Genomic DNA, 72,089 nt, shown 5'->3' with positions numbered 1-72,089 from the left:
GAATGTTCCTGAAACCAGCACTACAATCCTGCAGAGGAGAGAAAACAAGTCCCTCTTCAGTGGCCATCATTCATTCTGTTACACACATTTTAGGCTGGAATAGAGTGTGTCTCTTTTGTTCCAGAATTATAAGAGCTCTGCTAATGAGAATGGAACATTCTAGAGTTATACAAAGAGGTGATGATCTTAGAGCAGGGATAATTAAAATACTAATGAAAAAAGCCAACGCAAAATGAAATAAAACCAACTTCTGGACTTTAAAAAAAATTAAGCCTCATCAACAAAAATAAACCTCAAAAATATGTTGAAGAAAAAACAAGTTACAGAGAAAACTACATACCATGTGATACAATTTATTTAATTTTAAAATATGTAGCTATGTTATTTATTAATACAGTGCACATGGAAATATACACACCAGCTTCAGTGTGATGGTTATCTCTGAAGGGGGAGAAGAGTGGTTCTGAGAAGCATTAAGATATGGCTTCAGTTGCATCTATAACATTTTATTTGGTGGATATAATCGATGCCTGCAATATTATTCCCTATATTTTTCTGTATCCTTTATATATTTTATAAGTTAAAAACTTTACAAAGATTCAGAGTGCTTTCCAAATAATATGCCAACCCTGAAATAAGCAGCTGGAAATGAATGCAGACTAGCATAACACCTAAAAGAAAAGTTCACAAAAAGTAACAAAGGAAGAATGGGGATAGGGGAAGGATAAGAATGAAGAACAAATAAAGTCCATTAGCCTGATCCTCTATAGGCTTTATCAATTTCTAAGAGTCCTTGCCTATGCTCAGTCAAAAATGGGAGCACAAGAATCTACGCATAATTATTTCATTTATTTCATTTGTCATTCTGGATTGCCTCACCCTTAATCAATACTTAAGTTGGTCCAATTTACTTGCCTGGCATGGTGACCCAGACCTTCCAAATATGAGGTGGGTCCTCAAGTGCTTTCCCCTTGTTGGGCTGTTGTTGCTACAATTTTCAAAATATAATTATCACTGAGTTTAAAGAAACCAAAAGATGACTTGATGAGTTCCCTGAATTTGAGATATACTCCTTTCTATCCTCATCTGTACAGCAATACCCCTAGATCTGCACTGGGATACAAGGATAAAGTTCATTGAACTTAAGATGAATTTCTTCAACCAGTATGGTAATTCTTTTCTTTGCTGGCTAAATAGCATGAGGAGCTCAAGAAGTCCAAGTGGAAGTGACAGCTTAAGGCTCACTGGATCTGTTACCAGATCCATTGGTAAAAGCATTACTTCACCAGTCCTGAGAATGAGGACTTTTAATCTAGCAGACCCAAAGACTGCATAGATGGGAAACACCATTTCACAAGTGGATCCCTGGAAGAGATAGTGAAAGGGCCAGTCCTACTTCCACATAGTCCCCCAAACCATTTAGTTTAGCTATTGAGTACATAGCATGAAATACTGGTCATTAGTTCAATGTGTAAACTGAAACCTTGTGAATAGATCCTGTACCTTGTGGAGAATGAAACTCTAGCTGGTACCTTAACTGAGCATTTAATAAGTCATTATACCATCCTATTAGGCAAGTTTTTCCACATGATGTGGTAAGGCAGTAGCAGTGTATCACATGGGTGGTCATGCACCCATCACCTTATTTTCTTTATGAGCGTCTCCTGTGGTATAGGCAATGGTACGCAGATATGATGTTGGTTAGTCAGGCATTCAAAGCCCTCAAAGAATAGTGTTGGCAGAGGCACTACAGGTTATGAAAGTGAATCTATATCTGAGTTATGGGATATGGGTTGGCAATTCCAGGGTCGAAATGGGTCTGATATAATCAACCTGCCCCTAAATGCCTACCTGGTCTCTCTGAGGAATAATCAAATCAAGGACGTGGTGTCAGTCCATCTGTGCTGGCAGGAGGGCAGCAGAAATCCTCAGCTTTAGTGACAGGCAGCCTCTACACCTGCCGAGACCACTACTCTGCTCACAGTCCCATTGTGTAAGTAGGGGGATAACCAAGGAGAAAGACTGGCTAACATCCACAAAATGAGTCATCCTACACAGCTGATATTTAGTGACTCCTCTGAAGTAGATGCTGGTGGGATGTGAGACACAAAAATTCTTAGTCTCTGTGCCCACTCTCTTAAGTCTATCCACCTATCTCTTTCCAAAACTTCTTCATTTCTAGTCTTCTAATCTTGATCTTTCAACATCCCTAAATAACCAAACCATGTATATCCATACATTAGATCAATTCTTCATTCTCACAGCATCAACACTGAAGTGTCTGCTTGTGGTTCTGCCCACTGGGGAAATATCCCTTCATAATTGCCTTCTGTGACCATGTCTGAGAAGGATGTAATGCAGTGGTGACTCACTCTTGCCTAGAAGTAACATACTGAGCTCTGTTGGTTGTTGAAAGAAACTCACAGAACCCATAATTTTTTTTGAGAGAGGTGACAGGAATTTGAACCACCTGTTCATGCAATTTACTGTGCCTCCTGAATCTGCTTGAACATTTCTATCATAAAAGGATTCCTGCTGCACCTGCCTGGCATTATGACCTTAGAAGATCTGTTAACACCTTAAACATGATGGGCACCTCTGGTGGCATATTCACATAAGTTTCCCTCATCATACTTTTACTCTCTCCTAGGGCACAGTAGCACACCACAAGCTGCTTTTCAAACAGTAAGTCATATTCTTCCCCAGAACATAGCACTCTTCCTGAATTTTAGAGGTCTGCACTGTGGCTCTCGTATGGGGGCTTTCCAGAGACTATGCACAGTATCTGTAGGCCCAAATGTTACCTGTAGCACCACTGAACCTGTTGGGCCACATAATTAATCCAAGAGACAGGTTCCTAGAAGAGACTGAACAGGGATTCTTTTTTGTGTGGTGTATTGAGGATGGCTGTCAGGAAAAGGGGAGTGATAGTACAAACTGTGTTTAAGTCTTAACTTTCCAGTGCCTCTGCAAATTTAGTCAAGATGAAACCATTAGGGGAGGCTCTAATCCAGTATTACCCATGTCCTTATCAAACAGGGAAAATAGGACCTAGCAACAGACAGACACAGAGGGAAAATGCCCCATGAAGAAGGCAGAGATTAGGTGACATATCCACAAGCCAAGGAACATCAATGATTGCTAGCAATCCAAAAGAAACTAGGAGAGGGACATGAATCAGATTCCTCCTGAGAGCCTGAGAAGGAACCAACTCTTCCAACACCTTATCTTAGACTTCTAGCCTCCAAAAATGTGAGACAACAAATTTCTGTTATTTAAGCCACCCAGTTTGAAGTGCTTTTTACCACAGCCCTGGAAAACTAATACAGAGCATGAGGGAAATTTGGGGTGCGGTAAAAATGCTCTTTTGATTAGTATGGTGATCCAATGAGTTCAAGACTCATAGAGTGTGGGGAATAAGCTCAGGAGGATTCCATGAGCTTGCACCCGTGGTTTAAGAAGGCATAAAGAATTAGAAAGCCACAGGATGAACACACCCAAGATTGGGTAAACAAGATTAGGTAAACAAGATTAGGTAAACAGTGCAAAGACCCCCAGTATGGGACAAAGGTATAGGGCTAGGAAATCTTAGAATGGAAGCATCCAAAATGAGATAAACAAGATTAGGTATTCAAGGTGGAGATGCCCCCCAACCTAGTACAATAGGAGAAAGCTGCTTTCACAGTAAAGAAGGACAAAAACAGGAAAACAGGACATTAGATCCCAGCAGGGCTAAGTTGCCCAGAGCAGAGCTAATTAGCATAAGAAAGGTGCCTTGTTGACCCTAAGGTAGCATGCACTGTCTGGTCCCTTAGGCCAGTTTAGGTAAACAGAGGTGATGCCTCATGTTTGCTGTAAACAACCTTCCACCCACCAGGACTTTGTTTTGTATTGACCCAAACCCCTAACACCACTTATCTTCAAAACCCCCTGTCCCTCATGCCCATGAGTTAATGTTCACAGTTTCATTGACTCTTTGTGCACGTCCATCACACTTGTAAGCCTTCTGATCCTAATAAAAATGGATCAAGGACCTGTACTCAGGGCTCCTGTCTCCTTTCGGACATTAGCCTCTCTCGCATTTCAATCCTGTGTCCACTCTCTTGCTGGACAAGAGAGAACTCTAGACCTAGAGTCTATGACAATAGAACTCTATACTTAAAGTGGCTCATTTTGTTGGATATAAATTATTCTTCAATAAAGTTGATTTTAACAAGTAAAATTAATTAGTCATTATTTCAAAGCTACGGCTGCTGTTAGTCATTTTTTGCTCTTCATGCTTATAGACTACTTCATGCCAATTACTAATTACTCTGATTACTAATTGAAAATCAATTATGGTTACCATAAGAATGTAGGAAAGTACTGCATAGTGGGTACAAGGAAGAGTTTGTCTGGAACTCAGTGATTCACTGGGTGCCTACTGGTGCTTCCATGTAAATTGGCAATTGCAGACAAAGAAGGTATAAGAATAACTCCCTATATACTCCCTTGCACTCCACATACTTCAAATACATAAAATTCTGGGTAACTATATTTTAATTAAAAAAAAAAAATCTCCAGGAACCAGAATTTTGTTCATGAAGTTTGAGTTAAGACTTGGGAAAGGAGACAAGAAAAGCCTAGGACAGAGAAGAGATTGGATAAGATATTCCTTAACTAAAGGCTGGGGTTTTATGGGGCACCTGGGTGGGTTAGTCAGTTAAGTGTCTGACTCTTGATTTCAGCTCAGGTCATGATCTCAGGGTTGTGAGATTGCACCCTGCATCAGGCTCTGCACTGGGCATAGAGTCTGCTAAAGATTTTCTTTTCTCTTTCAACTCTTGCTTCAGAGATCAAAGACCTACAAACTAGTCAGGATGAATTTAAAAATGCTATAAATGAGATGCAAAATAAACTGGATACAGTGACAACAAGTATGAAAGAAGCAGAGGAGAGAATAGGTGAGAAAGAAGATAAAATTATGAAAATAATGAAGCTGAAAAAAAGAGGGAAAGGAAATTACTAGATCACAAGAGGAGAATTAGAGAACTAAGTGATTCCATGAAACAAAACAATATCTGTATCATAGGAATCCCAGAAGAAGAAGAGCTAGAAAAGGAGGCAGAAGTATTATTTGAACAAATTATAGCTGAGAATTTCCCGAATCTGGGGAAGGAAACAGGCATCAACATCCAAGGTACAAAGAACTCTCTTCAAAATCAACAAACGCAGGTCAACACCATGACATATCATAGTGAAACTTACAAAATACAAAGATAAAGAGAGAATTCTGAAAGCAGCTGGAAAAGGTCCTTAACCTACAAGGGTAGACACATAAGGTTAGGAACAGACCTTTCCACTAAAACTTAGCAGGCCAGAAGGTAGCGGCAGGAAATATTCAATGTGCTGAATAGGAGAAATATGTATCCAAGAATGCTTTATTCTTCAAAGTTTTCATTCAAAATAGAAAAAGAGATAAAGACTTTCCCAGAAAAACAAAAACTAAAGGAGTTTGTGACCTTTAAACCAGCCCCACAAGAAATTTTAAGGGGGACTGACTGGAGAGAAAAAAAAAAAAAAAGAGGACCAAAACAGACTGTAAAGGACCAGAGAACATCACCAGAAACACCAACTCTACAGTTAACACAATGGCTCTAAATTCATATCCTTCCATAATCACTCAATGTAAATGGACTAAATATTCCAATCAAAAGACATAGGGTATCAGAATGGATAAAAAAAACAAGACTTATCTATATGCTGCCTACAAGAAACTCATTTTAGACCTAAAGACACCTGCAGATTGAAAGTGAGGGGATAGGGAACCATCTCTGATGCTAATGGAGGTCAAAAGAATGCCAGAGTAGCCATACTTGTATCAGACAAACTATATTTTAAAACAAAGACTGTTAACAAGAGATGATGAAGGGCATTATATCATAATTAAGAGATCTATCCATCAAGAAGATCTAACAATTATAAACATTTATGCCCCCAACTTGAAGGAACCCAAATATATAAAACAATCACAAACATAAGCAAACTCACTGATAATAATACTGTAATAGTAGGAGACTTTAATGCCCCTCTTACAACAATGGACAGATCACATAAGTGGAAAATCAATAAGGAAAAATGGCTTTGAATGACACACTGGACCAGATGGATTTAACAGATACATTCAGAACATTTCATCCTAAAGCAGCAGAATACACATTCTTCTCATGTGCACATGTTACATTCTCCAGAATAAATCACAGACTGGGTCACAAATCAGCCCTAATACGTACAAAAAGATCAAAATTATATCATGTATATTTTTAGATAAAAACTCTATGAAACCTGAAATCAACAAGAAGAAATTTGGGAAGCCTTCAAGACATGGAGGTTAAACAACATCCAACTAAAGAATGAATGGTTTAACCAGGAAATTAAGAAGCCAATGAAAATGAAACCATGATAGTCCAAACCCATTGGGATACAGCTAAGACAGTGCTAAGAGGAAAGTACATTGCAATTCAGGCCTATCTCAAGAAGCAAGGAAGATCCCAAATACATAACATAACTTTGTACCTAAAGGAGCTAGAAACAGAGCAACAAAGAAAGCCTGAAGCCACCAGAAGGAGGGAAATAATAAAGATTAGAGCAGAAATAATTGATATAGAAACAAATAAAAAAAAAACAGTAGAACAGATCAATGAAACTAACAGCTGGTTTGTGAAAGAATAAACAAAACTGATAAACCCCTGGTCAGAATTACCAAAGAAAGAGAAGACCCAAATAGATAAATCACAAATGAAAGACAAGAGATCACAACTGATACCAGATACAAACAATTACTGGAGAATAAATGAAAAATTATATGTCAACAAACTGGACAATATGGAAGAAATGGACAAATTCCTAGACAACCACAAACTATCAAAACTCAAACAAGAAGAAATAGAAACTTTGAACAGTCCCATAACCAGCAAAGAAATTGAGTTATCAAAAATCTCCCAACAAATAAGAGTCCTGGGCCAGATGGATTACCAGGGAAATTCAATGAGACATTTAAAGAAGAGTTAATGCCTATTTTCTTCAAACTGTTCCAAAAAACAGAAATGGAAGAAAAGCTTCCAAACTCATTTTATGAAGCCAGCATTACCTTGCTTCCCAAACCAGACAAAGACACCACTAAAAAGGAGAATTACAGGCCCATATCCCTGATGAAACTGGATGTAAAACTTCTCAAGAAGATACTAGCAAGTTGAATTCAAGAGTATATTAAAGAATTATTCACCATGATCAAGTGGGAGTCATTCCTGGGTTGCAGGGTTGGTTCAGTATTTGCAAATCAATCAATGTGATACACCACATTAATAAAAGAAAGGATAAGAACCATATGATCCTTTCAATAGATGCAGAAAAAAAGCATTTGACAAAACACAGCATACTTTCTTGGTAAAAACTATCAAGGAAGGAGGGATAGAAGGAACACAACTCAACATCATAAAACCCATATGATAAAGGCCCACAGTTAATATCATCCTCAATGGGGAAAACTGACAGCTTTCCCCCTAAGATCAGAAACACGACAGGGATGTCCATTCTTACCACTATTGTTCACCATAGAACTGGAAGCCCTAGCCTCAGCAGTCAGACAGCAAAAAGAAATAAAAGGCATATGAATTGGCAAAGAAGTCAAAATCACTCTTTGAGATGGCATGGTACTCTACATAGAAAACCTAAAAGACTCCACAAAAAATCTGCTAGAACTGATCCATGAATTCAGCAATGTCACAGGATATAAAATCAATACAGGAATGTGTGGCATTTCTATACACCAATAATGAAGCAGCAGAAAGATAAATCAAGGAATCAATCCCATTTACAACTGCACCCCAAACCATAAGATATCTAGGAATAAACCTAACCAAAGCGGTAAAAGAACTTTATGCTGAAAACTATAGAAAGCTTATTAAAGAAACTGAAGAAGACACAAAGAAATGGAAAAATATTCTATGCTCACGGATTAGAAGAACAAATATTGTTAAAATGTTGATACCATCCAGGGGCGCCTGGGTGGCGCAGTCAGTTAAGCGTCCGACTTCAGCCAGGTCACGATCTCGCGGTCCGTGAGTTCGAGCCCCGCGTCGGGCTCTGGGCTGATGGCTCAGAGCCTGGAGCCTGCTTCCGATTCTGTGTCTCCCTCTCTCTCCGCGCCTCCCCCGTTCATGCTCTGTCTCTCTCTGTCCCAAAAATTAATAAACGTTGAAAAAAAATTTAAAAAAAAAATTTGTTTAATAAAAAAAAAAATGTTGATACCATCCAAAGCAATCTACACATTCAATGCAATTCCTATCAAAATAACACCAGCATTCTTCACAAAGCTTGAACAAACAATCCTAAAATTTGTTTGGAACCTGAAAAGACCCCAAATAACCAAAGGAATGCTGAAAAAGAAAACCAAACTTTGAGGCAACACCATTCCAGACTTTAAGCTGTACGACAAAGCTGCAATCATCAAGACGGTATAGGAATGGCACAAAAAACAGGCACATAAATCAATGGAACAGAAGAGAGAACCCAGGAATGGACCCACAAATGTATGGCCAACTAAGCTTTGACGAAGGAGGAAAGAGTATCCGATGGAAAAAAGACAGCCTCTTCAGCAAATGGTGCTGGAAAAACTGGACAGCAACATGCCAAAGAATGGAATTGGACCACTTCCTTACCACATACACAAATATAAATTCAAAATGGATGAAAGACCTAAATGTTAAACAACAAATCATCAAAATCCTAAGGGAGAACACAGGCAGAAACCTCTTTGACCTCAGCCGCAGCAACTTTGTACTTGATATGTCTCCAGAGGCAAAGGAAATAAAAGCAAAATTGAACTATTGGGACTTCATCAAGATAAAAAGCTTCTGCACAGCAAAGTAAATAATCAAAAAACTAAAAGGCAACTGACAGAATGGGAGAAGATATTTCCAACTGACATACCAGATAAAGTGTTAGTATCCAAAATCTATAAAGAACCTATCAAACTCAAAACCCAAAAAACAATAATCCTGTGAAGAAATAGAAGACGTGAATAGACACTTTTCCAAAGAAGACATCCAGATGGCTAACAGACACATGAAAAGGTGCTCATCGTCAGGGAAATACAAATCAAAACCACAATGAGATACCACCTCACACCTGTCAGAATGACTAAAATGAACAACTCAGGGAACAACAGATACTGGTGAGGATGCAGAGAAAGAGGAACACTTTTGTACTGTTGGTAGGAATGCAAACTGATGCAGCCACTCTGGAAAACAGTATAGAGTTGCCTCAAAAAGTTAAAAAGAAAACTACCCTATTACCCAGCAATTGTACTACTAGGTATTTATCCAAAGGATATGACAATGCTGATTTAAAGGGGTACATACACCCTGATATTTACATATCAACAATAGAAAAATTATGGAAAGAGCTCAAATGTCCATCGACTGATGAGTGGATAAAGAAAATGTGGTATATATATACAATGGAATATTACTTGGTGATCAAAAAGAATGAAATACTGCCATTTGCAACAATGTGGATGGAACTAAAGTGTATTATGCTAAGCAAAGTAAGTCAAAGAAAGACAAATATATGATGTCACTCATATGTGGAATTAAAAAAAAACATAACAGATGAACATAGGGAAAGGGAAGCAAAAATAAGACAAAAACAGAAAGGGAGGCAAACCATAAGAGACTCTTAAATGCAGAGAAAAGGCTGGGGGTTGCTAAAGGGGAGGTAGGTGGGGGATGGGCCAAATGGGTGATGGGCATTAAGGAGGGCAGTTGTTGGGATGAGCACGGGGTGTTATATGTAAGTGATGAACCACTGGTTCTACTCCTGGAAACAATACTACACTGCATGTTAACTAACTGTAATTTAAATAAATTAATTTTTAAAAAATCAAGGGAAAAAAAGATTCTCTTTCTTTCTGTATCTTCTTCTGACCCCCTCCCCCCTTCCCTCTCCTTCTGCCTTCTCTCTCTCTCTCTCTCTCTCTCTCTCTCTCTCTCAGAGCAGTGTTGGGGGGGGGAATTGTAGGGTTTTAGTATCTATCCAGAGCCTAGGGTGTTAGTATCTACTATACCTACCTTGGTATAGTAGAAAACCAGATCTGGCCCTCTTACATAAAGCTGAAAGCAGAGTAACACTGTCCTGTCCCTGAACCAGGTCCCATACTGTATCTTTCTGTCACTCAGGTACAGTAGCAATTATGAAATTATTCTTTATAAATTTTGGTACTTTTGAATTTCTGAAAAAAATATTGGGGGGGGAGAGTGAGTCTAAATTTTAGTGGTGGGGGGAACTGATAAATTTAATTTGAAATGTAATGAGTTTGACGAGTGTTTGGAACATCTGAATGTCCCAAATGTCCAACAAGCTTACCTGGAGAAAACTGAAGAAAGACATAACCTCACATACAAACTAGAAGGCAATAAGGGAAGAGCTGGAGTTCAAGGGAACCACTAGAAGAGAGTATGTGAAAGAAAAAGGACAGTGGGCAAAATTCAGAACCTGGGGTTCACCAACACTTCAACAATGAGGAAGAGCATAAATGGTCACAGACAGGGAGGCCAACTGGGAGATGGTGTCACCAACACCAAGCACAGAGAAGCCAAGTATCCACAAGAGAAGCCTGCAAGCTGCAAATTGGAACATGTTCACCGCCACTGACAATTAGATAATAAAAGTCTCTAAGACCAGTTTCCAAAATGTGGGAGATTGAAAGCAAATCACAGTAAATTGATGAATGAACAGCAAATGAAGAAATGGAATACAGTTAATATTATAGAAAAAGAAGAGTAAGGATAGAGTAGAAGACATTCACATGAGACAAGAGTTGAGAGTCTACGTCAGATAGAGGACACAGTGTCAATCAGGGCAGTTTGAAAATGGAAGACACTTGAATTTCTTAAAAAGTGAGGAAAAAAGAGCCAGCATAGAAGATAAATTACTGATGTAGGAGAGAGAAATGTTGGTAAATGGAACCATACCTGTCTGGATGAGGAAGGAGATTGGAATTAAGGGAACAGATGAAAAAGTAAGCTGGGATACAAGGAGAGGACCCCTGTTTCTAAGAATTGGGGGAGGCAAATCTGACAGATGGATATAAAGTACAGATAAGCCTCCTGTTAGAGAAACAAAAAGTTATCTGAAAGAGAGCGTATACAGAGTCCTTGAAGTAATCAACATGATTTAAAAAATATCAATACCAACAGATTGCTTTGCATGATGAAAATCTATTTTTTTTGAGATGAAGGTCATATTATCTCAGCCATGCTAAATCCAGCACATTTTGAGACTGTATGTATATAAAAACATACTCACCAAATAAGTCACATGGATAAAATTAACTGTCACTAAGAAGTCTGCATAGAAATGTAAAACACAATTTTCTTAGTATATTTTTCCCAAAGATACCTGCTTTGATAGAAAATAGAGTGGGATCATGGGGACTCATGTAGCCCATAGCTTACAAAATTGCTCTTACAAAATAATATCATTTCTCTGGTTAAATATTATGTTAGATAAGGAGGTGTACCATCTCTACCATTGTAGAAACACCGGAGTTGCACGTCAGGGGATGTATACATGTGTGGCAGGAGGACAGGGGTCAGAAGGAAGCCTTATCCTTCTTCACATCTGTTTTTTCTTATTGTACAGATCCCAGCAAAGAGATGCCAGCTACAACCAGCCATTGCCTCAGAAATGATTTCTCCTTTAACTTGAAACTGAACTAACTGAACTCTTTCCTTCCTGAGCTTCCTTTTCCTTTAGGTCATACACCTAGTTAACATCCCATGCTTTAGACTTTACCTCTAATCCCTACTATAAACTGCCCACATACAGTCAGGTATCTTTGTCTATTAATGCAAAAGACATACATATTAAACTATATGCAATAAAGGGCAATGAAAAACAGGTTACAGCAGTTGCTTCTTCGTACCAGCAAATAGCATGTGTAGTTAGTGAAAACACAAGTTTCCCCTCCCTCCATCTACCTAGCATGTGGCTGTTTGACATACAGTACCTGTAAATCTGGCAGTTTATTGACCTGATTACAATTTTGAGCCCATCAATTACAGTGTTATTTCCTTCACTCAGATGGATTGTGTAAGATGGGGGAAAAAAATGTTAGTAGCTAATGTAAAACAAATGTGTTGGCAGGTTAAATATTTGGTTCTTCTGGGAAACTCCCTCCCCTGTTGTTATGGTGGTCTATATAACAACAAACCAATTAAGCTGGGGACTTGGGGAGGTTCTCCTAACTTAATAAGAAGGATACATTGCTGTTCAAGTCACATACTTAGCCCCAGCCTGTATGCCTGGGGTTTTCTGGAGCACAATTTCATACCACTTTCCATACCTCCACATACCCAAAGCGAGAGTTAATTCATACTGGACACAGCAACATCTCCCTATAAGTCACTATTTTGAAGAAATCAAGTATGAAGCAAATCTCCTGTCCAAGAGTTAACGCCTTATTGCCCTGCCTGCCATGGAGTTCTGAGAGTCTGAGATATGTACCTTGGCCAAACAGGATTACGTGAACAGACATTTTCCAGAAATAATGACTTATGAGGGCCTGCCTCATTTCCCTTTGCCTGGTGATACCCTCACAAAGGCCATTTAGAAAGGACCCAGCAGCTTGCAAGATACAGAATTTGAGTTCTACTAAAGTGTCCAAAGATGAGTGAATGTCATTTTTTCCCTCCTCTGGAGCATTTCTAATCACAATTCTGTTACTGCAGCCTAGATGTTGGCTGAGATAAGCCTATTTGGAACTCTAAAAATAGCATCTTCTGAGCAACTTCTCTGTCTTCTGAGGTTCCCAAAGGAAAGCTCTCCAATGATTTGCAGCTCATTACAACCAGAATCTTTACAAATAGGGATATTCTTTTTTGTCTTTGTTTTCTTTTTTTTTAAATCTGGGAAGATGTCAGATTGACAGTGCTTATGCTGGGGTCTTTGATTTGGGGTTACACTCCTGGTAACAGGGAGTCCAAAGTGGCAGTGAGTCAGCGAGCCTCTGCCTTCCACAAGGTATTGAAAAGCAGGTTTCCCAATCTGAGCAAGAAGAGGAATGCCCACATTCATTATCTGGCCACTCTCTATGGGCCAGACTTGCCAACTGGGATAATTGGGGCAGAACCAACTTCTCCACCTCCTGGGCAGAGATGCCTCCACAGGCTTTCCCAAAAACTAGAAAAAAGTCACCAGTTCTATACTGCTTCCTACACATTACCACGTATAAAACTGAGCCATTTTATTATACTATTTCTAGGCCAATTATTTATAGGTTATTTATTTTAGAAATAAAATATGGGGGCATCCAAACAGAGAGGACCTCGTTTCCCTCCCTGTCCTATCAAATTAAAACTGAGCTTCACCATTCCTGAAATAGACGAGTGTCATATTTACATCCATTGTTCACTGATCAATCTTTCCACTACTCACAGGAACTAGAAAGCCATTAATTGTGTAGTATGTTCCAAACAGGAATGACCCAAAATAGAATTTCCAAGAGAAAGAAGGAATGTTCTATGAGAGTTTCTGTTCAGGTGGCTCATTATTTTTCAGGAATGGTTTTAAAAATAGCCCTGTTACTAACAGCATTAAGACTAGAGCAGATATCAGCTTCTACCAGAAGAAAACAGTACTCTTGAGACATTCATTTTACTCTTGAGAAAATTAAGAAATCTCCTCACTTCAAGCAAGTCCAAAAAAGTGATATTCTTCTACTGATAGAAATGCAGCCTCTCAGAGCATGAGAAGGTTTCCAAACAAAGTTCTTGTCCCAGATTATTAAGGCTAACATTTATACATTGCTAGATATGCTGAGGTCTGTCTTCAGGCATCTGAGATAGGGTCAGTCTCCTCATTCCACTAGTAAAAACAAAAACAAAGCAGGGGCGCCTGGGTGGCGCAGTCGGTTAAGCGTCCGACTTCAGCCAGGTCACGATCTCGCGGTCCGTGAGTTCGAGCCCCGCGTCAGGCTCTGGGCTGATGGCTCAGAGCCTGGAGCCTGTTTCCGATTCTGTGTCTCCCTCTCTCTCTGCCCCTCCCCCATTCATGCTCTGTCTCTCTCTGTCCCAAAAATAAACGTTGAAAACAAAAACAAAGCAAACAAAAACAAAGCTTCCCTCACCCACTGGACTGGTGATTAAAATTTCCTACACAGGATATCAACATTTCACTTCCCAATTAAAAGGATAGCTTAATCCAATGCCTTTGCAAGGTAGACATCAAGACTTTCCCTGACAATTGGTTTTAATAAGCCGGAGGGCCAGCTGGGACAAAGGTAATTGTTTTGGAAGTACAGATGCCGTAATGTGGGAAAAATGAGAAATAAACAGGAAGTTAAAGAACATTTAAGACATCACAAAGTAATCCAGGACCAGCTTTACCTCTGAGATTGGCTTGTTTGTGGAGTGCTTACAGCCTAGGTATTTCAATCAGATGCAGTTTGGTCCAAATCTCATCTTTGTTGTACTGATCTACGAAACTTAGGGCAAGTCATTTAACATGTCTAGGTCTCCTTTCTTCTATAGAAGGCCTAACTGCTACCTGGCCTTTAATGGAGATTTCAGTAAATGACACCACTATAGATGCATGACTGTGTCAGAGCCCCATAGCAGGGACCCAGAGGGACACTCAGGTGAGAGACACTGACAGAGAAAGAACAATGATGTCAACTACTCATTAGAAAATAACATAGAAGACAAAAGAATCATACATACAAACTAGATTTTTCCTAAAATTCCTTAAAAACTTTCTGAACATTTATTAAACTGTGAAATTGGTTAAAAAGTTTTATTCTCAGGCTCCTGGGTGGCTTAGTCAATTACACATATGACTCTTAGCCTTTGCTCAGGTCATGATCTCATGATTTGTGATTGAGCCCTGCATTGTGCTCCATGGGATTCTCTCTCTCCCTCTCTCTCTGCCCGCCCCCACTTGTTCACATGTGGACACATGCTCTCCATCTCAAAATAAATAAACATTAAAAAGATTTCTTTAATGTTCTATTTTCTCAGACAGTTATTGACAAGGATGATATTTAGTGCTAGGCAGCCCCTATTGCAAAGTTAAGCAATAGGTTGTTTTGCTCCTGGAGAGTATGATCAAGATGGTCTTCATGATCCCCCTAGCTTGACTATACTTTAAATAGGCTTATTTCTGAGTCGAGGCCCCTGACCTCCATTTTCTTAGAGAGCATATTTTAGAAAACTTGCCATTGTAAATTCTTTCTCTGCCCCTTTGAAATATATCTAAATCTCCCAGCCTTTGCCAGTGTTACAGTTTAGGAAATGTTTTTCTCAAGGACTTAGGAATCACTTTTGAAATGTAAACATTGGAGAAGATAGCACCCATATCTCCCAGTCTCTGTAGAGAATAGGCGTCTAACTTCCACGGTGCCAGTTAACAAACACCAGTGGCATAATCCCAGAAAACAAGCATTTGCAAATTCGGGAATAGCTAAATGTGCTCAACACATCCATTGACCAACCTCCTCTCCTAACATCCTCCAGTACTTTTCCACTAGCTCACTCTCAGAGTTAAAAACCCTCCGCCTTTTGTTTCCATGAAGCTAAGTATCCAGACTTGTTCTGGGCTCTCTGCCCTATTGCTGGCAATAGTATGGAAATAAAATCAACTTCTGTCTGCTCATCTTGTCCAGTGCCATTTTTTCTTCTTTAACAAGCTCCACTCCCATTTTAGAGCCTCCCTCTTGGCGACGAGTGCCTCTGTCAACATGTAGTTTAGTGTGGTTTCCAAAACCTCGAAGACGGAATGACTTGCAGGAGGATGAAGCTTGCAACAAGCGCCAGAGGCAGGGAAGCCCATGTACAGGTGGAGCTCCTTAAGGTCTACTATAGGCTGTTTATGCCCAAATGACTTCCTCTTGGGATTTCACTTGCTGCTAACCTCTCAGGGATAAACTGGTGTAGCAACGTGTAGCAATTAGAGTCTCACACTACACACTGCCTAGCACTCCTACACGCTGCCTTTTGCAATGTGACTTTGCCACCTTTTCTATCAAGAAATGCAGTCTTTTCCTTCAACTCTACAATCTGAGCTTGGTCTCAAGACTTACTTTAGTTGATGGGACATGAGTCAACTTGCCAGAAGCAGAAATTTCAAGAGTATACACCGGGGCCTATCCTTCCTTGCTTGCTTCTGGGACTCTTCTGGAGATATCCAAATAATGAGAAGCTACATGGAGAGATCCTAGCCTGCACAGCTTTCTCCGCTGGGTTTCCAAACATGAGAATGCACCATGCTAGCCCCAGATGATCCATCATAACCCAGAACATTTAGATAGCCTCCAGAATCATGAAAAATATTTTTTTTTTATTTTAAGAATCTGAGTTACCTTTTTATTTTAAACACAACAGAAGCTGATACCATCAGGATGTTACATTTACTGAGAAAGCATGAATGAATTCCCGACCCAGAGAAATGAGAAACTAGCTAGAGAAGGAGGAGTATCCGAGTAAACATTCTTTTCATCATCATGAATCTCAAACCAGAAATGTCAGTAAGAATTTAAAAGAAGTTTTTAAGGTAATTCAGAATCTCATAGAAAATCAATCTCTCTGTAGGACTAAAAATATTTCAGCTTTGAACACTTTTTTTTTTTTTTCATTCTTATTAGACTTGAAAGCATGCCCATTGATCTAGCTAGAGCAATTTGCTAATAATTAGGCTGGCAAGGCAGGCTTAGGTTTGTTACCAAACGGGTGGGTGAGAGGCCCCTTCAGTTCATAGAAGCCTCTGCCCTAACAAGACAGAAAAGATGCAGAAGTAGCAAATGAAAATGCCTGTGTTCCCCCAAATTCAGGGGAGATTAAACTCCATCACAGAAAAATAGCTTCCAAGTAAAAAGCTGCCTCATTCTGCACTAATTCTTTCTGCAAAGAAGAAACAGTCTTGGGGCACCTGGGTGGCGCAGTCGGTTAAGCGTCCGACTTCAGCCAGGTCGCGATCTCGCGGTCCGTGAGTTCGAGCCCCGCGTCAGGCTCTGGGCTGATGGCTCAGAGCCTGGAGCCTGCTTCCGAGTCTGTGTCTCCCTCTCTCTGCCCCTCCCCCGTTCATGCTCTGTCTCTCTCTGTCCCAAAAATAAATAAACATTGAAAAAAAAAATTAAAAAAAAATAAAAAAAAAAAAAGAAGAAACAGTCTTTAAGTCAGTTCCCCTCCCAAGAGACCCCACGATAAAAACTCACATTCCTGTCATATGACACTTACTTCTTTCTCTTCTTCTTCTTCTTCTTCCTTTGTTTCCTGGCCTTCCATGAGTATAAATGATAGGCATTTGTCCACCTCTCCTATTAGACTTGAAGTCCCTTGAGGGCAGGGTCTGTTTAATTTATGTTTCTAGCTCCTACAGAACAAGACACAGAGAAGATACTCAATGAATATTTTTTACATAAATGAATGGAAGAGGGTAGGTTCTATGTAGTACAGGGACTGTGTAATACAGGGGCTATCCTGATGACTACAGGGAGCTTGGCAAAAAAAAAAAATGCCCCCCTTCTTTGCATAAAATAAAGTTTATGATACAAAAAGCTACATAAATCATGAAAATGTGTCATTTTTTTTTCACCAGGGTGCCTGAAATTCCACCAGAAATCATGACACTTGATACATCTATAGTAGGTTTTTATTTCAGTGAATTCCAGAAATTATTTGTTATTCGCATCTCTTCTTTTCCTCTGGAAAAGGAAGTCTGAAAAGGACTTCCTTTTCAGAAGTCCTGAGCAGGGGACAGACCTTGTGAAGTGCCAAGACAGAATTGTCTTCCTGAGGATAACATAGGTCAAACAAAGGTCAATATGTCCATCTTGACATGTATGTTTTTTGGAAGCTCAAACTAATTAAAAAACAGTATTGCTTTGCTTTCAAGTGGTTATTATGGTGACATTATTTTTACTGTTTCAGTTGCTCATACCCCCAAAAAAGAAAAAAAAACCTATCCCTTCCCTTATAAAATATTTATTATTTTATATTTTAAAAGAAAGAACCAAATCAATTCTGTTTTGAAAGGCACATTAAAAATGTAAGCACAAAGTACAGGGCACATTTCACAGAAGATTGGAACTGCTAAGAGTTTTTTTTTTCCATCTACCAGAAGAAATCAAATGAAGCCAGTTTGCCTCTGGGGTTTTAAACATCATTACAATTCATCTTAATAATGAAGTTAAAATTAACTGAAAGAAGACAAAATGGAAAAAAAACCCTCACGTCACTAACAGGAGTTTATTCATGTGAAAATGGATAGAAGTAATATCCTTTGGGCACAGTTAAGGAAAAACATCAAAATAACTAGTACACAGGTAACCCATGATGGAAAGCAGCACCCCACAAGACACCATTTGTGTTTAAAGAAGCATAAACTAATGCGTAACACACACTTCATATGTTTAGACCCACGTTTGGACCCATGTTTGGACCCATGTAGATACACAATAAAAAATAAATGTAGGCACCCAGAGATCTTTAAAATTATATTCAAAAATGTTATAAAAAAAGACAATCTATTTGCCATAGAATTCTGTTTCTGAATCATACACGAAATCAGTGCAGGAGCTCAGCTCTGGTTCACATAAACTCCCCACATTATCTCTGTGGAACCTTTCTGTTGAGAAATGAAAAGACTAACGGAAAGGTCAAAAGGGGCAGCTCTACTCCACAGGGCCCTCAAAATGTCTCCATGAGCACGCTTGCTTTGACTCATCCTTCCCCCCTGAGAGACAGAACAAAACAGGCATCATGCCACTGGGAAATGGACAGGAGGATTTTTTTTAACCAATTAAATCTTTTTCAGAAAACTAAAGCTGTCATATTGGAAATATAATGATGGCAACAATAATGAGTTCCAGAGCCAACTAACATGCTAGAAGACTCATTGTGTGTGCTTGGCTGTCAAGGGGGAACACTGCTTACTCATTCACAGTCTTCCATGGCAAAGTTTAGAATTCCCTCATTTTTCTTCAAACCAGTAAATTACTTTGGTTTGGACTGGGGGGAAAAAAACCTGTAGGCTTCCAGAGCAGGTATGCATATCTCCACATTATAGGACTGAAACCGTTGACTTTTCTGTGGAGTTTTTTTGTCGTTGTTGTTTTGTTTTGTTTTGTTTTGTGTGCTGTGTGCTTGTTTTGTTGTTGTTGTTTCATTTGTTTGTTTGTATGTTTCTGAGAGTGTGAGAGATTATCAATTTATTAGCTTAAATTTTCTTCAGTGTTTTGGAGAAACCAAACATAAAAAGCAATGTGAATTAGGACACAGAGAAAGCTCAAATTCTCACAGAGTTTTTATCTTTTCAAGTAAACAATTTCAGAAAGTTTAAGGATGAAGTCAAGATTATCCATTCGTAAATGGTGGGTTCATCTCCCCCCTGCCAATAACTATCACCTCTAATTAATCACTTTCCATCCTTTCATTCCGATTCCTTTAAATATTTAACTTATTTAACTTTTTTTTTTAGCATTATACTAGACACAAAATTATATTAAGGTATCAGAAAGTCACAACTAACATGTTATCTATGTTCCAAGATCTTACCATGGTGACCTGGTCCATATGGTTAATTCTCAGTACGGTTCAAAGAAACACTCAGGAAGTTACATGCAACCTGTAACTGGGTAATTATGTGCACAGAAATCTTCCCCACAAAACACATATTTACATAATAAAACCAAAGATGACTTAGGTGGAGAAATTAACATGATGGGAGGGGCTGATATCTAAGTAAAGATTTTTAGATGATTTAATAATACCTTTCCATTGAAAACACAGAGAATCAGAGAAATCATAGTGAGTGAGCAGCATGAAATATGACATAGGGTGGAAAGCTATAGAATCACAGAGTTCTAGTATTCATACATAGTGGCTTATGTTACCACCAACTGAAGAATAAAAAAGGTGCTTTGTATCACACAATTGGTAACTATGAAACACAATATATCCGTTATGTTTACATGTAAAACGCAGTTTATCACAGTGGTTAGGTGCATGGACCCTGAATCCATTACTGGTTGGATTCAGATTCCGGGTCCTTGCTTGCTAGCTGTGTGAATTTGCACAAGGAGCTGAAAGTCAATGAACTGACGGCAGGCTCATTAATAATAATTAGCATGACAGTACCTATAAAGCACTTAGCACAGATCCTGTGACATAGTAAATATATCTTTCATTCATTCAACAAATATTTAAGGAGCACATACAATGCTCCAGGTACTGTACTAAGTACTAGGGATTCAATGCTGAACAAAATCAACAGAGTTCCTGTTTCAAAGAACTGTAGTTCCTCCACATGAGCTATAGAACTGTACCTTTTTAAATGCTTTAGATAAACAGCAGGTCCACAATGTTTACTAAGTGTGTGTGTGTGTGTGTGTGTGTGTGTGTGTGTGTCTACATATTGGTCTAATACAATGCCATAATTTTTCTTTTCCTGAGCTTTTCTCTTTCCTGTACCTTCTCGAGTCTCCAGTGCTTGGAGGTATACATGAAAGATGTAAGGAATACATTAGTATACACTGACTAGATACTCATCACAGCTTAAAGTTCTATTGCTGCTAAACTCTATTTGTCTGGAAAAGGGAAAAAAGAAAAATATGGCCCAGTAGTTAAGGGTGAGAAGACCAGCAGACCCACCCTAAAATAAGATCATGAAAACCACTTACAACTTTAGAAATGTGGACTCTTCATCATTGTTCATTCTTTTTTGCTCGTGTCTCTTGAGGACTAGAGCCAGAGATTTAAAGGAGTAACTGTAAACACTGTCAGGGTTCTATGTCTAAAGTCACCAAGAGAATTCAATACTCAGCTCTAGGCCCTAACAATGCCTTTTTTGTTAGTGTGAGATGGCATAGAATAAGACAACTGTATCCAAAAGTCACAGCTGAAAGATTAGCTACATTTTAAATGGCATTGTTATGGGCATTTAGCCAACAAACCTTTGAGATTCTGCTAGGAAGCAGACACTGTGTTCAATACTGGAGATTATAGAGTGAGCAGATACGTAAATGCCCTACAGTCTGGGGGATGAGAAACACAATTAATGAAATGATCATGCTAATGATTTTAGGAATATCATCCCAAGGGAATATGCAAGAAACAAACATAAACCAGAGGAAGTGATCAGGAAGGCTTCCTGAAAAAGTGATACTTTAACTAAGAAGAATATGTAGCCATTAATGAGACAAAGATAGGAAGTGGGAGTAGAAAGTGGATGATGCCAGTGTGGACTTTGTGGTAATGACTAATGCACCCTCGTACAGCAATTGAGCTGGCTCACGCAAAAAGAAAATATATTGTTTTTCTGAGCAAAACCAAACAATATAACAACACACAGTAAAGGAGCGTGCTTTCTTGGACGCCTGATGCCCTGAAACATGATCTGATACCTGTGTACAGTGTTTTCCATTTTTCCTTTCAGATTTTATAGGAAACAGACAAGAATAAATTCTTAGGTTCTTATCATTCTCAAAGCCATCTGGGATGTAGAGTATGGTAGTGAACAGACCTATATTTTCCCCTCACCCAGACAGCAGTAACATCTAGGAACACAAACATGAAGGCTCTCCCCATAAGAAACTGTCATTTATTGGACGACTGGCTCTACCTTTTCCACTTTCTTAAAAATTATATAAGGAAAAAATAGAAAGTCAAAGTTATTCTGTTCTTGTTGCATATATCCTGGCTAAATTAGTAAAGAAACTTTAGGGGGAGACATAGCATGGGAATCTGAGCATTTGTTTCAAATATACTGATAAGGCTTGGTCTGGTTGTACACTTACAAAGCATTTTGTTCCATTAAATTACAGTGGAGAGCTACAGTAAAAACTCTTGATTCAAAATGTTTTATTCCTTCTATGTTAGAATATTCCAAAGTTGAAAATAAATCTCTGCTCTAGAAACAGAGAATGATATCAAAAATTGAATTAAATGGGAAAGCAGTGACAAATTTTCACTCTGAAATAAATGTGCGAGACTGGCTGACAACAGGGAAGCCAATTCAGATTCTCACTCCCTTAGTGGTGTGGCTTAACACCAAATCTAATAGGCATTTAGCTGGCTGCCTAGGGCAGGAAAAGAGGGTCTGCAGCCTCTAATGCCTGCATCTGTGAGAATGCATTGAAGCCACTAAAATTATCACTGAAGACTCGAAGTAAGTGTAAAATTTGGCATTTTTTTCCTCTCAAGGGATCAGGCTAGAGAAATAGGCAACTTTTGGCTCAAAGGGTCCAATGGAAAGTAAAAATAATCTCTGAAAACATGAATAGGGATTACCAAAATTGTCATGTGTGCACAGAATTTGGAAGTTCTCGTATCTTACAATCAAGTGTCTACTGGAGACTGCAAATCATTTTCATTTTGCTCCTGTCAAGAAGACTCAAGTCAAACACCTGTGTCTTCAAGTGAGCCATCAGACAGCTACTCAGGTTTAGAAAACAACGTTACATCAGCACAGGGCAGGAGTAATACCAGTACTCTGATGCCTACAGGAAAAAGAGTACTATGTTAAAAACAATAGTGTGAATTACTTTTGATTTTTCATTTGGTATTGGGATTTTTACTCTTTATGCAAATGATTGCACATGAAACCAAAGGGAAGGGGGAAGTGCCAGCTAAATGCATGGTTTAGCTGTGCTATAGAATTCCTGTAGACACAACAGACTTGCCAATAAATTAAACAGCAAAAGTTATACTTTCTCCTCAAGAGAAGAAAAACCATGAATGAACATCAGCCCCTATTGAATCCCAACCCAGACCCATGGAAAGTTCGGAATGATGGTCTACTTGAATCCACTATATCTGCAGGGTAAACTGCAAGGATAGAAAGAATATGTCATCTAATAAAAGAATAATGTGAGAGCTCTTCTGAGTGACCACCACATTGCTTCCTCCTGGAGCTAATCATGCCTTTGAATCACATTCAGAAAGGAAGACACAAAGTTACCTTCAGCAAATACTTCTTTTAATTGTTTAATAGTGAACACTTTTTTTCTGAGCTAATTGGGTTTTTTTTCTAGGAGGTACACAAATCCCTCTGTCCTCAGAATACTAAAAATGAACGATGCTATTCCATTGGAAGAAAGATTTGGAAAATTGTAATTTTTGAAAAATTGTAATCTGACAGAAAACCAGATTATATGTGCCAAAAGATAATTTGAAATTTAATTTATTTTGACTACTGAATAATTCTATAGAGTTTTTGAATGAATCAAATCTCAGGAATTAATCCACAGCTGTCATCTGTGTCTTCATGAATAAAGAGGTCTTGTGTAACCTTATTTCTACACACCCTCACAGATAGGTGAGAACCTAGGACTGACTGTCTTATCATCCAATCTCATTTGGCCTCCAAGTAAATATATGCACATGTCAATATCTCTTATAAGAGAGACTGATATCTTCTACTCACTGGTAATACCAACATAGAAATGATGAGAGTGGGTTATCTGGCAGGGTGGAATACTTTATTACTGAAATTGTTAAGAATTGATGGCACATAGTGTTAATAAATTATAACCCAACTTTTAGTAGGTATTATTACTATTTTTTAATTCTCCTCAGGCAATGCATCCTCTACAAGTACATCTGGAGCAGACCACTCCACCACCAACATCTGGGTATTTCACTCAGTGTCAACTACTTGATGCATGTTAACATACTGAATTCTCTCTGTCAAGGAAAAGAAACTCAAAAGGTGAGTAAATATATCTGACACAGTTACTCACTAGTTATTCAACTAGTTAAATAAGTTGTTAGAAATACTCAACCAGTTAAACAAATTACTCAACTTATTCAACTAATAGCTGGTAGAGCCAGGATTAACACCAGTTAAAACCAGGAGCTTCCTAACACCAAAGCCCATATATCAACCATTAGTTATGCTGCCCAAATGAGAAGTCTAAAGCCTCCCAACTATCACCTCCTTTATTCCTTAAATATCATATTCCCAGAAATACTTAGGCCAATGGAAGGCTAACAGAAATGACATATGCACTCCAACTTTTCTTGTAGGTATTCCTAATAATATATGAATCCTACTGTAGAAAAGAGCCATATATTTGGAAAGGGGAGTATATTGGCCTCTCCTCCCCTGCCAAGGACAGAGAAGAGAAAAGAAAATGAGTTTGTACAGATATGTACATATCATCATTGCCATTCTCATGAAGAGTGCATCATTCCTTAATTTGAAGAATGAGTAGGCCCCTCATCACCTAAATATTTCAGATTCAGTTTACTCCCCCTCAAGTCAACAAAACTTAGTAGGGAGTAAAATATAACATGCAAGTGTTCAGAGGATTTTCCATTTCTCTTATTGTCTATACATTTCAAAATTAAACTCACTTTTGAGAGGGATTACATTAAACGTGTAGATTGCATTGGATACCATAGATATTTTAACATTTGTTCTTCCAATCTATGAGCATGGAATGTTTTTTCATTTCTTTGTGAAACCTTCAATTTCTTTTACCAGTGTTTTATAGTTTCCAGAGTACAGGTCCTTTACCTTTTTGGTTAGGTTTAGTCCCATGTATCTTATGGTTTTTGGTGCAATTGCAAAATGAGATTGATACCAACAGCAGTTGGGAAAAAATCTGTATGGGATGACAAAAGATCTCAAATAGCCAAAGAAACCTCGAAAGAGAAAAGCAAAGTTGGAGGCATCACAATTCCAGACTTCAAGTTCCATTACAAAGCTTTAGTGATCAAGACTGTATGTTACTGGCACAAAAACAGACACATACATTACTAGAACAGAATAGAAAACCCAGAAATGAACCTATAACTATATGGTCAAAAATCTTTGACAAAGCAGGAAAGAAGATCCAAAAAGACAGTCTCGTTGACAAATGGTGTTGGGAAACTGGACAGCAACATGCAGAAGAATGAAACTGGACCACTTTCTTACGCCATCCACAAAAATAAACGCAAAACGGATGAAAGACCTAAATGTGAGACAGAAAACCATTAAAATCCTGGGGAACATAGGCAGTAACCTCTTTGACATCTGCTGTAGCAACTTCTTACTAGATATGTCTCCTGAGGCAAGGGTAACAAAAGCAAAAATAAACTATTGAGACTTCATCAAAATAAAAAGCTTCTGCACAGCAAAGGAAACAACAAAACTAAAAGGTAACCTATGGAATGGGAGAAGATATTTGCAAATGACATATCTAATAAAAGGTTAGTATCTAAAATATATAAAGAACTTATAAAACTCAACACCTAAAAAATAAATAATCCGATTAAAAAATGGGCAGAAGACATGAATAGACATTTTTCCTAAGAGGACATACAGATGGCCAACAGACACACAAAAAGATGCTCAACATCACTCATCATCAGGGAAATACAAATCAAAACTACAATGAGATATCACTTCATACCTGTCAGAATAGCTAAAATTAACAACACAGGAAACAACAGATGTTGGTGAGGATACAGAGAAAGGGGAATACCTTTGCACTGTTGGTGGGAATGCAAACTGGTGCAGCCACTCTGGAAAACAGTATGGAGTTTCCTCAAAAAGTTGAAAGAGAACTACCCTACCATCCAACAATTTCTATTTACCCAAAGAATACAAAATACTAATTCCAAGGGATACATGCACACTGATGTTTGTAGCAGTATTATCTAATAGCCAAATTATGGAAAGAGCCCAAATATCCACTAATGACTAAAGAAGATGTGGTATATATACACAATGGAATATTATAAAAATAATCAAATCTTGTCATTTGCGATGACATGGATGGAGCTAGAATATTATGCCAAGCTAATTAAAACAGTTAAAGAAATACAAGTACCATACAATTTTACTCATATATGGAATTTAAGAAACAAATGATCACAGGAGAAAAAAAAGAAAGAGGCAAACCAAGAAATACTCTTCACTAAAAGAGAAGAAACTGATGGTTATCATAGGTGGGTGGGTGAATGGGTTCACTAGGTGATAGAGATTAAGAAGCTCACTTGATACAAGTACTGGGTGTTGTATGTAAATGTTGAATCGTTAAGCTGTACACCTGAAACTAATGTTACACTGTATGTTAACTGGAATTTAAATACAAATTAAAAAAAAAATTAAACTCACCAAAATATTTTCACACTACAAACAGGGATGAGATTGATAACTCAGATTCGAGAAAAGTACTTCTGAAGGTTTATATAATTGTTTTGCCAGGCTATAAACTAACCAGACCACTCCCCAGTGGGTAGTTTACTGATAAAGGAATGGATGTTCTCACAGCGAATATTGTGGAATGGATACGAGGAACAAACCCTTAGAGAGAAAACTGCTTCTTAGGGAATAGGGTTAATTCAGTTTGGACTCCAGAGTGTGGAAACACGTGGTGCACTTTATAGTGATAGTGAGCTGCTGCAGTCACATGGAGCTGTGCAGGGATGGGTTAGAAAATTAGCTCTCTAAGGACAGGCTTGGGCATTAGCTTGAGTCTGGGCAGTAGCTGAACTCAGTTAGTAGACCACACAGCTGATTAGACCAAGATTCTTATCACTGGAATTCCCCCAGGTAGCTTTTGTCATTATCACTGCCATGAGATTTAGGATGTAGTTTCCTCATGCCTCCTACTAGATTTCTAGTGTTTCTCAAGTCGAGCCCTAACTTCCCACAGTACTTCCCAATTCAATAAATGATTTTGATGCAGGAGTTTCTGATCCTGAGTCCCACAAAGACATTCAGCAAGTCTTAGAGTGTAGCCTCTATTTGGGTCTCCATTTGTCTGTGCTATAGCTAAAGAAGATTCCCTTTTAAAAACTAGGGATCTGTACAACCCCTTTGGAAGGATGATCACCAGTATATATTAAAAGGATCATAAACACAACCTATGATCCAATAATCACATTCTTAGCTGCATACTCCAAACAAATGTATGTGTATGTTCACCAACAGACCTGTATAATAATGTTCATAGCAATGCCATTTATAATAGCCAAAAGCTGGAAACAATCCCAATAGGATGGATATACAAAAGGTGTTATATACACATAATGGATTATTTTACAGCAATAAGAGCCAACCAACTACAGCATGTAATAACATGAATGAATTCCACAAACATAATAAGCAAAAAAAAAAAAAAGGCAGACACAAAAGAATTGCATATTGCATGATTTCATTTTTATGAATGAATTAAAGTATAGGCAAAACAACTGTATGTTTTAGAAATCATGATAGTGGTTACCCTGATGGGGAGGGGTAGATATGACTAGGAGGGGGTATAAAAATGATTTCCTGTAGTGCAGGTAACATTCTGTTTATTGAGATAGGGCTTTTCATATGTGTTTTTTCATCTTGTAAGCATTCATGGAACCATAAGCTTATGATATGGACACTTTTATTATTCCTATATAATGTTATAATACCTGAATTTTAAAAGTTTACTTTAAAATGATAAAATAATGGAGACTTTAAAGCCTAGAACTCTGCCTTGCTCTTCCCAACATCCTCCCCCATCCCAGATCTTACCACCTTTTGCTTCTGGAGTCATAAGACCCATGAACAAATCCTTTGGAGTGAGGCTTGCTACCCTCCCTGGACTTATAAATACTACCCTTTACTAAACTCAAATCAGCAGCTAGGATCAGGCTGCCTTCCGCCTGCCTATATTATTTCTACAAAATATCAAACTTCATGGAAACCATGTTTGCTTTCTCATCTGAATGTCTGTCAGCACAACCTACCTCTATCTTTCTTCTTTTCATTCATTCATGCATTTTCTTATTAAATTATATTTTAACCATTCACTATGTTGGGCATTATGCTCAACTATGGAGATATCATGAGCAAATAAATTCATGGTCCATACAAGCTCCCTCTGTCTCACTTCGTTTCTGTAGCTTCTTAGTAGAGGATCATGATCTCTTTCTCAACTAATCCATCTGATATCAAATAAACTCTGTTCACCACAGTTCATGATAGGTAGACACAGAGATGTAGATATGTCATGGCTGTTAGAGTGACTGAATCATTCAAACTTATTTTGAAAGATGTAGGAAGCCAACCATATGAGATAAATAAGTCCATTACAGGATTCTAATGTAGGTAAATAAAACTTTCTTTTTTTTTAAATTTTTTTTCAACGTTTTTTATTTATTTTTTTTTGGGACAGAGAGAAACAGAGCATGAACGGGGGAGGGGCAGAGAGAGAGGGAGACACAGCATCGGAAACAGGCTCCAGGCTCCGAGCCATCAGCCCAGAGCCTGACGCGGGGCTCGAACTCACACACCGCGAGATCGTGACCTGGCTGAAGTCGGACGCTTAACCGACTGCGCCACCCAGGCGCCCCGGTAAATAAAACTTTCTTAAAAATGAATTAGAACTAGCAATTTGATTCTATTTGTTTGCTTGTGATTTTCTTTGTGGGAACCATCGTATCCTAAATACCTAGCAATTTTTAAATACTTTCTTTATCTAATTCCCATGAATTAGGGAGCCCATTTAAGGGGATTGTGGACTCTAGGAGCTATGTTTTTAAGACCTAAAAGAAAAGTAGTGCATGGCATTTCTCTATGGATTTATCAGCTTCATTAATTAACAACTTACTCAGTGAGTTTAATAATGTCAAGTAATAATACAGCCCATTAACAATGATTTCAGTTTTTCAGAATAATAGGCATAGCTATATTTGTACCAACCTTTTGAGTAAAACTCACGAAAATGGTATAACATTACTATGTTGCCAGATTAGTCTCATTCCCAACAAGCCTGACAACTGAAAACTATGAAGATACTTTGAAATCAGATTTGTTGGGATATAGATTTGGACAATATTTGCTATATCAAAAGGCAACAGGAATTGTAAATACTCTTGAACCGACACTTTTCCAGTTACTCCCCCTTATATTATAAATGATGTTATCACAAAAGAGTAACTAGACTCTTAAGGCTATAAATGGTCTACATTTGTTCTGAAAGAACCCTCGACATTTCCAGTTACACACATGTTCACTAACGTGCTTCTACCCTTTGCTCAAAAAAGATACATTTCCAAACATTTACCCCACAGATGACAGATACAGATTTCACTTCACCTGCAATCTGATGCAATTTATTTCAAATTCCCTTTCTTTAATTAGCTTGAGAAATTCTTACACAATCTTACAAACAGTACGCTTCCTTTGCTTTCTTTTCTTTCCCTCTCTCCTTTCCACAAACATTTGTTCAATGCTTCCTATATTTCAGACACAGGTAATACAAAGACAAATAAAATACTCTCTGGCCTGTACCACTATAAAATTTCCACCAATCTACCAATTTCAAACTACTTGAGTTCCCTTCGCATCCTGGAACCTGAATGATGTGGGTTTCTGACGAGTAATCTAAGCCTCTTTTAAAACCAAGTGCTACAAAGGGCCATATTTCATTCTTTCTCATTGCCACGTAGTACTCCATTGTGTATATAAACCACAATTTCTCTGGAGAGTGTTATGCTAAGTGAAATAAGCCATACAGAGAAAGACAGATACCATATGGTTTCACTCTTACGTGGATCCTGAGAAACTTAACAGAAACCCATGGGGGAGGGGAAGGAAAAAAAAAAAAGAGGTTAGAGTGGAAGAGAGCCAAAGCATAAGAGACTCTTAAAAACTGAGAACAAACTGAGGGTTGATGGGGGGTGGGAGGGAGGGGAGGGTGGGTGATGGGTATTGAGGAGGGCACCTTTTGGGATGAGCACTGGGTGTTGTATGGAAACCAATTTGACAATAAACTTCATATACTGAAAAAAAATAAAACCAAGTGTTGCCACAGATTTTTTCCTATTCTTATAAGCTGCAGGAGAAACAAAGGGCAAGCATTCTTCCATCATCTGCTTTTCTTGCTCACAACATCTCCTTCTTCACCCCCTTCTCATCCACACCATGGACTTCCATGCCCAGGTTGGTAAGGTGATTTCATTAAGGAACCCAATCTATTGGAAAAAGCTGTATTTCCTCCCAGAATCCCCAGAGCAATTTTTGTGCTGAGATTTTTCTGACAATTATATTCCATAGACAAGAACTGGGGACAAGATGCAAGGCACAGAAAACTGACACTGACACAGGGTCAACCTCATACTACCTGAGTCCTACCTTTGGTGCCTGCCTACTTAGTCTGAGAACATTTATGGAGATTTGTCATTTTAGAGATACACTGATAAGAGAAACAGCCTCTAATTTCTTAGTAACTATAAAATCATGAATAACTATGTTACAACTATCCCAAATGATTTTTCCCCAATCAATTCTCAACTTGATTTCATTTCAGGGTCAACACTGTGGGTCATTTTATATGCAGAAAATGTCCCTGAACTGAATTTATTGCCTCTCAGTCTCTCCACAGGCTTACTACTCCTGGATCAGAATTTCAATTGTGCTAACATTAAGGGCTACATTTTTTTCTGGTTAGGTGGCTGGCTGGCAATTAACACTAATAATATGTGAGTTGTGGCATAGCTTTAAATTCTTCCAGTAGATTGATACCTACCTTATGGAAAAATCAGTGGTGCTATTTTTTTTTTTTTTGGCCTAAATAACAAACATTTACTTTCTCATAGTTCTGCAGGATAGAAGCCCGAGATCACTGTGTCAACAGGTATGGTTCCTTCTAAAACCCCTCTTGATATTTGTACATACTGCAAAATGATCATAAATCTAGTTGATATGCGTCACCATACTTAGGTAACAAAATTTTTTATCTTGTGATGAGAACTTTTAAAAGCTGTTCTCTTAGCAACTTTCAAATACACAATACAATACTATTAACTATAGTCACCACATTGTATATTACATCCCCAGAACTAATTTATTTTATAACTGGAAGTTTGCACCTTCTGACCACCTTCATCCATTTTGCCCACCACCCCACCCTTCAACCTCCAGGGCCCACCTCTGGCAACCGCCAGTATTTTATCTGTATCTCAAGCTCTGGTTTTGTTTTTGCTTTGTTTTAGACTCCACATATAAGAGAAATCATGTCGTATTTGTCTTTCTCTGACATTTCACATACCATAATGCTCTCAAGGTTCATCCATGTTATCTCAGATGGCAATATGTCGTTATTTTTCATAGCTGAGTAATATTCCATTGTACATACATACTATATTTTCTTTATCCATTCATCCATTGATGGACACTTAGGTTGCTTCCATATCTGGTTATTATAAATAACACTGTAGTGAACATGGGGGCGCAGATATCTTTTCATGTTAGCGTTTTTGTTTCCTTTGGATAAATACCTAGAATTGAAGTTACTGGATCATATGGTAGTTCTATTTTTAATTTTTTTGAGGAAATGCCATACTGTTTTCCACAACTACTGCACAAATTTACATTCCACTATTCTCTGCATCTTCACCAACATTTATTTTTTCTTTTCTTTTTGATAACAGTCATTTAGCAGATGTGAGGTGATATGTCATTATGGTTTTGATTTATGCATTTCCCTGATGACTGGTGATATTAAATACTTTTTCATTTGCCTATTAACTATGTGTGTCTTCTTTGGAAAAAAATGGATGTTCAAGTACTTTGTCCATTGTTTAATCATACTATTTGGTTTTTTGCTACTGAGTTGTATACATTCCTTAAAAATTTTTTTGTCTTATGATGAGAACTTTTAAAATCTGTTCACATCCCTCTCTTGCTGCCCCTCCCCCACTCATGCTCAGTCTCACTCTATCTCAAAAGTAAATAAATATTAAAAAAAATGAAAAAGGAGGAAGTATTTTTAGGAATACAGAGAAATTTTCAAAATGATAAATTCAGTTTGCAAGGAAAATATTTTTATCTATCTAAAATTGTGCCATCAAAATATGCAAAGCAAGAATTCAAAGAACTAATAATAAAAAATGATCTAAATAAATGAGGAAATAAAACATTTCATAGATTGGAACACTTAATAGTGTAAAGCTGTTTTTTTTTATTTTTTTTTTCAAACGGATTTAAAGAATTAATGTGATCATAATCAAAATCCCAACAAGCACTTCTGGAACTTCGCGAGTTGTTTTTTTTTTGTTTTTTTGTTTTTTTTTAACGTTTATTTATTACTGAGAGACAGAGAGAGACAGAGCAGGAGCATGGGAGGGGCAGAGAGAGGAGGAGACACAGAATCCAAGCAGGCTCCAAGCTCTGAGCTGTTAGCACAGAGCCCAACCCGGGGCTAGAACTCACAAACTATGAGATCATGACCTGAGCCAAAGTCGGATGCTTAACCAACTGAGCCACCCAGGCGCCCCTTGAGTTTTAAATTTTATGTGGAAATGCAACCATTATCAGTAAATAGCAATTTTATTTTTATGTTTTCTAACTGCATCATTTATGCATACATTCATGCTATAATTTATTGGCATTTACCTTCAGAATGATACTGAATGAAAGGAGCTCTACTGGATCTCCAGTAGATACAAATCCTAGAGGGACCAATAGCATTAAAGTTGTTCCATTTTTTAAAATTATTTTTTATCAGAGTTTATGGAGTTATCGTCTATTCATTGTTTTCTAAATTTTTCCTATAATGAACATATATTTTTTCAAAAGTGATCCCTGCATCTGTTTAGATTATATAAGAATTTTCTTTAAAAAAATTTTTTAATGTTTATTTGTTTTTGAGAGAGAGAGAGACAGAGTGAGTCGGGGAGAGGCAGAGAGAGAGGGAAACAAATCTGAAACAGGTTCCAGGCTCTGAGCTATCAGCACAGAGCCCAACGCAGGACTCGAACCCATGAACCGTGAGATCATGATCTGAGCTGAAGTCAGACACTTAACCAACTGAACCACCCAGGCAGCCCTGTATATGAGTTTTCCTCTTTATACTGTTACTGTGATAAATTACAGTGGTTGACTTCCATTATTATACCAAACTGTGTTCCTAAACAAAGCCAACTTAGTCATGGCATATTATCATTTTTATGTATTCCTGGACATGATTTGATAGCATGTTGTTTAAAAGTTTTGCGGGGCGCCTGGGTGGCGCAGTCGGTTAAGCGTCCGACTTCAGCCAGGTCACGATCTCGCGGTCTGTGAGTTCGAGCCCTGCGTCGGGCTCTGGGCTGATGGCTCAGAGCCTGGAGCCTGTTTCTGATACTGTGTCTCCCTCTCTCTCTCTGCCCCTCCCCTGTTCATGCTCTGTCTCTCTCTGTCCCAAAAATATATACACGTTGGAAAAAAAAAAAAAAAAGTTTTGCATCTGTGTTTACGAATGAGATTGACCTATAGTTTTTCTTTTAATGTCCCTGTCAGGCTAATTTATAAACTGAGTAAAAAAAAAAAAAACCCTCACTGGTAAGGGCCCCTTCTAATGGTCCACATGATTATATGCTTTTATAAAATTTGCACGATAAGATGTTTTAGCTGCAATGAGTTAAGACCACAGACTCTTCATACTCTTGTTTCCTCCCCAGCAAACTTCCTTTCACAACAAATAGTACATGATTGGATACAAGCTAAGAGAAGGCTGAGTTGCATGCATTTAGCTTAGATTTAGTGGAATATATTTTTGTCATTCATTGTCATTTCCGTGCATAGTTAAATAATTTCTAGCCATCTTGGGATATTCCTACCAGCTGTTTTGCATGATTCACATCATGACACAAAGATGGAAGGCCAGGGAGCACCACAAGAATATATCCTATGGTGCTCAGCATTGAGGGAGTGCTTATGCAAACAAACAAACAAACAAACAAATAAATAAATAAATAAATAGAAAAGATTGAAATGTTCAAAACCAGTAGCCAGTAGGTGAGAAATTTTTTGATTCATCAGACATGGAAAATCATAAATTGATGATTACGTTCTAAAACAAAGGTTTTTCTTATCCTGAATATATTAAATAAGAACATTATAAATAAACAATACATACATTTTCTTTCTTGATGGGAGATGTGTGAAGTAAAACGTATCAAAATTTCTGTTTCTGGATTACACACGAGTAGTATATGAATGTCAACGTGATATTTTATGCATATCAACGAAAGGGTATGCATATTTTATGCATATCAACGAAAGGGTATTTTAGAGTATTTGATGCATATTTTGCTGGTGATATCTAGTGGTTTAAATGAAACAGTAGGCAAAATTGGTGTAGTAAGTAACTCAAATATTTAAAAGGAGGATTATAGATATGTTTGGTAGTTATTTAATTAAAATGCATAATTTGGATTTTGAGGTATCTGTGGTATTTTTTTTTTTACTGTTTTAAAAGTATTTCTTTGTTATTTATTTTTAACTTAAATTTGTACTCAAAAGATGAATTCTTTCTTTTACAATGGGCCCAAAGTTAATGAGTTCTAAGATTCCACAAACCCTGAACCGAAATGCTCCCTTTAGTGGTTTTCACTATTAGTAAGTACTCTGTTTTTGTTTAAACGCAAATATTTTTTTTTTTATTTTTTTATTTTTTAAAAAAAATTTTTTTTTCAACGTTTATTTATTTTTGGGACAGAGAGAGACAGAGCATGAACGGGGGAGGGGCAGAGAGAGAGGGAGACACAGAATCGGAAACAGGCTCCAGGCTCTGAGCCATCAGCCCAGAGCCCGACGCGGGGCTCGAACTCACGGAGCGCGAGATCGTGACCTGGCTGAAGTCGGACGCTTAACCGACTGCGCCACCCAGGCGCCCCAAACGCAAATATTTTTAATTCTGCATTTTGGGGGGCGATTTACTGGATTTTAATTCTGGGTTTTGAATTACTTTAACACTTTAAAGGTATTTCTCTTTCTTCCAGTTTCCATTCTTTCTGTTGAAGTCAGCTGACACTGTGAATGTTGCATCTTTTAGATAAACTAGCTTTTTTTTACCCCTGGGTTCTTTACAGCTTTTACTTTTTCATTGGTTTTAGTGGGTTTATTATTCTATGATATGTCCTACTTATTGTTCATACTGTCTTGAATATATGGTTTGGTGTCTGTCATCTTTTGTAGAAAATTCTAAATTCTTTCTTCGTCATTCTCCTGCTCTTCCTCTCTCTTCTCTCCTTCTTTATTAGAATTTTTTTTATGCATCCTTCTTTCTCTTACACTATTTTTTGTATTTTCCCTCTTTTTGCTTTTGCATGGTTCATTGTGGATATTTCCTTCTGAAATGTTTTCCGATTCATTGTTGCCTATTCAAGTGTAAATAATGTTTTTAACTCATCCATTAAGTTCCTAAACTTAGATATTATATTTTTTTAGTTACAGAAGTTCTATAATTTATTACTTTTTATTGTTTTCAGTTCTCTTTCAAAATGTTCACTCATTTCCTTAAGCATTTTGAGGAGAGTTTTTTTTTAAGATTTTTTTTTAATCTTTATTTTTTAGACAGAGAGAGACAGAGTGCGAGTGGGGTACAGGCAGAGAGAGAGACACACACACTGAATCTGAAGCAGGTTCCAGGCTCCCAGCTGTCAGCACAGGGCCCAATGCAGGGCTTGAAGTCACAAACCACGAGATCATGACCTGAGCTGGTCAGAGGCTCAACCAACTGAGCCACCCAGGTGCCCCTTGAGGAAAGTTATTTTAAAGTCTATAAGTGACTTGTTCTTTATTTGCATCTATGTATTACCTCACTAGATTATGTTCTTCCTCTTGGGATTTGGGCACGTTTTTCTTCTTGTGTTTTTAGCTTTCTCTTTTGAATGCCAGCCATTTTATATAAAAATAATAAGGTCAATCAATTTGAGGCCTAGAGTTATTTTTTTTTCCATGAAGAAATTAATGTTCCCCCTGGTACAATGCTAGGGACACTAGCAAATCAGTAGAACCTTAATTCTTTAAATAAAGGTAGGATTCGAACAAGGTTTCATCCCTGAGAGGACAGTACTGTTTCCAATTCACTGTTACCCTCAAGAAACAAATGTTCAGAGTTCCAAACTGATCAAAGTATCACCATCTTGGAAGGCCCTGAAGTCCAATTTTATAATGTGAACCTTGAGAGCTTATCAACAACTCTACTTAAATGAAAAAAAAAAAAAAAAAAAAAAGGATAAATACCTAGAGGAAAGAAAAAAACAAATACCCTTACTCAAGAACTATAAGATTAGCCATGTCAACAGTCCCAAAGAATCGACAAGAAAGCTCCTAGAACCACTGAGTTTAACAGTCATAAGATAAAAGGTCAGCACACAAAAATCAATTACATATACTAGCAATGTATAATTGGAAACTTAAAAACAATGTCATTTATAATTGCAACAAAAATCAAATACCAATACCATAAATCTGAAAAACCTAAGAGCTCTTATTAAAATCTTTACAATTCTGATAAATGAAATAAAAGACAACCTAAATAGAGAGATATATCATAATCATGGATTAGAAGATTCAGCAATAATAGATAATAAGTCAAATAATAGAGATGTCAATTCTCCCCAAATTGATCTATGTATTACTGGAATACAAACTAAAGCCTCAGAATAATATATTTTTTAGAATAATGTTTTATAGATATGAACAAACTGTTTCTAAAATTTATATGAAAGAATAGAGAAGCTAGAATAGCTGACATAATTCTGAAAAAAAAAAAAAAACAAAAAAAAACAAAAACAGTTGAAGGAAATGAATCTAACACTTACCAAAGATAGAATGATATTGGGGAAGGAACAACACAGAAATCAATGGAACGGAAGAAAAAGTCCAGAAATATTTCTACACGAATGTGGCAATCTGATTTTGGACAAAGATATAAAAAATTTAATGGATAAACTACAGTCTTTCCAACAAATGGTACTGAAGCAATTAAGTATACACTAATATGAAGGCAAAAAAATATGACCTTTGACCTAAACTCACTTATATAAAAACTAATTCAAAATAGATCACAGATCTAAATGTAAACACAAAATTATAAAACTTTTAGAAGAAAACAAAGGAAACGTAGTCATGACCTACAATTTGGTGAAGAGCCCATAGACACTATATTTAAATCATGACCCATAAAGGAAAAGAAAATTAAAAATTAGGTTTCATCAAAATTTAAAAAAAAAATATTTACTCTGTGATAGTCACTGTTAAGAGAATGAAAAAACAAACCACAGACCGAGAGAAAACATATGAAATCACACATGAAAGTCACAGGACTTGTATTTGAAATGTGACGGCAGTGCCAGGGTGGCTCAGACAGTTAAGCATCCAACTCTTGTTATCGGCTTAAGCTGTGATCTCACAGTTGAGATGGAGGGCCACTCAGTGTGGAGCCTACTTGGGATACTCTCTCTCTGCCCCTCCCCTGCTCACACTCGCTCGCTCTCTCTCTCTCTCTCTCTCTCTCAAAATAAATAAACATCTAAAATAAAATAAAATAAAATAAAATAAAATAATAAAATAATATAAAATAAAATAAAATAAAATAAAATAAAATAAATAAAATAAAAGACAAACCCTCCCTCCCTACTCTGGAGTGGAAGGAATAAAGAATGAGAAAGAACAAGAATATACTATCCACTCCCTTTTCATGGAAGGAAACATCAGGAGTTGAAAAGTGTTTGCTACTTACATTCCCTAGTTTTACATTCTCTTAACCATTGGGCTTAATCATGAAGTCTGTGGTCAACCAGGGCTGAGACCTTCCCTTTCAGGGGAGAAGAGCAAGCCTTCAGGGCAGAGCCTTGCTCCCATCTTCAACAGACCACTCTCCTAAGGCCACTCACTGCTCTTTTATGTATTATCATGGGACAACTGTGGACAGCTTAGACTTGACTCCAGTGTATTTTGGAACTGGTCAGAAAGGAGCAATAATTAAACCAATTCCATCCTGTACTCAAGGCTGAAAATAAAAGTCTTTCTCTTCTCTATGTCGGTTTTCAAGTTAGTTCCAGCAACATTACCCAAAACAGCATGTCATAAATCCTGCAGTGAGATTAGATGACAACATGAAGATACTCAAATAATTAAATGCCAACCTAGAGATGTACCAAGATTTAATATAAACCCCTTCCTATTATCAAATTCCCAGAGAGAAAAGATCAGAGATTAAATTTACTTGCAAGTTTAAGTCCAAAAACATTCAAGTCCAAAAAAATTAAACTTCAAAATCAAATTTTCTTGCTCTTGAGAGTTAAAAGCCCCAAGTCCAAAGAGACTCCTCTCAGTTTCTCATTCTATTCAGTCTCAGTCAGAGGAGTTCTTAATGCCTAGCTGCTGGGGCTGCAATTGCATGCTGCTTTGAGTATTCCAGGCAAGATTACATGCTCAAAAGAGCACTTCGTTTTCCAGACCACTCAGAGACTCGGGGTTGAATAAAAACAAAAAGGGTGGGTGAAGAAGGATGTCGGTCACCCATGAACATAAACTCAATTAAGAAAAATCTGGCATCAAAAGGTTAATAATGTTACTGTGCGTTTACGGTTATCTAGGGGAGAGGAGGGACTCTATCTGCACATACTGCCTCTTCTCCAAAAGAGTGGCACTTGAGATATACTTGCTTTCTACAAATTTTAGAAATTTGCAATGGTGGCCCAAGGTGTGCACATTTGGTAAAAGACAAGCACCTTTACTGAAGCACAGAATGGAAAATGCCAACTCACAGACACTCTCTGTTGAACATCAGTGTTCCAGAAACACGATGCCTGTTGTGTTAGGGTAGGTCGCTTCAATAAAGAGGAAATTGGGTCAATTTGTTCCTGCTTTATCACATCCTTTTAAGCTGCACAATCTTTTCTCAACTTCCCTCCAAACTACCTTCTCCAAGATGAAGCTCCTACAGAAGTTGATTTGCTCTCGATTAATATTGACTTTGTTTCCATGAGTCTTGTTCTCATTCTGGTATTGGTAACACAGGGTGGGGCCTGCAGTGAAAGCAATCAGCAAAAAGGCCTGCACAGTTCAATCCTAGCAACTTCCTGTGTGCCACTGACCAAATTCCATCTGGGGTCACAAAAGCACACATCCTACAATCTGCAGCGTGCCTTCCTGTGCTGCTCTGCTCTTTTTCACATGCAGTCTTTAATCTACACGTGTACTTTTGGATTCACTGGCTTATTACATTCAATTCCCCCTAATAAAATTATATGTATCAAAACTAATAATGCCAAACAAAAGGAAATAAAAGTTTAAGAAAGCAATCTTTTTAGTTTGGAGAAGCCAAACTTTGAGTAAAAATGTCACCGCTTTTCAGGGTGCCTGAGTGGTTCAGTCAGTTATGCATCTCACTCTCAGTTTTAGGTCATGCTCTCACAGTCTGTGGGATTGAGGCCCACATCAGGCTCTGTGCTGATAGCAGGGAGCCTACTTGCAATTCTCTCTCTCCCTCTCTCTTCCCCTCCCTTGCTCTCTCTCTCTCTCTCAAAAATAAACTTAAAAAAGGGGAGGGCACCTGGGTGGCTCAGTTGGTTGAGCATCAGACTCTTGATTTCAGCTCAAGTCATAACCTCATGGTTCATGGGTTGGAGCCCCACATCAGGCAGAGCCTGCTTGGGACTCTCTTTCTCTGTCTGCCTCTCTCTCTCTGTGTGTGTGTGTGTGTGTCTCAAAATAAATAAAACTTTAAGAAGTCACTTATTTTCAATTATATGTAATATGTTGTGTTATATATATATATACATATGATATATATAGCTATGTTTTATATATATATACATACATATATATAGGTATTATTTAGCATATTCTAATTAAAAAAAATCAATGACTCAGTTTTTTTAAAAAATTGCATTTATTTCTGTGACAAGCTGTAATAGGTTGAAGAAATCCACAGAATCTAGTGGTAAATATTTTGACCTGTTTTTATTAGTCCTACAATGTATTATTCTAATGTAATTTTTATTAAAATAGAATTCCAGTTATCCTAATGATAAAAACATATCTTGGTTTTGTATACTTCCTTACAAAGACCTCTGACTGATATATGTTCTTTTAAGCCTTAGAGCAACTCTATGAGCTAGTGTATTACTGTTTGCATTTTGTAATTGAGTAAATTGAGATTTAGGGGTAGATTTTCTGCACTCCAAATATTTAATATATGAAAAATCTTGGATTTAAAAACAAGTCTTATGACTCCTAATTCTTTGCTTTTCCTGCAACATTCACTAAGACTGTGAGAATTTTAGGGAATCATCATTATCGGTGCATTATTCAGCTATTGCCTTAATAATGCCATATTACAAATTACACTAAAGCCAGGCTTCTCAACTTCAATTTGACAATTTGTGCCAGATAGTTCTTTGCTGTGGGGCCTGTTCTTTTCATAGTAAAAAGTTTAGCAGCATCCAAAGTTTCTATTCACTAGAAGCCCCTGTGGTAGACAGAATAATAGCTACCCAAACATGCCCACATTCTAATTCCAGAACCTATAAATACATTACCTTCCATGGCAAAAAGGACTTTGCAGATATGACAAAGGTGATGGCATATTACTCTCAGTATCATATTTCATTATCTAAGATTTATCTTACATACTGGAGAAAGAGATCCTCCCGTTGGCCTTGACAAGTAAATAGTCATATTTTGAACTGCCTCTAGAGTGAGTCACATGGTAAGGAACTGCATGTAACCTCTACAACCTGAGATCATTCTCCAGAATGACAGCCAGTAATAAGCCAAATGAGACTAGAAGCAGATTCTTCCCTAGCTGAACCTCCAGATGGAAACACAGACAGACTACACTTTGCAGGCTGTTGAGACAGCAGAGAATCAAGATAAGCAATGCCTACGATCTTGACCCTTGGAAACCGTGAGATAATAAATGTGTGTTGTTTTAAGTCACTAAGTTTGTGGTAATTTGTTATGCAACACTGAAAACTAATGCACCATGACAGTAAATAAGACATGCCTTAAGGCAATGAATGGTAGTTTTGGCAGGGAAAGCAAATCAGTACCCAAAAGAGTAAATGTCCTTCCTAACCAGAACAACGTGTCTCTCTCCCACGATGGAAGTGGTCCTATGTGCTCAGCTAACTGATTCCCCTGGAGTACTGTGCTGTCACAGGAGCTTAAGTGTTGGTCTGCTGTGGACATGTTGGGCTCTCAGCAGTGGGCTCTCTGCAGCCCAGTCAGCCTTGGTGAGTGGAAAGCCGTGTTGCTGAGAGTAAAGGTAACGTCTCACCCTAACACAATGGGCACTTTGTGAGCCTACTGGACAAATACAGGATTGAGGGAAGATGCCTGACTGGGACCCTTAAGATAGTTCATGCGGCTTTAAACAAAGACAGTTATTTTTTCTCTCTCACTGCTGCTTTTTGTCAGGAATCCAGTCAGGACTTGGCTTCTTATTTGGGTTCTCTCATGAGGTTTCAGTCATGTGTCAGGAGGGGCTCTGTTCATCTAACAGTGTGACTGCATGTAGGATCCTCTTCAAAGTGGATCACTCACATGCCTGGGAAGTTTGAGTTCTGGCTCTGACCCTTAGTGCCCATATTCTTTGAGGACAGCCGCTTAAATTCTGTGAGTACCATTCTGCTTGGCTCTACAATGGAGATAATAATACATACTTGGTAAGGCTGGTTTGAGAGTCAGGTGATCACATGTCAGCACATGATACAGATTATACTAAATGAAAGGAAACGATTCCTATCATACAGGAGAAGAATGGGAGCTGATGTTGGCAGCGTGAGTAGGAATTTGGTCTGGAGGAAGAAAATGACGTAAAAGACCAAACAATTATTAGAACGTGCCTCAAATTTAAGAACCCTGATGATCCCAGAAAGCATTTTCCCTTCTCCCTTTAACTCCTTCATAGTCTTTCCAGCAATTCCTACCACAGTGCAGCACGACAGTGTAGCAGCAAGGGCTCAGCACAAAGGCCAGTCCATACTTCCTGCTGGGTCAGTCCCTTTCCAACCCCAAAGGTAAACCAGAGATTTCTACGTAGCTTTTTGCTATTCCTTCCTTACTACTAGTCAAGTCCTTGTAAGCTGCACCTACTCTGTGTGTAACCTGTTGTTCCAGTCAAACTGATACACCTGTTGCCCCTTTTGCTTCCCACCTCCCTTTGCTCATGATGTTCCTTCCGCCTTGAAACCCTCCCCTCCCCTTCCCTCTTGTCAGAAAATCTGTACTTGTTTCAGGGTCCATAGCAAATTTCACTTCCATCTTTAGAATTAATCCTGATGGAGTTCCCCCCCCCCACCTTGGAGGAAGTCTCTTAGCATAATGTACCTACATCAATCTAAATCTTATCTCCCATTAGTCCAGAAGCCCCCTGACATGGTGAATATGTCTTTAACATTCTCCATGGTGCCTAGTACAGCATGCTTTTCCTAAGATGCATTCAAAAATTTACTTTGGGTATTAGACTTTACTTCAAGAATTAATTCACATCTTTGCAGTAAACTGACATTCATCTTCAGTGTGAAAATCACTACAATGCTAAATATTTTTATTCCTGTGTAAAGAAAACATTGAATAGGAATGACTTTCTTTTTTTCTTTCTTTTTCTTCTCTTTGAAACATTTTTTTTCTCCTTTTTGTGTTAGAACCAAGAACACATATTTAGTATCCTGACACTACTGAATACCTAAGGCATTCTAACGGAATCACAATAGTCCTAGAAGGAAATTTAAAGGGTAAAGTAAGGCACTCTCTTATTCCTAAATAAAACTGCAATTAATTCTCCCTAGAAAAGGGAATTCTCTTAAGAATGTGCTTTAGAGAAGAAGTGGATTAGAAAGGGAGGTCAGAGTAGGAAGAACCAATCTTTCATCCCTGATTAACTCCCTCCTTTCCCACAGTTCCTGTCTTTGCAGTAAGCCTCCCTGGGATGCCTTCTGGCATCCTCAACAAGATTTTCAAGGAGAACATAAATGTTACTTTTTTTTCTGATAATTTTGGTTGTGATTTTCCGCCCCAATTTAGACAGAATGGAATTCTCTTTGTATTCTTTAAAATAGTTCCTTGGCCCATGTGTCCCAATCAGCATGGACTACTATGTAGCAGTAATTTTTCATTTGGGGGTAAAGTCACTTCATAGAACAAATATTGAGGTAAAACCAAATATCAGAATGTGAGGACCCTAGGGCTTTAAGATATCTTCTAATTTATTCCTCTGACTTCAGGTATGAACACACAATCCATCACAAGGGAGACTCTCCTAGGTTTCAAGATTTTAGGGGCAAAAAAATCCAATCTCCTCTGTCAATTGATTTCCAACTTCATGTAAGTCGCTGTGTTTTTCCTGGTGTGATGGTGGTGGCATGGTTTAGTTTGGCTTAGAACCAAACAAAAGAAATTAGATTTCTTTTGTTCTTTTACAATCTCTTAATAAAATAATAATTTTAGGGTAATCATGGGATAGCCTAAATTATCCTTCAGCATTTATTTCCTAACTCAGTTCCCTGTTACATGCTCTGAAATCATGCTTTTCCACTCTTTATTTGGTTAGTGCCTTCTGATCTATCTTTATATTGTCCTCAACCCTCTTTGGGCACTACCAGAAGGAACAGGGTAGATGACTCTAGTAAGTCAATATGTAAGTATGGCTGAATTTACCACTGCACTTTTCCCCTTTCCATAAATTCCAACTTCACCCTGTAATCCATGTATCCAGCCTCCTAATGTTGGCACCACAGACTTGTTGAAGTCTAGGCAAGTTTCAAACCGGATTCAAATGTTATGATCAAAAATGAATTAACTGTTCTCTGCTATGTGTTCCTGTTGCTCTTTATAGCTACCTCTATTCAAAGATATATATTATGTTCTTAGATACATATCTGTTTCTTATACATAGTAAAATACAATCAGTCAAGAATAGGAATGAGAAGAATGCCTGTCTAGAATAAATGCTCAATAAACGTAAAAAAGCCAAGGCTGTGAAGAAGATAGGAAATTAACTTAGAACTAGAGGAATTCACAAAGATGATAAAGTTTGACCACATTTTACAAACAAGCAAAGTTCAACAATAAGAAATTACGTGAGCCATAGCCATATGCCTACTAGTGACAGGCTGGGGCATCTGTGAATTTGTTTGGATACAAGGGCACCCAGTATCCATTCTCCCATGCACTTGGTAAGAGCACTCTGACCTTAGACCCTTGGCCATCTGGAACTTCTGTTTAAACTCTTAAGGGAAAATAAGCTTTTCTGTCTGGCAGCCTAGAGCCTGGGAAGATTCAGGACAGAAGCTGCTCGCAGCCACTGTGCACCATTTGGAGCCTGAGAATGAAGCCAACACAAAGCAAACAAAAGCTTGAAAGGTGAAGAGAGACTAGGTACCCCGATGCTTCTTACACCGGCATCAAGACAATCTGTAGAACAAATATGGTTCATTTTTTCAGTCAAGTAAAAAGACTTGGGCTTTCTGACTTGGTCCTAACTGAAATTGTGCAGTGCTTGAATTAAAGTACAGGGCATCTAACTCTCAACCTGTGTTGTTTTCACTACCTAGGTACTGCCTGCCCCCTTCCTCCGTATTGTTTTCCTTTTCCTTTATCAAAGAACAAATCAAAGGACAAATCCTCTAGCAATTCTACCCTGAATAGGAAGCTTCTAGCTTCTAAAGACGACATTGGTTATCTTTGCATGGCCCTGCATCTGATGGGTGGAAGGATTACCTCCCCATCCCTACAAGGCTGGATCCTTTTTTATCCATCCCCCAAACATACGTGCTATTTAAAAAATAAAAGTACAAAGCTCCAATATTCCCAGAGCCTTCAGTCTCATTCCAATGTGTCCCAGTTTCTATTTATTCAGAGTTGAAAACCAGAGCCCCAGGGAGGCCTGAGTTCTGGTGCATACATATGTATGACCTTATCAATGCAGAGGCAGAAATTCTATGCCTCCAGAAAGCCCTGAGTCAGAGGTGGTTCCTAGACTATTGTTGGAATTGATTTCCTCAGGCTGTTAAGATGACTTTTGTGACCTCACCATTGTAGCAGACAGGGTCTTATTTGCTCAGTAACTGAACTGGTACCTGCGTGGAAACAGCTCACACTCTGTCTTCCCTGGCTAGGTTGGTACCAGCTAAACTAAATCAGAGGGAAATCTCACAACCAGAAATCAGCACTGCACTCTGACCTATGGTTAATATTTCAAAAGTAAAATACAACTAAGTCTGCTAAAGTTTTCTGTCAGGCCTGGGAGAAACTTGGAACTACAGAAGAGAGAGACATAAGAGTCAATTTACATTATGTCAGTTTACGATTCAAGTATATTTTACACTTTAAGGTATAAAAATACTCATTCCAACACTGTAGTGGCAAATGAATCACAATAGCCTAAATCCCTACCAGTAGGGAGCTGGTTAAATGAATTATGATACACACCTCAGTGGGCCTCTGTAGAGCTATTAAGGTGAAGAAGACTGGTCTCTATGACCTGATGCCTAAGACATCTTTTAAAGTGAAAAAGGCAAGGGTACAGGAGAGTGTATGCATAATGCAAGTATTCATGTTAAATGGAGGGAGAGGGAGCTCCGTTGATGTACACACACACACACACACACACACACACTCCCTCAATATGCAGAGAAGATCCCTGGAAGGATCCACAAGAAACTAGGATCAGGGGTGGCCTCAGGGAAAGGAACCAGAGCGTTGGTGGGTAGGGTTGGAAGGGAGAGTAACTTTACAGTATATTTCCTTTTGTGCTATTCGAATTTGTGTTACCGTGTCTTCGCATTGCCCATTAAAATAAAAACAACAGTATTCCAAGGTCTGACTTTGATTTAGAGTTTAACAATGAAAACATTAAGATTTTATATTCCTTTCTTCCTTTAAGGCAAAAGCAGGCCCTTTCCATCTTTGGTACTTGCTTTTGAACAAATAGGCTCTAGTATTTTTAGACTTTCTCCCTGGAGTCCAAAGCTCACTGTATTGAAGCAGCCAGGGAAATATCCAGAGTTGGAGCCCAAACTCCAACCCTGTGCCCTAAATGTTTTTCAGTCATGGAGAAAGTAACTTTTTCTCCCCAGTACTGCTGGTTAGAGTGGCAGGAACATGCACTGAGGTAATTTCTTGTTCTTTAATCTATTTCTCTCTCTCTCTCTCTCTCTCTCTCTCTGGTTGTGTTCTTTTCCTCAAAGTGAACACACATCTGAAAACAGCTCTAGTGCATTTCTGCTGGAAGAAGCAAGAAGCTATTAACAGCAGCACTTGAGGCTGCTGTGAAAGTCCATTACCCCAGAAATAGATTAAGGCAAGTTTGCAAAAACGCGTTCCCCCAGCATTATCATTCTTACCTGAAAGAACGCAGCTCCTATTTAGCAGGAGACAGATGTTCTTATCTCATTTCACTGGAAAACTAAAGTGAGACAAATAAAGACAAAAAGTCTACCTCCTGAGAATTTGCTTTGCTTCTTTAATTTTGAATCATGTATTTTAGATGGGGTTATTTTTTTCCCCCATACCTCCACCCCTGCCACCTCCTCTGAGGTCCTTAATGGCACCTGCCTGGGACCGTGGCTTTGAAATATCTAGCTTGAGTTTATTCCCAGTCACGGTGGAACTGGATCAAAGAATGAAGGGAAGGACCAAGCCTAAGCCTTTTTGTCACTTGTGAAGCCATTTGCATAAACTCCAGATACTCATCCCACAGCTGTTCCTTAGGCAGAGAACCTAACTAGTGTCAGCTCCAAACAGATTCTAACTGGTGATGTAACTATCTAAGTAGAAAGCTATTTGTGCTGCTCCTCAACTTCCTTTTCCCCTTTTCTTATCATCCTCTACTACCGGTGCTCCAAAGGGCAAAAGATAAAGTTCAACTGTGCCCTAGTTAATGTTTAAAAGAGGACTCAGAGAGGGCTAAATATAGTTCACGTTGAACCATGCCTCATTCCCAAAGGATATACAGTTCTCAGAAGTTCATTTTCAACAATAGTGTCAGAGATTTCTTCCATTTAATATATGGGAAAGAAAACCATGAATCAAGACTAGCAGGTGTATTTGACAAGCTTAAACAGAAGGCTACAGCTGAATAGCCCCCCCCCCCCCCCCGTAAGCTCTGTCCTGTCCAGACTACGTTTCAGGCATCAGACGTATGAAGGGGTATCCTGTCATATACAATAAATATTAAAATTTGAGATCAAGAAAGTAGTTAAGTCTTCCCTGTCTCCGGATCAGCGGTTTTCAAATCTGACTTCGCATCCATTTCATATGCTTGAGACTTTCCCCTAGAAATTCTGATAAGGTGATACTCAGGGCAGGCAGGGAATGTTATCTCTACAGGGTTCTGCTATATGGCCTGAGCTGAGCACTATAGCGGTGGCTGAGGAGCCTCAGGGGCTGGGACCCCTTGATGCTCTCTCCCTGCCGAAAAGGACCGATGAGACAAACCTGGAAACATGCTACCTTCTGCACTGTATGGCACTTTCCAGAGTGCAGTATACTCTCTCATCACAGCCCCACAGGGGAGGCAAGCCAGGGTATTTATCTCCATTTTACAGATGAGAAAACTGAAGATCCACGAGACTTGCCAAAGGTCAGAAGCCGATCTGGACTGGCAAACAAAGCCTCTCTGAATCATTTCCCCCTAGCACTGCAGCTTCCTCTCCTCTCTCTCTCTCTCTCTCTCTCTCTCTCTCTCTCAAGCTTCAGGTCTATGATGAGGAGCTTGAGTGCTGGCAACCATCTTGCTCCCAGAATCAAAGGAAAAAGCATGAAATCCTGGCCAGCCAGCACTAAATAAGGACCATCCTTTAATTGTATAGATAAGGAAATGGAGGCACAGTGATTTGCCCAAAATTACATGGCCAGTGAGTGGCAAGAAAAATAAACAACAGTGGGATACAAAATCTAGACCAAAAGCAGAGCAAAATGGAGGGGAACTGCGTATCTCCTGCTTGGGGTTTCCACGAAGTTGAAGTGATTGCTGCACAGAGCTGCTGTGTATTTGGAAGACTGCCCACTGCATTGAGAAATGGACCATGGCAAGGGGTAGCCATACAAATCACTGAGGTCACCTTGATGGTCTTTATGAGTATGCCAGCCACTCTGTGGCTATTTGTGTGTGTGTGTGTGTGTGTGTGTGTGTGTGTGTGTGTGTGTGTGTTGTTTAGTCGCCAAGGGGATGCACAAGCAAGCACGAGCCTGTATACATATAGCAAAGGTAAAAAACAAAACAGAACAAAACAAAAATCTCCCTGAAAAGTGTTAGCGTAATTACACAGCCAGTCTGTTTCTTACCTGGAGCTAAATGCAGTCTCCACAATCCCTGTCAATTGTGACGATCATTCATGATGCGGAAGTGTGCAGGGAAGAGGTCTCCCCTGGCTCATTCATCTAATTTTTCTAACCCTCTAGCATAGCTAGAGATGAACCCAACTCCTATAAAACAGAAACAAACTTCAAATCTGTGTCAGAGCCTGCTGGAGAGAATGATTTACAAACTGCCAGCAGAACATTGGTGTAAACAAGATAATGCACATTAATTCTCAGCGAGGCAATTAGCATTCAGTTATTCTGAACAAGGCCTGACCTTGATGCTTGAGGATCTGAACAGAATGCAACCTGTAGCTTAAAGGGAAATGCCACCTCTTCCTCTCAAATTGGCGGGTCTCGAGGGTTCCAAAGCTCAAGAAGCACTCTTCCTCATAAAGACTCACAAAGGGACAAAACCCGTCTCAACACAACTCTTGTATCTCAGAAGTGCTGTCTTTTTGCCTTTGAGGCCACAAAAACTTTGATGACTCTCACCTTTGATCTAAATTTCTAAGGCATCTAAGTGTTATGGTGTATTCCAGAGGCATCTTTCACTTCAAGTCATCTGAGGGCTTAAAAGGTCTTAAAATGAAGAACTGCACACATTTCTTTGGATATTTCTTCTATTGCTAATTCAAAAAAGAGGATGTGTTTGTAATTGCCATGCTTATTAGCATTATCTCTGCTTTCTGGGGTTATTTTTCCTTGAAATTTTGAGAAGGATCAATCAGAGTCTCTTACCAATGCTTTGCTACTCCAGGGTGATGAGGTAGATACTGCAAAAAGATGTATCACCCATCTGAGTCCAAGAGACCAGAGCTTCCCAAACATGAATGTGCACATGAATCTCCCAGGACCTTGTAAAGGGAGATTCTGATTCAGTAGGGCTGAAGTAGAAGCAGAGATTCTACATGTCATAAGATCCCAGGTGATACTGATGTGATCCAAGGACCACACTGCGTAGCTCTACTCCGGATTACTTGTCTGAGGAACTTCTTCCATGGAACAAGTTGTCCTTAAAAAATGGATCCTTCTGTGACTTCAAGACTGCTATTTATAACAGGAGGTATCACTAAATACTATGCCAGATCAGGGGTCTCAAATTTGTCCAGTCCAGGCACGCTAGGCATACAAGTTAGAAGAGTCTCTCCAATACCAATACTTTCATATCCAGGGGACCCCCTTTTGAAACAAGTGTTCTGGGTTTTTTTGCTTGTTTGCTGGTTTTCTTACCATGTTTTTTGTTTTCTAGGGTTCACAGTTGTCCACCTTAGGTTAATTTGATATACCCAATTCTAAGGGTACTAATGGCCTTTGCTTCTGTTGGACTACCAAGTGACAAAGACAACATTGATAAAAAAAAAAAAATAGCAGGTGTAATAATATTCCTTCCCTCAGGGGTTGCAGGATCAACTGACTGGGTTGTGGGTGATGGCAAAAGTAGATTCTTTACTAGACACAGATAAGCCAGTTGGCTGTTGGGGAGCAATCTGCTTGATTGGGAACAAAAACAGTGTTCTCCATGGAGCTCTTCTTTAGACACTCTCTAGGCAACACTTTGTCTCATGGCCAGGCTATCCTTCCCCCTACCCCCAGCCCACACACACACTTCCTAGGCAATTTCCCTGGAATCATTTGGAAGGCTCTGTGGTCCCATTTGTCCACACCATCGATTTCCTATTCCTTTGCAGGGTTCTAGGCTAATAATAATATAACAATAAATAATAACAACAATAATACAACACCACTGTTTAAATCCTCACTACAACCCTTCGAGATAGGAACTATTATTATTCTCATTTTATGGATGAGGATTCTAAGGCACAGAAAGGATAAACAATATGCCCATTCTTTCATAAAAAGAAAAGGTCTTTTCCTTTTATGACATTATGAAAAGGACCTAAAAGAAGGTCCATGATCTTAAACACTACATGATACGTGTCCATACTCTTTTAATCACTTTACCAAAGAGAGAGAGACAGAGAGAAAGAGAGACAGAGAGACATTGAGAGAGGGAGAGAGAGGGAGAGAAAGTCTTATTATCCTCTTTATCTCTTACAGTGGATGGCTCATTAAAACCAGAGCCAAAATAATTAGCAACCAAATAAATTAGTTTCCTTTCCAAGAGAGTGTTTTCAAACACTCCCCTGAGGTGAGGGAAAATATTTGCATTCTGTCCCTGTTGGTGGGGTGTGTGCAGTGAAGTGCATTCCCTTAGAATGGGTTGGATCCTTTTAAGGAAGCAGAAAATAAGAAGGAAAACAAAACAGTTGTTTCCATAGTAAAATATGTTGACTCTTCTTACTCCTTTACATTTGAATAAATCCTATCCCCTTTGGGTGTACAGGTCATACTGTCTTTGTGAAGCTGCCTGCATTATACCAACCCCAGTCCTTTCTCCATTTAAAAAAAATACTGGCCAGTATTATTAGAATATCTCTGCATGCCTTATGAGTATATGCATCATATGTTTTTCTTTGTTTCACATATGTCATTCTGGTCTCTTCTACTTGATTCTAAGCACTTTGGTTTAAACACTTATTCCTAGAATATTGTATACTAATTTTGACTCTTTATATACATTTATATACCCAGTTTGCTTTACTGGACAAACAGTGACACTCTCCTTCCCTAACTTAGGGTAACATAGCTAAGTGTGATTTGCTTAGGTGGTTAGTGCATCAATTTACCTATGCCTGCATAGGCCAGATCATAGGCTTTCTATGTAGCCCCGGTACCTGTACCACGACAGAGCTACCCATGACACCTGGCAGCCTAGCTAACCATCTCATGCCAATGCATTAGGGTCACAAGGATACTGGGCAGAAGATGTAGACTATACGAGATGAAATTTAAGAATTGCAGTATTGAGAAAACAAATTCAGAGTTCAGCCTCCATGGATAAAGGTATGGAAAGGCCATATTTGTATGTGAAGGGCAACATTTAAAGTTTTGATACAGGCACTGAGGAAATCTACCCCATTGAATTGGTGAGAGCCAGTCAGAGAAAGTCAGAGAAAAGTTCTGCTAAGTCCAATGTTTTCTACATTAGTAATTCACTCATGGGTCCCTGGATTACATGAAGGGACATATAAAAGTATGTAAATATTATATAAATAAAATATATTCATTTTTTAGATGTTTATTTATTTGAGGGAGAAAGAGCACACAAGCTAGGGAGGGGCAGAGAGAAAGGGAGAGAGAATCCCAAACAGGCTCCAAGTTGTCAGCACAGAGCCTGATGTGGGGCTCAAACTCATGAACCATGAGATCATGACCTGAGCTGAAATCAAGAGTCAGACACTAACAACTGAGCCACTCAGGTGCCCCTCAAGGACCAGGTATTTAAAAGACAAAATTAATTCTGAGCATTCATCTGATGGTCTATGCTGAAAAGATACTGGGAAAAATCATTCTAAGACCCATTTTTGGACACTTTGAGGAAAATAAGATCTAGGTAATGTTTACAATATGTTTGGTTGGGCTACCTTAATTTTCCCTGACAAACTGAGAGATATCCTGAAAACAGACAGAAATAATAAATATTGACTTTATTGAGACTTTGATTTCATCCTCTATGAAACATTCATCAATGAACTAGGCAAATGTGGTCTGAACTATGCAACTGTGGATTGGGCAGATAACCTAAAGGTAACTCTAGGCTGTTATTATTAGCTCAGGATCAACCTAGGAGTTTCACTAAGAAATGAAAGTATATTGACAACATATTACTGGATACAGTTTTGTTTTGTTTTGTTTTGTTTTTTTGTCATTTACCTCAATGTTGACATCAGAATATTACTTACCTTTCCTACACATGGACTCATGGGAGTAAAACTTACCCATTTCAAGAAAGTCACCCCCTCCCACCACTCACAAGAGTTTGGAGAGATTTAAAATGGAATAGGTTTTTATCAGGTGAGAAAAGGAGGTTATGTGAAACTTAAAATGAAAGTGAGTTGCTAGATTGTTACTTCTTGCAATTTTTAACCCTTTGATTTCTTGGGTTTTGAGTAACACCAATAAAAATCCATTACCATGTTCATATTTGTGTCTAAACTCCTAGTGTTTATAAATAGACTAAGCTAAGAAGTGGACTGTGAAGCAGGCCACACATCTTCCTGGGACACCAGAATCCCAGTGCGACATTTAAGCTTCCAGAAGACTGCAAGTAACCACATCATTACCACAGAAATGCCACTTGCTTATTATAAGGCAGCCTGAGTCATTAAACTCAAGAGCCTCTGGAGTCTGTGGTCTTCCGGGATGTAGTGAGACTGATAAATTCTCCTCTCTGACCACTGCCCTCCCCTGTTCTGTGTCTCTCTCATCTAGTTACTCTTTGGCCTCGCCATGTCTCTCTAAGTGATCTGGTTGTCACTCTGGTTCTGGATTTACCTTGCATCTCTCTCCAGCTTGATCTTCAAAGTTAACATTTGTTAATACTGACCTCACTATAGTGCCAGAAACTCCTGCTTCCTCTTCACTGAGATGTGGTAAGGATCAAACAAGTTCATTTATGTGCAAGCAATTCAAAAATGTTAAAGTACCGTATGGATATTATTTCTATCTTTGCTCTCATTTCTGGCACTGATGATACTACATGGCCTATCGTAGGTATTCATTAAACAAGTGTTGAAGGAACCAATAAACAAATGAAAATACTTTCCATCTTACACATCAAAATCAGGTTGATATTCCTGAAGTTAAGCTCCCCCACCTTTCAAAAAAAAAAAAAAAAAAGCTGACTTTAATTAGGTGCTTTGTTCTAAACAAGTATTATGTGAAGTTTAGGACTTTTTTTCTATTTTTGTGAAAAATTCCACTGGAATTTTATTAGGGTTTACATTGAATCTGTAGATAGATTTGAATAGTATGGACATTTTAATAATATTAATTCTTCCAATCTGTGTCACTATGGGATATCGTTCCATTTATTTGTGTCAGTGGGAAAGGGTAGTCTCTTTAGTAAATGGTATTGGGAAAACTGGATATCCACATGTGAAAGAATGAAACTGGACCTTATCTCATATCATGCACAAAAATCAATTCAAAATTGATTAAAGACTTACACATAGGAAGTAAAACTGTAAAACTCCTAGAAGAAAACCCCTTGACATTGGTGTTGGCAATTTTTTCATGTGTGACACCAAAAGCGCAAGCAACAAAAGCAAACATAAGGAAGTTGGACTACATAAAATTAAAGCATTTCTGCACAGCAAAGGAAACCATCACCAAAATGAAAAAGCAACCTAAGGAATAGGAGAAAATACTTGCAAACCATATAGTCAACAGACGGCTAATAACCAAAATGTATTTTCAAAACCTATACAATAGCAAAGAAAACACAAATTAACTGATTAAAAATGGGCAAAGGGCCTGAATAGACATTTTTCCAAGGTAGACAAATAGCCAACATATGCATAAAAATGTGTTCAACATCACTAATCATCAGGGAAATACAAATCAAAACCAATGAGTTAACTCCTTATACCCGTTAGGATGGCTATTATCAAAAAGTCAAAAATTAATAAATGCTGGTAAGGATGTGGAGAAATTGGAACACTGTTGGTGGGACTATAAATTGGGACAGCCATTATGGAAAGCAATGTGGAATTTCTTCAAAAAATTAAGAATAGAATAACCATATGACTCAGCAATCATGAATATACATCCAGAGGAAAGGAAATTAGTATCTCAAAGAGGTATCTGTATTCCCATATTCATGCAGCATTATTTACAATAGCCAATATTTGGAAACCACCTAAGTAAGTGTCCAATGACAGATGACTGGATAAAGAAAATGTGGTACACATATGGCTGAATGGAATACCATTCAGCCATAAAAAGAAGAAAATTCTGCAACAACATGAATGAACCTAGAAAACATTATGCTAAGTAAAATAAACCAGACAGAGAAAGACAAATATTGCATGATCTTATTTGCGTGTGGAATCTAAAAAAGCTCAATTCATAGAAATAAAGAGTAGAACAGTGGTTGCCAGGGGCTAGGGAGTGGAGGACATGGGAGATGTTGGTCAAAGGGTATAACCTCTCAAGTTCTAGGATAAATAAATTCTGGAGAGCTAATATACAGCACAGACATTATATTTAATAATGCATTGTATACTTGAAATGTGCTGAGAGTAGATCTTAGTCTTACCACCCCGCCCCCTCAAAATGTTAAATAGGTGATGGGTAGGTGAACTAACTCGATTGGGGGAATCATTTCACAATGTATTTATATATCAAAACATCACACTGTACACCTTTAATATACACAGAGTCTATTAGTCACTCAGATCTCAGTAAAGCTGAAGAAAGAAAAAGAACTGTGGCATTTAACTTAGAACACTGGAACCCTTTACAGAGTTTTAAGCAGTGGATTGACATGGATCAGAACTGCATTTTGTTAGGGTGATGAGGCTGAGATATGGAAAAAGAATTTGAGAGCAAGAAAATACAGAAGAAGGAGACCAAATGGGAGACTATGACAGAGTACAGAGAAAAGGAGATGATAACATGGTCACCAAAGCAGCCAAGGGACAAAAAGAAGAGGCTGAATTGACAGGTATTTGTGAGGAAGAATCTGTAAAGGGTTATCGAATCATATTTGATCTACTTTAATGTGAAATTACTGTGAGCCATAATTTGAAGCACATTCATCCTTGTTTCACAATTTTGGGTATGAGGTAGCTCCAACAAATGAGCGTCAACTATAGTTCAACTTTTTAAGCAAATAGTTTGATGACATATAGACTGAAGAGGAACATACCTTGCCCATTTTATCAATAATAATAGTTCATGCTTCTAAAATTCAAGATGATGAAATAAAAATGAAAAATATTATTCTCCCTCAAGCACAAAACCAAATCTCATTTACATAGGGATTTATGAACTCTTTTTGCACTAGAAAAGAGTAACTTTTCAAATTTGATTTTGGTCAATTAAAAACATCACTGCAAACTGAGGGTTGATGGGGGGTGGGAGGGTGGGGAGGGTGGGTGATGGGTATTGAGGAGGGCACCTTTTGGGATGAGCACTGGGTGGTGTATGGAAACCAATTTGACAATAAATTTCATATACTGATAAATAAATAAATAAATAAATAAATAAATAAATAAATAAATACGTCACTGCCAATAGACTCCCAAACCAGTTTTTATTTGGGGGGAAAAATGTAAAACAAAGGCAAATAAGTTACTTACTGAGTAGATGTAAAATATATTTTACAATGCTTCCTCTCACCCACTGTCAACCTAGGGGACAGATTTGTCCTCAGGGTACCATAAAGAGAGCAGCATTTATAATGCCCTCGCTAGGTCTTGGATACCTAAAAGTTTGAAAATGAGAATGAGCTGCTCTCTTAAAAGCAGAGGCAGAGTACTTAAATGCCACTTTTCAATAGTACCCAGAGGTTTTGAGAATTAACCAGCTCCAAAAATATATTATGTGCCCTCTGAAGGAAAATTAAAACACAAATCAAAATTGTTGAGGGAAACATTAGTGCCCTCCACCAGCTGAAGAGTTGCACACACATGCTGTGCTCACAGCCCCTGCAGGCCTAAGGCCAATAATGCTGAAACTACATTTCAATGCAAGTGAGCATACAACGGAAGGGGTAGAGGGTCACCTCCCTGTAGTGGTATCAAAATCCTCTACCTTCAGGCCCTTTCTCCCCAGCAACTCCCTTGTTTTCTGTCTGAACAAAGAGGTTTAAGGATCTTTTGGAGCTCTAAAATTGCAAGCCCATTCTCCATTCCAACATGGCAGCTTTGTTGTCAGTTACCAGGTTAGTTACAAAGACTATGTTGGGAGTGGGTGTCATTCAATTCAATGGGAGATTAAGAAAATACCCACACTTCTGTAAATGATTTAAATTCCAAGGCTGACTAGAGAAAGAGCCAAGTATAGACACAGCTTTGGAATGCACCCTACTAATAAAGAAACATACTTATTGGGCAATACGCAGTATAATAAATCTTTATCAGAGTATAATGCTAACATAAGCAACTTCTGATTCTCTTTCCACCCTTCACAACCACAATTATACACATTTTATCCTGAAATTCAGTATTTACTCATTCATCCATTTACCCAACATATATTGGAGCCATACTATGGACAAGGCATTGTGTGGATTCTGTGAGAAAATTCAAGATGTATAAGACCCAAAGTTTTACTGAAGGGGTTTACAGTATAGCATAGAGTCTAAATCCCTTGACTTCTGAAGGGGAAACAATCTGAGTTTGTACATCAAGTCTGGTTGCTAACCTTGGGGAAGTTTATGGATTTGAGTTCTAGTTTCCTTGAGGATAATGATAATAACATATATATATATATATATATATATACATATAATACATATATATATGTATTATATATATATGGATATATATAATATATATGTATGTTATATATGTACATATATAATGAATATATATGTATGTTACATATATACATTATATATCATATAGGATAAGCATGAGAAGGAGGAGACTCAGAGCCACAGAGCCCAGCACAGAAAATGGAAAAGTCGTATCAGTCTGCCTTTGGGATCATCAGTTCACTATGAGCCAAGAGTGGTCTGGAAATGTGGCTTGGGACCAGACTATGCATGGCCTTGAATGTAGGCTGAGAAATGTTGACTTTATTAAAAAAAAAAATGATAGGGGCGCCTGGGTGACTCAGTTGGTTAAGCATCCACCCTCAGCTCAGGTCATGATCTCACAGTTCATGAGTTCGAGCCCCGCGTCGGGCTCTGTGCTGACAGCTCAGAGCCTGGAGCCCATTTCAGATTCTGTGTCTCCCTCTCTCTCTGCCCCTCCCCTGTTCATACTCTGTCTCTCTCTGTCTCAAAAATAAATAAACGTTAAAAAAAAATTTTTTTTAAATAAAGGGTGATTACAAAAGTACAGGCCAAAACACAATGCATACCCTCAACCTAATCATGAAGAAAAACCAAGCAAATCCAAATGAAGGAATTCTCTACAGAATAATTGACCTGTACTCTTCAAAAGTGTCCAGGTCATAAAAGACAAGGGAAGACTGAGGAAGTGTGACAGATTGCTGAGAATTAAGGATTCATGACAAGTAAATGCTATGTGGATCCAGGAATGGATCCTGGAAGAGATCAAGGACATTAGTGGAAAAACTGATGAAATTCAAATAAAGGCCATAGTTCAGTTAATATTATGGTATCACTGTTAATTTTAATAAATGCATCATGGTTAGGCAAGATATCAACTTTAGGAAAGCTGAGTGAAAGTTATAAGAGCTTTCTATTATTTATATAACTTTTCTGTAAGCCTAAACTTTTATCAGATAAAAAGTTTTGTTTTGAAGTCCAAGCAAGAGAAGAGTAAAGACCTGAACCAGGGTAACGGTTCTGAGGACTGGGAGAGAGGAAGCAGAATTGGTAAGAATTGGATGCCGTCTGGGGCTGGTAGGGTGAGAAAGGAGTCATTGAGAATGTGACTCAAACCTCAGGGACTGAGCAATTAGTAGTCATTAACTTGAGGAAGTCCCAGGAAGGAACAGGTTTCAGAGGGTGGGTAATGAGTTCCATCTTGCACATCTTGGGTTGTAGATGAGAGAGACCCATAGGAAACTATATATGAACGACAGGGAAAGGTAGGGTTGTAAACTTGGGAGTCAACCAAAATAAGGTAATAGTTAGAACTATGGGAGTGAATACATTTACCAAAGGGGACAGAAAAAAGTATGAAAACAGACACTTTTTGGGAAATATCCACATTTAGGAAGAAGATGAAAAAGGAAGAGCTACATTCTAATTCCATTTCTTTCATTAGGGGAAAGCATATGTTTAAAAATATAACAGATTGGGAGTACACTGGGGCTCTGGAAGACACCAGTTTTATACGTCCATAATGGAGGTAATGAGTGATGGGGATTAAACAAAAAGAGAAAAAGGGAAAGAGAAGATTGGGGGTCATTTGTATGTACTTTCAAATAAATAGAAAAGCTTCAAGAAGTATGCTACTGGATTGATCAAGTTTGGGATTTGAAATCTCAGTGGCATGTTTTAGAAGAATGTAACTGGGCTTTTTACCATTAGCCTTGAAAGTTAAAACCTCATCTCTCCAAACACCTTAGCTTCTTGGAGAGTTCCACTATACATTTAGAAGAATAAAAGATTGCAAATGAAATGAGCAGGATAGTCTGACTGCAGTGCATTTTAGGAAAATCTGCTAGAGAATAGTACCGTGTTTTCAGTTTTCCTAGAAAAGAGTCCCCACACACACATTTTAAACATGTATGCCCATATGTAGCCTCACAGATCCTAAGTTTACACTTTGGTGAACCTGTTTTGAACACAAATGGCCTTCTGCTTTCCAGCTTCCTGATGTAGCTATCTGCAACACCCCACTTGTAGAGAGTTTCTCCTCCTCCAATTCTAAATGGTTCTTAACACCGTGTTCCCATAGCTCTTGTGCCTGGTCCTCCAAGGGGTCAACCAGAGCTCTTCTTTGGGATTTGCAATGGTAACTAATTAATTTATTTAGACTATAGACATGAAAGGTGCAAGGCATGAAACTTGGAAATTGTCAGCAGGCATGTTCTCTGCAAGTCTATATTTAAAAATAAGGATAGGGGCACCTGGGTCGCCCAGTCGGTTAAGCATCTCACCTCAGCTCAGGTCATGATCTCATGGTTCTTGAGTTCAGCTGTGCTGACAGCTCAGAGCCTGGAGCCTGCTTTGGATTCTGTGTCTCCCTCTCTTAATGCCCCTCCCCCACTCATGCTCAAGCTCGCTCTCTCTCTCAAAAATAAACGTTAAAAAAAAACTTTTAAAAATAAGAATAAAGCTGAAATACAGAATGAAGCTGATGTGAATCAGAAATCCCAAAGGAATTCTGCTGTCATCTGGTTACTGGTTCCAATTGTTGCTGGAGCACAGAAGTATCACTGCCCCCTTTCAACTCCACATGTGAGCACATTACTTACCACCAAAGTCTTCCAACAAACTCCCTTTTTCTGTTTTTGCCCAAGGTAGTTAGAAGTGGAGTTCTGTCAGTTGCTACTTGAAGAGTTATCACTAATACTCCTAAGGATTCTGCCTGGTTAAGAGGACTCTGTTCCTCATTATTCTTTTTAAGCCATTTCTAATGAATCCTTGTGCCCTAGGATAGAATTTGTTTATCACATTTGACCTCTTAAAGGCAGGGGCTTCCTTGCTTGCTTGCTTGCTTGCTTCCTTCCTTCCTTCCTCCCTCCCTCCCTTCCTTCCTTCCCTCCCTCCCTCCCTCTCTTTCTCCGTCCCTTTCTCTCTGTCTCTTTCTTGGTTAGCACTGGGGCCAAGTACGGTATCTGATACCTAATCTAAATCTGGAATTTTGGACCATTTGAAAGCATCCCTGTATCTCCATCATGACTCTGCATGTGAGATTTGATTTTTACAAGAAACAATCTTATTTTTAAACTCAAAGAAATAAATGTGATTGGTAGTACAGGAGAAAAAGGAGCTTTGGAGCCAACCAAGGCTGCATGTGAATCTCTCCTCTGCCACACACTAACTCTGTGACCATGACCAAATTGCTTAACCTTTCTGTTAAATTGCTTTAACTTCTCACAGAAACTAATAGTGAACGGTTTCCAATATGCCAGGCACTGTGCTAAGCATTTCACAGGTTACCTTTACCAAGTAACTGCTGTCATCCCCATTTTACATATGAGAACACTGAGGTTTAAAAAGTTAAGTCACTTGCCAAAGGACAGTAAATGACAGTCTCAAAAGCCCATACTTAACTATCAGTGGACATTATACAATATCCATCCCACAAGAATACTTTGAGGACTAAGATATCATAGGCACTGTGTCTGGCATCCCACATGTGGTGATAGTAATTAAAACAAGTCTATGTTTTCCTCTTTTTTTCTTATATGTCCAACTCTAAATTATAGGAATTAAACACTAATTATTTTGAAAACGAGATACGTGCAACAGAATCAGGCACCACTTGGACAGGACGTTTTCATTGTCGTGGTTGTTTTAATATTCACACCAAGAAATAATAATCAAATTAATCCTTCTATAGACAGCAACTACTCACTAAAGATAAGTAGCAGGACCACTAGCTAACTGCTGTACTGCCCATGAGGTGGGCACTGATAGTCTCTATTCAGAAACAACACAGGATCCAGAAGAGTGAGGTAGAGAAGGCCCACTTGGCTTCTCAAGGAATGTTTCTTGGCTTCCCCCTGAGTTATCCCCATACTGCTTCCTGTCTTACCTCTCTCTTCCTGCCCTTGGGTTTGTCACTCCTACTTCTGTTCATTTGAGCGCAGAGAATCCATGGCTTACATTGGTAAGAGACATCTCTCCGCAGCTAACCAAATGAGTAAAGGAAATAAAGGTATGTGTTCATGGAATCAGGCAGTTTGTCTGATTAACAAATTAAATGACAAAATTCTTCCTTTGTCCACTGCAGGCTAAACTGAGCCTTCGTCCTTCTTACTTTGCTGAGGAGTTTTTCCCTCCATCTTGCCCCTAGTATAAAGTGAAAATTAAAAACCTTCTCTCCAACACTCAATATCAAATACTTTCTCTCTATGCTCAGATCTCCGGGATGAAGTTTTACTCCGTTACCTGATTTCACACATGAAAGTTGTCTATATTTCCCTTTCTAAAGAAATATAAGGAGAAAATGTAATTATAGGTTCTGTCATAGAATCTGAAGTACAACATTTCACCGGTGGTCAAAGAGATGACAGGGCAAAAATACTCCTCATTTTTCTTTCTTGCCCTTTAAAAAAAATTGATTTTTCATGGAAAGCATTTTTTAAATTATTATTAAAATAATTCATCTCTTTTTCAACTTTTCTATGTCTAATTAATCATTGAAATTTGACAATAATGTTTTTGGCCCCTCTACTATGGATTCAGACAAACTAGTTAAATAGGGATTAATTGAAGAAATGGAAATTATATTTATCACATGGTACTACTGCTTTTCTATAAGCAATTCTAAATAAGGCTGAAACGTGAATTTAAATGCTCTGACCCTGACATTATCCATAAATGTGTTTACATGTATGTATCTGGGCCTACACCAGACAATGCACTTAGTGTCTGAGGCAGCAGAGTAGACTAAAATACTGTACTAGGTTTAGGGAATATTATTTAATTTTCATGAGATTCAGTGTACTCATTTGTAAAATTGGAATAATGTCTTACAGATTTAATATCAAGATATCATAAATATATCAAGAGACATGCAATATTTAGTGAACATTAGCTCTTGAAATATGGCATGTGTTTATATTTGTAAATATTACGAAGATACACAAACACATGTACACACACACACTGAATCATCATCTAAAGGGTATACGCAGAGAATCAAATGTGAAATTACTGATTCTGCCAAACCTCAGATACTTATTCAAGGTCATTCAAGAGACGCTTCGGTGTCTCTGCTCTCTACAAACAGCAATCCTCTTAGAAGGTAGTGTTGAAATTCATTGAGGTTTCAATGATTTGGGGACGATGACTTTCAAAGCCAAAGAAAAGGAATAGAGATACTTGCCAACTTTATTCTGCTTATCTCCAGTCAGAGTTAATAGTGCTATTTATATTGAGTGACCCTAAATAGTTCTTCACATTTGGATAGTGTTTGTGCAGCCATTAAATTGACTCTCTGGGAACAAATGGAAAAACAAATCAACAACAAGCATGTCTTTTGTCAGTTTCTATCAGCTTGGGCTGGCACTGCCTTTCCATTATTGGTCTCCAGAAGAACATGTGACCCAGTGGGCAGATAACTGTCAGAGTCACAGCGGTTAACTTCACTTTTCAATATTTCCTCCAAATTTGCACCTAGAAGAGTTTCATGGGTAACGAGATGAGTTTTCAAATGAAAAAGACTTAAAATGGAATCCCAGGTGGACATCTCATGGATTGACTTTAAAAAAGTTACTCAACTTTCTGAATGCCAATTTCCTCACCTGAAGTATTTTCTACCACAAAGGTTTGTTCTTACAAGTCCATGTTCATGCATGTAAAGCACCTGCTGTATACCTGGCAAGTGGTATCAAATTGTTAACAGTTTATTTCCTAAAAACTACTACTAGCAATTCTATCTACTGTTAAACACTGTGATAGGCAACTGCTGAATCTAGAAACATTATGATCTAATAGAACAAAGGCATAAAAAGGTAAATGTTCTCAACAAGAAACACTGACTACACATTTATTAATCAAAGATTGTGTTGACACAGCTTTTGAAAACTCATGATTTTTACATGCACTAAATCCATCTATATTTAATACACTAGATAAAACATTCAGCACATGTTGTGTTTGGATTTCACTAATAAGGGGACTTTCTACACATCTGCTTTGCTTATCTAATACTCAAGCACAGCCAATAATTTCAAAGAAGGTAGACTGCAATTAAGCATCAGTTTCATTTCTGGATAGCAGTGCTTATCCAATAGAGTAGTCATGAAACTTAAGATAATGACAATAAAAGTGCTAAACACAATTTGAAACATTTTATAATTTGTGAGCTTTTTTCACAATTAAGTCAACAAAGATATTCTTGGTAATGGCCAAGTACCCAGTTCAGTAATTTGCTGATTGTTGTTCCAAATTACATTAATTATTTACACTGCAAAATTTAAAATATGTAACATTTTAAGTAGTTAAAGTAGATCAAACAACATTAAATATCCCTATATGGTAAAATGTAGTAAAACACTTTCCCATAATTCAAAGAACATCCCATTTTCTAAAAAGTCAAAGTACCGTTATAAAATGACCAAAAATGGCTGGATTTGTAAAAAGTAGATCAGTGGCTGATAGCGAATCAAATTCTTTTGTTTTGCAGTATTTATATGTGCAATGTGTTGAGCAATCACTTCTAATACAAAGCCCCAGATGCCTGGGGAAATGCACAAACAAGATTCTCTCTGCTCTGCACAGAGACTCTTGCACAACTGTTTTATGTATTCCTTTGGTCTTGAAGTTTATCAGCTTTTGGCTTGTATGTATAATCTGAGGTCTAGTATCTGCCAATTTAACCAAACACATCCCCATATCTACTCACATTGACAGGAACGATAATTACAATTAAAAGATTTATTCCGTAGGCTCAGTTGCAAATGGAATGAAAGCTAGGAGTCTTCTCTGCATGTATACACACAAACACACAATTCTGCAGGCTACTTCACGAAATGATGGAACATAACTGAGGTTAAGCATTCTTGATAAGAAGAAGTAGGCGGGTGACTGGAAGCTTGGGAAAGGCAAATGGTGAATTCCATCTCTATCACATTCATCTTTATATACTTGGTGACTTGCATAGTGGTGTGACAAGGTAGGTTCTGTTTAAATGTTGGATCAGTAAAAGAATGAGTAAAAAATAAAGTAGAAAGAATAGGCAGAGCACAGCAGAGGACCCCTGAGTCTCTATTTTACGAAGTAACCAAATTTTCCCTTTAAAAATAATTATTCCCTGTAAGACTGACATTCTGTGAAGCCCTATTGATACTTTTTTAGCATTGCCACCTTACTCTACGGACCTAGAAGACTTAACACAATTTCACATAGTGACTGATTTACAGCAAAGAAAGAAATTGTGTCTGGGATGTATGAGTCTCCAGAGATCACAGGTTTTACTTGGTTGAGCTGAGTGATGTGTTGATTCTTGACTCATTCACAGGTAACATTCTTGTTTGCTGGGCAATGACATCACAGCCATCCTCTGCAAACCACAGAGGACTGAATATGCTTTCTGCCTACTAGGACTGTCTGACAGCCCCTGTATGTGTTCAGAGGAAGTCACTCACTAATTCACTATGCTCTCTTTTTGGGTAGGGACATTTTCTGAGGTGACATTTTAACCACATTGGTTGTTACACCTACCTGTCTATTAATAGCAATCAGCCCAGCCCAGGAATCTGTGTTGGGACTACCTACTCCCCTGACACCATTGGCATTCCAAGGAAACCCCAAATCCACAGAGAAGAGGTAGACTGGCTGTTGTTTACAAATGTCTACTGTGCAGAGCTGTGAACGTGAGGAGAAAACAGAAGACAAAGATGTCTTTGAAAAGTAGAAGAGAAAGTAAAGCTTCCCCAGAGACCAACCACCATGGAAGCTTCTCCTTCCATTCTCCATCCTTCCCCTTATTTCCAACACAAGAGCACATCATATTTCTAACTTACTCAATTCCTTTGGCTAACTGAAAATTTTGATGACAAATCAAGCAAACAGGAGTAGGTATAAATAAGAAAGCAATTTTTCCTGATGATTTGAGTCGTAGGTATCAATTCTAGGCAAGAGTAGCAATATTCACTTCATACCCCAAAAATGCCATGAAAAGGACATCCTAAGGGCCGCCTGGGTGGCTCAGTAGGTTAAGTGGGTGACTTTGGCTCAGGTCATGATCTCAGAACTTGTGAGTTGGAGCCCGCGTCAGGTGCTATGTTGTCAGCGCAGAGTCTGGAGCCTGCTTCCGATTCTGTGTCTCCCTCTCTCTCTGCTCCTTCCATGCTCATGTTCTGTCTGTCTATCTCTAAAAAATAAACATTAATTTTTTTTTAAATAAAAGGACATCCTACAGTACTAGTGGATATAAACCACAAGTCAACAATTTTTGTGATCAAACATTAAAAGCGGAAACAACTTCTTTCTCACTTATTGATTCTTCATACTTTTTTTCTTTTGCAAATACTCACAGCCATTTGGTTTTCTCCAAGCGTTAACACCTACCCACATGATGGTATTTAAAATCCAGTAGGCCTAGAAATGCTTCTCTCTTCCCCCCTCTATGCCCTCCAATCTCTACTACCACTCTCAGTTGCTGACTCCAAAATGGCACTAGGCTAAGAAAAGAAAGAAGTCAAAGGATTGTGCCATTTCTTAGCAATTGTCATTTTCCCTTTCATTCAAGATGCAATTTAACAGCTGAAAGTGAAAACTGAAAAGAATGAGCAATTCCTTTATTCAGGACTCTGTAGAAACATAACAATATTAGGCAGCTGCCTTGAGGAGACACAGCAAGCTTATTTATTATAAGAGGCAGTACAGAGACTGGTTGGAAAAAATAAACCTGTGTGTTCCTGCAGCCTCTTGGATTGTTATAATTTTAATGTGATAATATGCCCTTCTCTCCATATGCTCACCCTTACATTCTTGTGTGGATTCAATACACGATGTCAACTAAGTGGAATTGTATCTGGTAGCCCAATGCACAAGGTCTAAAGACTTCATTTTATTCCCTTTCATTTGAAAACAGAAAGGTCTGAATAAAAGTTCAACAATTAAGTGATCTGAACTATATTAGATATCACATCACTATTCTATTTCAGTTTTAAAGCTCCTGGGCATGTGTGTCACTGCCAGCCTGCAGGGACAGGCTGCAAATGACCTTGCTTTGGGTCTGTCTCCAGAACATATATCTTCTTCAGGGGACTCCCTTAGGTTTTTCAGCCTTTATTCGCTAGTGTCCTTGACATAGAACACTGCCTGTATAACCCTGGACAGGCTCTCAGTCTATCTAGGAAAGTAGAAGTGATTCCGTCAATAAATCCCATCATACATAAATACCTGAGGATGTCCCAACAGACCACCTGAAGAGCAAGTTCTGAATTTCAAAGACATGCTTCCTGATTCTATAATTACAGAGCTGATAGTGAAGTCACAGAAAGCTCCTGGGGAGTGAAGAGGAACTTAAATAAGAAGGTAGGCTCCTGGTTATAAAACAATGCTGACTACAGCTGTGTGATCTAAACTTTGAAGATAAAAAGGACACTTTATAAAAGCACAGGCACTTGGCTTCATATTTGGAATGTCCAGAAAAACAAACTTAAAAGATTTTACACCATTCAAAGATATTCAGGGAAAGCAGGCCTTTCAGAAAAGACTTATCTAACTTTTCACCCTGCTAGTGGTAGACATTTATTTATGAAACAATCTATTATACTGAATGATAGACACTGTACTAAGCATTAAGCTGATAGAAATATAGAAATTAAAATCAAAGTTTAAACCTCAAGAAGTTCATTATACAATTTGAAAGACAAATAAATACAAAATTGCAATCTAAAGATCACCAAATTTGTCAAAGATTCTGTAAAGTGATTTCCAATGACTGACTGTATAAATTATACCATATCCATAAAGATAGGACATACTGATCTCAAAGATTAATGGAAAAGCCTTGCTAATAAGAATAAATAAATACAACAAGTTTTTGGTATCATACAAGTCAAAGAATAGAGGATATCCTGAGAGAAGTACCAGATTCTAATCACATTTCTGGTACAACTTCAACATTTTAGCTAAGTCTTTCAATATTTCTGACTCTGTTTCTTCAGCCCTTAAAATGTTATAAAATATTTCTAAAGTTTATCATAGTACTAAAGTAACATCAGTATTAAACATGGGATATCATAAAATGTCTCACATCTTAAACTTTTACTCCACATAATTAAATATTTTTGATGATCCAGTCATCATTACAATATCAACATATAAATGGAGGTAAATGCACACTGGGATTTTGGTTCATTTTATTTGTCACTGTATTAAGCATCTATATCAGTTAGGGACCCCACAAGAAACAGATAACATATCCTGGGATATTCCAAGGAAGGTCAAAATGCTATTGACAAAGCTATGAGTCAGTGTAGAAGAACCACAAAGGATAGTGGATTAACAAGAAGAGAGAGGGGTTAAGAGAACCCAAAAGAATAGAGTTGTGTAAAAGAGGCCACCTCTAGTCAAAGGACCCACACACTTGAAGCAATCATACAGAGACACCCAACAGCCAAAAAAATCTAGAATCCATAACCTTCTGAGGTGGAGACTAGGACAGAGAATAATGAAGAAGATCTGGAACGATGTCAGAAGATATCTAGAATGGTCCACATTTTTTCCCCTCTAGTATCTACTCTTATCATTTATCCAGATAAAAAATGTGTCAGCCATTATGGAAAACAGTATGGTGGTTCCTCAAAAAATTAAAAATTTAACTACCATATGATCAAGCGATCCCACCCCTGGGTATACATCCGATGTAAATGAAACCAGCATCTAAAAAAATACCTGCATACCCATGTTCACCGCAGCATTATTCACAGCAGCCAAGATATGGAAAAAGCCTAAATGCCCCTTCATGGATCAAAGAAATGTGACATATATATAGATATATAATGGAATACTATTCAAACTTAAAAGAAAAGGAAATTCTTCCATTTGCAACAACACGGATGAAACTAGAGGGGGTTATATTAAGTGAAATAAACCATAGAAAGACAAATACTGTAAGGCATCACTCATTCTAAAAATAAATAAAATAAAATAAAAGCCAATTTCATGGAAACAGAATAGAATGGTTGTTGCCAGAAGCTGGCGAAGAGAAAAATGGGGTGATACAAGTCAAAGGATATCAATGTTTAGTTTAAGAATAAGTTCTGAGGCTGTAATATACAGCATGGTGGCTCTGGTTAATACTTTAATACTTATATACTCAAAAGTTGCTGAGAGTAGTTTCTTTTTAGAGAGAGCACACACGCACAACTGAACAGGGCATGGGGGTGGGAAGCAGAGACAGAGAGAGATATAATCCCAGAAGGGGGAGGCAGGGGAAGAGAGATTGAGAAAGAGAGAGAGAAGCAGGGTTTTCCTGAAACAGGGCACGAGCTCACCGATGTAGGACTCGAACTCATGAACCATGAGATCATAACCTGAGCCAAAGTCAAATGCCTAACGACTGAGCCACCCACTGAGAGATTTTAATCATTCTCACCACAGAAGGCAAAAAAAGAATAACTGTGTGAGATGATGGATGTATTAATTATCCTGATCTTGGTAATCATTCCACAATGCATAAAGAATCATCACATCAAAGACTTTAAATATATATAATAGTATTTGTCAAATCTTATTCTACAAAGTTAAATTCAAAAAATTTAAAGCCATGTGTCCCCAGTACAGATGTTACACAATGTCTCATTAATTAATGCATTAGAACAGGCTGGTGTCAGTTTAGTCAAGTCCCACTCAAACCTAGAATGTTAGTCACCAATTGTGTCCATGATATGAGGAAGAAGAGGAAAAGAAAAAAACAAAAACAAAAAACAAATAAAACAACAACAACAACAAACCATAACTGCTACAGTCGCTGCTTCTGTAGCTTGTCATGAAACCTGAGTTGATGATCTACAGCCATCCCATCTCACGTTTCCATCCTTTCCACTAGAAATTCAACTAGACAAAAACTTTACCTTGATGGTGTAGTCCTAGTTTCTATTTCTACAAAATGTAAGGCTTCAGGAATCTTGTCTTAATTGGATTGCTGCAGTTTTCCATTGACCAGAACACTGAGTATAGATTTTTGAATGTATAAGAAATTCCCCCATTAAATCCCCTGGGTCCCCTGCTACTCTTTGCTCTCAATGAGGATCAGAAATCATGTTTCTTCCTGGTATTTGCAACAATCACCCCAGATAGAGCAATGACCTTTATGTCACAAGCAAACCAAAATGACCAGAAGTGCCCAGTACATCAGAACAACTACTGCTTGCTGGTGAAGTAATTCCTTTTCACTCTAAGCCCCCCAAAACCACCAAGGCCAAAATTACAGAGATAGGGAGCAAATGTTTCCCAAATGGGTTGTTAAGTTTAAGACTAAGACTCTCTCTCATCTTCACTCTTTGGTTCCAGGAGCCATGTATTCTGGCTAACAGAGAAACTAGTGTGTGAGTAACTAAGAGCGATGCTGTTTCTGGTATCTGAATCTTATCACACAGCATCTCAACTTCACAAGGTGTTTCCCAGCTATAAATGTAAGTTAATTTCCAGCAGACCATCCCATCATTCTATGGAGCCAAGTGTTTCTCAGCAATGAAGCACAGGCTGAGACCACGGGTGTATTCCTGCATTTCTGCACTTACTCTGCTGTAAAATATGTACCCTTACTAGAGGTGATGTCATGTAGTAGACCATGGCAATGAAGAAAACATTTCTCAGATACATAGATGCTGGTTTGAGCTTTCCTGAAATATGAATCTACCCCTATAAAGAGACAACGATGCCCTCCCTATGTAAAAAGTGATCAAATATAACTAATATACTACCAGGTTGCCTGCTGGTCCTCCCTTGAAAACGGTGCCTTATCAGGAGTTCAGTGTTGGTATATATTATTGATGGTTTGGGCAATCAAGACTGGCAGTAGTCACTTGAGGAGAAGACCACAAATTTGAACTCATGCATAATTTCCATCCCTGCCACTCCAGATACTTTGCAGGGGGACTCATTGAATTGGAAACAGATGACTGAGGGAAAAAAAACTGGCAATCAGGAGAAAGAAAATCTTGTTCATCTCTGCAGTGAATGTCCTGAGATGGGGATTACATGGAACAGGAGTATCTTCACATGCTGTACCCATTATGAGAGATCCATTCATACCTCTCTCTCAGATGTCCTTACCAATTTTTCAAGTTTGTTATTTCCAAACCCCTGATCAGTCCACCAGCCCGTTAGCTACTGCCCATGAATCACTGTAGGTCTATACTTTAGGTTGTCTCCCTTTCTACACAAAATAAACAACCAGATGGTCTTTAAAAACAACAACAACAACAACCAGATGCCCTAAAACAAGTTCCTCTCACATGGAGGATTTCTGTTAACCAGTGTCTTTCAGGCCATCCTGAGTGGGACTGTGGTGTAGCAGCCAAACTCTTCTTACTGTCACTAACATACTATACAGATAAGTGTACAGACTGGGATTATGCTTTTATCTCCTTAATCCCACAAGTCAGTAAACCAATACAGAAGTTTTTCCAATTACTAAGTATATGTTTTACAACTGGGAAAAATAAGCTGAGTATGGGTTCATGTTCCCTTTGGACACACCTTTTAGATACGCACTGTGCAGGACTCTCTATCACCTGAGCTCCATAAACTCCTATTATGACTTGTGAACTACCATGTCATTTTCGGTCTCTGAGGATCTTAAGTTCAGAGCCAGTACCCAAAAAATGCTGAAGAGCTGAGCTCCATTCTGTCCTATGCATAGTGGCCCTGGAAAATGGCTCTAGGAATATCTGGAGAAGGCTTATGGGTTTGTTACACAGTTGTTCCTCAAAAAGACTTTACTTCACCTCCACTCAAGGGACTCTGGGTCTATGCACTGACTTAGGAAATGGATAAATCCCACCTGAGGTAATTCAATATTGTTTCCTTCCCAGCCAGGCTTACAAAAAAAAAACAAAAACATTTTATTAGACTGTCCATCTATATCATTTCTAAGGATAAACTGCCAGAAATTCCTGCAGGCAAAATCCTCTAATTACCATTTTAGACATGATATTATTAGAGCAACTGCATTACTACCTGTTCTCTGCAACTCCATATGACATTACCATTGAGATAAAAGAAAAAAAAAATTCCACTAAAATGTCCCTACATTGTATCTGACCAACAGAGTGCTGGCAATTGAGAGGTCTTCAAAGATGGCGGTGTGCTCCTTACCAATGATTTCCTAATGCTCCAGTGAAAAGAGTACCCTCCAAATTCTCCCAGAGTGTGTGAGTGAAAGTGGCTGAGTTGGTTATATATAATAAATCCATTTCAACATTCCCATTTCCTACAGCATCAGACTCCTACCACTTCAAAATGTAAACATGGGAGAGCTAGCATTTTAATCTTATTAACTGTAAGCCAACTTTGAGTACAGGTTTGGATCAACCATCCCAGCAAACCACTCATGTCTCTATCAGGTGTGGGAGCCAAAATATGATATTCTGAATCACAAATGAATATACTCACTTCCATGAATTCAGCCTTCTCTGATTATATTTCATCAATGTTGCTCAAACACCCCAAGAATCCACTGGTAGCTTACTTTGCAAGTTCCTAATGATGGATAATGGCAAGGCCATTTTTTTCTTTTTTTAAGAAGCATATTTCTTTTTCAGTTAGTTTTTTTATTGAGATATAAAATACATTATTGTTGCATGAATGGTATAAAGAACTTTAATAAAACATTTACCTAGATTCAACAATCATTAATGTTTTGCCCAATTTATACTTTCATTTCTCTTTCTCTACATAAACACATCTTCACTCACTTTTTTTCTGAATCATTTGCCATTTGAGGATATTGCAGACATGCACTCTTACCCCAAAATACTTCAATATGTATTTTCCAAGAACAAGAATATCCTCTCATATAAGAACTATAAAATTACCAAAATTAGGAAATTTGATTTAGACACATCTTATATAATTATCTGTATTTGCAATTTGCCAATTGTCCAAATAATATCCTCTACAGCTATTTTCCCCAGATAATAAAATATATGTTTACTGTTTGAAAGTAAAGCTTACTTTCCTTTTTTTATTATTGTGGCAAGAATGGTTATGAACTACCTTCTTAACATATTTTGAAGGGCACAATCCAGTATTGTTAACTATAGACACAATACCATACAGCAGATCTCTAGAACTGACTCATTATATATAAATGAAATTTTATAACCAATGGAATAGCTACTCCCCATTTCCTTCTCCTCTAAGCCCCTGGCAACCACCATTCCACTCTGTGTTTCTAGGAGTCTGAATATTTTAGATATCTCACAGTAGTGGAATTATGCAGTATCTGTCCTTTTCTGACTAGTTTTAGTGTAATGTGCTCCAAATTCATCCATGTTGTCGTATATGGCAGGATTTCCTTCTTTTTTAATGTATTGTATGTATATACAGTATTTTCTTCATCCATTCATCTACCAATGAACATTTGGGTTGTTTCCAAATCTTGACTATTGTGAATAATTTTGCAAAGAACATGTAAGTGTAAATACTTCTTTGAGATCGTGATTTCATATATACTCAGACATGAGATTGATGGGTATTTTCCTTTGTACTTTGTAGTAAATTTCATAGCATAATTCTACTTTCAGTTTTTTGAGGGATCTCCACACTTTTTTCCATAGTGGCTGCACCATTTTACATTCCCATACAAAGTGTT

The sequence above is a fragment of the Lynx canadensis genome, chromosome A1, assembly GCF_007474595.2.
Source record: "Lynx canadensis isolate LIC74 chromosome A1, mLynCan4.pri.v2, whole genome shotgun sequence".
Classification (NCBI taxonomy): Eukaryota; Metazoa; Chordata; class Mammalia; order Carnivora; family Felidae; genus Lynx; species Lynx canadensis.
The sequence above is the reverse complement of the archived record's forward strand: the minus strand, read 5'-3'. Positions refer to the sequence as shown.